General features: G+C 35.4%; 3 protein-coding genes and 2 pseudogenes across 3 annotated transcripts; 3 read left to right on the top strand and 2 right to left on the bottom strand.

The window, feature by feature from the left end:
* The first annotated feature begins 4,894 nt into the window (after positions 1 to 4,894).
* Positions 4,895 to 6,062, top strand: LOC129302428 (aquaporin TIP4-1-like). The gene is made up of 3 exons (XM_054941310.1): positions 4,895 to 5,092; positions 5,174 to 5,412; positions 5,495 to 6,062. Exons 1-3 carry the CDS (start codon positions 4,966 to 4,968, stop codon positions 5,870 to 5,872), a joined length of 744 nt encoding a protein of 247 aa, XP_054797285.1. The 5' UTR covers positions 4,895 to 4,965; the 3' UTR covers positions 5,873 to 6,062.
* Positions 6,063 to 6,629: 567 nt separating this feature from the next.
* On the bottom strand, positions 6,630 to 8,477 carry LOC129302423 (protein JINGUBANG-like; annotated as a pseudogene).
* An 8,396-nt stretch (positions 8,478 to 16,873) lies between these two features.
* Positions 16,874 to 25,714, bottom strand: LOC129302006 (carotenoid 9,10(9',10')-cleavage dioxygenase 1-like; annotated as a pseudogene).
* Positions 25,715 to 31,789: 6,075 nt separating this feature from the next.
* LOC129301867 (probable glycosyltransferase At5g03795) lies at positions 31,790 to 35,274 on the top strand. Its single transcript, XM_054940481.1, has 5 exons — positions 31,790 to 31,931; positions 32,558 to 33,450; positions 33,560 to 33,690; positions 33,914 to 34,262; positions 34,398 to 35,274. Exons 2-5 carry the CDS (start codon positions 32,608 to 32,610, stop codon positions 35,061 to 35,063), a joined length of 1,989 nt encoding a protein of 662 aa, XP_054796456.1. The 5' UTR covers positions 31,790 to 31,931; positions 32,558 to 32,607; the 3' UTR covers positions 35,064 to 35,274.
* Positions 35,275 to 39,143: 3,869 nt separating this feature from the next.
* Positions 39,144 to 40,150, top strand: LOC129301866 (ethylene-responsive transcription factor TINY-like). Its single transcript, XM_054940480.1, has one exon. It carries the CDS (start codon positions 39,366 to 39,368, stop codon positions 40,125 to 40,127), a length of 762 nt encoding a protein of 253 aa, XP_054796455.1. The 5' UTR covers positions 39,144 to 39,365; the 3' UTR covers positions 40,128 to 40,150.
* Positions 40,151 to 55,646: the final 15,496 nt, after the last annotated feature.

The raw sequence follows: 55,646 nt of genomic DNA, 5'->3' as shown, positions 1-55,646 counted from the left end.
TTCTTCTGCTATTGCATCTGCAGCGGCTTTTAGTAGCTTCTCACTGTATTGAAATTGCCGAAGATATGGAGCTGATCACGGTCAAATCTTAACGGCAGTTAACTCTGCAATTAATGCAAAGACCAATGGAGACATAATGACTTTAACAGCCGGAGCAGCTACGGGTATCTGAACTTCCATTAATTACTCAAATCTAAGACCAAGAGGAACAGCTTCCGCTTATTTGATGCAAGTAGAACATAAATCATGCATTTTACATCTTCAGGAAGATTGCCTGATCTGCATTATTGACTGAATTAATTAGGATCAACATAACACGGTAACTCATTAGGGAGAGGTGAAAAAAAAAAAGAGATTTCCTTAATCAAGTATTAACACGTAGTAAAAATGGGTGGCTAAGCTCACAATCATTGAATTCTTTTTCTTTTGCATGGACTTGAAATTACTAACATATAGAAGAGAATTTGTGATGAAATCAAACACTGTTTACAGCCTTACGAGGAGCTGCTACTCTAAAGCAAGGCTGCAAAAGGGGATGGGAAGCTCAACATTTCCATTAGCGGAGGAAGGTTTGAAGAAGGGAAAGAAGCAAACATGTTAACAGCACTAGACTGCGTCTTCAGAGGAGGAGAACTTCTCAAACGTACAAGAAAAAGGTATGCTCGCTTACTTGTTTACAATGAAAACCTCAATAACATTGAAATTAAAAAGTCCAGATATATATACAAAAGACTCAAATTCTTGTTTGAGCCTCTCTTTTTATTAAATGTGACAGGGGATCTTCACTGGAAGCAAGTGTCCTTCGTTGTAAATTCAAATCTGCTGCAGGTAATTGGTGACAAATACTCTACATGTTCAATTGTTCATTAACAAGTTATAGGGCGTAAATTCTTAAACTTTACGTCAGATAGAGGAACTAGCTGTCCATAAAATTTTGACAGTTCCTCTCCAGGCAATAAAGCAGCGTGATAAATTCGTTGTTACTGTGACTTCGTCTCTAATCAATATTTGAGTTTGGAAATTTCTATTGAATGAAAAAATGGCAACAGGTTGTAGCCAAATTGAAAAGCAAGCATATGGGAGGAACGTTCAAGAAAAAGAAGAAATGTAAGCAAATTTTGAACCTACTGCTTACTTGTTATCTTCCTACCACTCCCTGTCAACAATGGTTAAGGTACGGACCTAATGTGGCAGATATGTCACTGGAGTGTGCAGTGATATGCCAGCCTGGCCTGAAAGGGAAAGGAAGACGGGATTGAGAGGAGAGCTTATTTCGGATTAAAAACAGCCGACAGGATAATAGAATTTGAATGTGCAAGTAAACATGACAACAGATATGGATTGAGGGGATCAAGTATATGTTGAATTGCCGTGCCAAACTAACCTAGTCAATACAGTGTTTGGAATTGGGGTTACTGTAAATATGGTTTTTGAGCTTATTCTATTTTTCTCCTCCTCCAATGACTTCAAGTCATCAAGTGAATGTCCACAACTTCTTGAGCAATCAATTGGGCAGCAATAAAACCTATAATTAGAGGCGGAGTAAGGATTTTTAATTAGGGGGGTCATGATCAAAAAGCAATATTGTAATTGAAGTATATAGATATATATATATATATATAACACTAACATAACATAAATATTTCAGCATATATTCATATTTAATTTTACAAATATAGAATCAAAATAAATATGCATATTCATTTTTTAAGTTTTGCTTATTAATTCTTCATGATATATATCAATTATCATGTATGTGGTAAACTTTTCACTTTCTCAACATAAATTATTATTAAATTAGTAAATATTCATTTTCAATTTTGTTGCGGAGCCATGAATCAATATTTTTTTAAGATATTGATCTTCCACTTTTAAAAATATAGATTGTAAAATATATTAAAAGAAAAAAATAAAAAAACATAACACAAATTGCACAATATATTAAATGTTTATAAAGAAAACATATTTTTTAGATATTGATTTTTTAAACTTTTCATGTACTAACTTACATTTATTAAAAAGAAAGTAATTAAATCTTATATATTAATATTAATTATATATAAATATATCTTAAAGATTAAAAAAATATAACTCTTAATGTTTGCGAAAAAAAAAAAAAAATTAGAGGGCCAAAGTCTACCCCTGTTTATAATCATTGCCAGCCACCGCGTGTTTATTTTCAAGGTAAGAGCGATGCAAACCACATTTTTGTGAAGCAGCCCACACGGATCCCACCGTGAAAATCGATATATACTTAAAAATTGTGACACAACAACTGTTACTCTCTCCCTTTCTATTTGTTAAAAAAAAAACAATCATTTTTTACTTATTTTTTATATAAATAAAATTATCTATTTCAATAAACATTTATTACACATTTTTTAAATTATCTCTCATAATTTATAATAATAAAAAGTAATTAATACATACTTATGTTGATTAACATAGGGTATTTTAATTTATTTTTTTATTTTCAAACATAATTATTATGGTTAATTAATTTTTTTAAATTATGTGATATAATTTTTTTTTTATATAGAAATGGAGGGAACAAACTAAGATGTAGATTGTAAAATTGTAAAGTGATTGGACCTTTTACCTCAACCAATGTTGTGAGAATTGGACCGGACAAGATGGTTCGACCGTTGCTTGCTAAGTAAAATGATTTGGTTCAACTAATTGAACCAAATTTGCCTTTGGACTGGATTGAACCAGGCAGTTTTCATAGAATCGGATTTAACCCTGAAACTACGGTGGGTCAACTTGATTCAAAACAAAAAAAAATTTAGGCTAAGTCGCTCAGATTTATAATTTTTTTCTCTAATATCTAATTTTTTTCTGTCTTCTCTTCTCTAATCTCTAATCTCTCTTCCATGATTCATACTTAATCTCTTATTTTCCTCCAACCTCTTCCTCTAGCTCTAGTAGTCTAGTAGTCCAGGAATCTAACCTTCAATGTTAAAATTTCAAGCACCATTGACAAATTAATATTTATTTATATATTTGTGTATATAAATATTATTTTTTATATGATAAATATTATTTTATTTAATTTTTATTATTAATTTAATCATCAATCTAACTAGTTAGTCCATGAAAATCATGATCAGTTATTTTTTTTAGTTGGACATTCGGTTTGAGGTTCAAAACACTGACCTCAACGGCTCAGTCCTCAACCATCTCAGGAAACTAATGCAGCAATCGTTGTCATTTCACCAACAAAGTAAAGAATTTGCAGCTCTTTAAGGCCATTTTAATTTTAAAATATCACTGGAAACTAATAATGTGGAAATATTTAGATTTTGAGAAAAACAAGCCTTCCGCCGCCAAGTTGAAAGAGTTCGCCGTTCCTTCATTCTGTAATGCTGTGTTTCTCATTAGATATTAACAGTGTTACCCCTGAATTCACTGGTAACTGTCCAGAGACCTTGATCTAAGAGATAGAAACTGGCATGTGTGTTGTGTCACATGTTCATGATCTTATGTTGATCACTAACATGTGATTTTTATTTATCTTGTTTTTTATTCATGTTAATTATTTTTTTTTCTCCATCAGCTTACCTCTTCTATTCCTTCCAACGTTGGAAGGAAGTCAAGCAGTGTAAGAAACATGCGAGACACACTGGTATTCTTTTTCCCCACTTCTGTTCAACTCGTCTTAAAAATAGAGGAAAAACTCAAATCCTTTCCCCATTTATTTTTCTTTATGTTCCTGACACATGCTGGTTAATATGCGATCCGTATAAAACCTGCGTAAAGACGTATTGGAAGTATTAAAATAAAAAAAGGTGCTATGATAACTGGAAGGAGACGATCGAGCCGCTCATGTTCAAGGTTGTGGGCGTTGTAAAATGCATTGAGTTTTGGAATGGAGTTACTTGAAGTCTCAGTGACATATGATGTCTTGGGTTTTGGCATGCTTGCTTTTCACGAATTGTCCGTTTGTGGGACAGTAGGGTATATTATAATATGGTGGATTGACTGGTGAATATGGAAAAGGAGCGAGAAGTGGGCGGCAACATCGTCATCATGCAATGTGAGGTGAATGACAAAGCTGTGAACATCGCATGGGCCCATACAGACACAGTGAAATCCATGTTCGCTTTAATTGAGAGGCCCTCTGCACCCTAACCTTTTTTCTTAGTCCAAAACAACATCATAATTCTAACAAAAGACAACAAAAACCTACCCTCTTCCTTCCATTTTCAAAAGGTCAACTGGTCTTGGGATCCTCAATAACACAGTGATGTGATTTTCCTACAAGGGAAAACTCAAATCCCTTCCCTCGTTTACTTTTCTAATTTATTTGCTTCATTAATATTATAATATATGATTTCCCAGGAATAGTCCGAAGCCAAGACATGACGAGCTTCTGCCAAAGTCGAAGTTTGAAAACTTCCTAGGCAAATCAAATGCCCCTGAAAATATTATTAATCAGGTACAATTAGCTGTCGCTCACGTTGCTCAAGCGTCCAAGTGAGGTTCAATAATTCCTCATGTTTTATGACGATCGAATTATATGGAATAGAAAAGTTGGGTCAGGGCTCTCTGCTGGCCTCCTCCCTCATGTCGTCCCCTCACATAGTGCGCACCCCCACTATGTGAGGGCAGGAGGGGACCTGAGGGAGGAGACCAGGAAAGAATCTCCTCCCAAATAAGTGATGGCATGTGGGAATCTGATTATTGGACATTTAATTTGGAATAGAAAAAGTAAGACGCAATTATTTATACGGAGAATTACATTAAATTCTTATATAAAAAAGTTAATTACTGTAAGTTTGAGAATGAATTTTTAACTAGTCCTACAGTAATTAATTTTTTTTTTACATGACAAATGTTATAGTTCTCCCTTACTTATATTTGTACCTTTGTTTTGCATATATATAACTGGAAACCTCGCATGTAATATGCCAAACCCACCATAACCTATCTATCTATTGCTCCCTGATCGCTATCCATCCAGTCATGCCCAAGATCGCTCTCGGAACCTCTCGGGAGGCTACCCAGCCCGACTGCCTTCAGGCCCTCGTCATCGAGTTCATTACCACCTTCCTCTTTGTCTTCGCCGGTGTCGGTTCTGCCATGGCTGCCGGTACTTCATAGTTTCTTAACTAGTTGACGCGTACTATCTATGGATATGTAGTTTACTCGTTTCTTTTTGTTGGTCATCTAGAAAAGCTAGGAGCAGACGCTTTGGTAGGGCTGTTTGCCGTGGCCATGGCACATGCACTTGTGGTCGCCACCATGATATCGGCTGGCCACATTTCCGGCGGCCACCTCAATCCAGCCGTGACGATCGGCCTCCTCGTGGGCGGCCACATCACCCTCTTCCGTTCCATCCTTTATTGGATCGATCAATTACTCGCATCGGCCCTTGCCTGTTATCTTCTTCACTACCTCTCCGGCGGACTGGTAATGATTTGCCATTTAATCTATTGAATTATTGAATCGGAAGTTATGATCCTGATTGGGAAGCCAAATGATAAATGTGCAGCCAACCCCGGTGCACACGCTGGCGAGTGGAGTGGGGTACGCTCAGGGAGTGCTATGGGAGGTCATCCTAACATTTTCATTGCTGTTCTCCGTGTATGCAACGATGGTGGATCCGAAAAAGGGAGCCATTGATGGGCATGGGCCCACCCTGGTTGGGTTTGTTGTGGGCGCTAATATCCTGGCCGGAGGGGCCTTCTCCGCCGCTTCTATGAACCCAGCAAGGTCCTTTGGGCCTGCTCTGGTCAGCGGCAATTGGGCCGATCATTGGGTTTACTGGGTCGGCCCACTCATTGGGGGTGCCTTTGCTGGCTTCATCTACGAGACCTTTTTCATCAACAGATCCCATGCCCTTCTTCCTCGAGATGAAGAAAACCGCTAGCAAGCTAGCTGTATTTATTTCCTAGCTTGTCTAGCTCTCCATCTCTCATAGTGCATTATTAATTAGACCATGAGCTTGTCTTATGTATTCATGTAATTTTGTGTGTGTATGTGTGTGTGCCTGTGTGGTGTTGTTGGTGGTGAACACCAATGTAATGTAGTCCTCAAATTAAATGCATGTGTTAAGTTGAGATGATGGCTTTCAAATTTTGATTTTTAAAAATAATTGCACATCATATAACATCTTTTTTATGGGTAAATCTAGGCTGATAAGTATTTTAATTAATTCCAATAAATTCATGCATTTAACTATAGAAGAAAAGATTTAAGATTCCCTCGGAGGGTTTAAATTCCTGCAAGTATTTTTTTAGAAAATAAACTGTTATCATTATATGCTTTTATTCAATTTTGGTTTCTTGTCAAAATATCCTTTATTTTAAAACTCTTAGTTAAGAATATATTTAACAGAAAGAATATATTTTAATTTAAAACAGAATAAATTTTAAATAGAAATAATTTTTTATTTTGAGATCATAAATTTAAACAAAAATGCATGCAATTAATTTTATATTCTATGTTCTGTCCAAAAAAAGTTGTTATTTTATGTTTCCTTAACTCTCAAACTATTTAATTAAAAAAAACTCAAAAACTATAAATAAAGTGAAAAAGAAACTATATTCCAGATTTCCTATATAACAAAACGATCGTACTATTTTTCTTAAAAAAAAACGTTATACTATAATTAGTATTATTGATGATTTTGTTATCTAAAAAAATATTATTGATGATTTACTTGCCGAGTTACTGAAGCATTTGGCTAATTAAGAATTAAGAAATAGAGTACATAACTTGACCATGGAGTTCGCACTAGCGAATGGTACACAAACACCTGTGACTGTGAGGGACCCGGGGGAAGTGATTTCCGGAATCTCACTGGAAATAGGTATCTCGAAGTTTCTTCTCCACCCACGACGGCGACAAAACAGGACTCATATCGTACTCTGTAATCTTCTTCCCGGCGTCGCGCTGATCAGTGCACTCCAAGCACAAATTTTCATCAGGCAAAACCTTCACCCTCCACACCTTAAATGTTTGGTCCAGACTCGCACTGTACACCAAAACCCCGTCACCACCTTCTCCATCTCAAGGCAGGCTGCTAAACATCTTACTGGCCCTCTGTGTCCATCTAAAACTGATAAGCACTCATGGTAACAGCTCCCTTCCTCTCTCCTCCACACCCTTATCGTTGTGTCCTCCGATCCACTGAATATCAAGTTCCCCACCGTCGCTAGGCAAAGAACTGCGAAACGGTGACCCTGTAAAAACCCTCCATGGTTGAATCTATAACACAATCTCTCTTTCTTCCAGAAATTAATCATACCATCCGAAGACCCCGAGTAGAGAAAGCAATGGTTAAAGGATGTGCTCAATGCCATCGTGTTGACAGGGGAAGGTTGGAATTTAAGAGTCATTGTGAGGGTGTGCGAGTCTTCTGTGTAGACCCTCCTCCATAATTTCACCGATCCGTCAGAGGAGCAGCTGAAAAGACAACCATCGTCTTGGTTCACCATCAGTGAATTAACATTATCTTCGTGTGCCGCAAATGAATCTACGCATTTTCTATCTGAGACCCTCCAAGCTTTCACTGTTCTGTCATGAGATCCAGTGTATAAGAGCCCTTCTGAATGGTAATAAGCCATGCAAGAAACGGAGTCTTTATGTTGCTGGGCGCTGCTTGCTCTGGAGAACAGAAGAAACGAGTTTTTTCTGGGAAGTGTGGCGACCTTTTTGGATTTAAAGGTGTCAGAAACCATGAAGTTCCAAATTCGAATCTTGCGGTCTTTGTGGGTTGAGAAGAGCATGTCACTATGAGCCAAAATGGATCGGACTTCGCCAGAGCTAGCTTTGAGGTATCCTCTGTCCATGCAATCGGGCTGCTTCCACACCCGGATTCTGTTGCTGTCAGAGCCAGTAAAGACTAAGCCCCTTGAAGCTGCGATTGCGTAGATATTACCGTCGTGTCGATGGAGCGAAGCGATGCAATAGTAAAGAAGCGAAGGAGGAGGAGGAGAAACTGGGTGCGGGGAACGCGTCCATGGCGATTCAGGGCCAGGGGATGGCATCATTGGGAACATTGTGGCGTCAGAGTTAGAAGGCCTCGGCGAGCTTAATTGAACATCATGTTTGCTTGTCTCTTTATGGGTTCGGACGCTGAGGTGAAATTGAGGTTGAAGTTCCATATTTTCCTTGTCCATCAAACTATGGAGAGATCCTTTTCCATAGAAATCCATGGCATGAGATGGAATAATACAAAAGGGGTTTAGATGTGAGAAGGAAGGGCTACAATTAGAAATATGAGCGAATGAGTGGTCTATTTAAGAAGGTGTAAATGTTTATCAACCGCGTCAGAAAATTGCATGCAGACTTGGACGAGTGAATTTGTTTCCACACTTAGAGTAATGTTGGGGATTAGGTGTGCCGGGTTCTGAATGATTTAGGATTTAGGACCTCTCTATAAATCCGAAGGTTCAAGGACCATGCAATGTTTTAAAATTTAATGCCTTGGTGTAATCTTGGAACGATGGGCCTATGCTGGTGCTTGTTACCCTCTCGGGTTGGCCTGCCAGTGTTTAATGGAATCCCAGAAATGTCAATGGAGGTGGTTCCGATCATTACCACAGGGGCGGAGGCGGACCATCTACGAGGGAAACGCTCTATTAATACGGTTATTGAATTCTGCAATAACTTTGTGATTTCCCAACATATCTTTCTCTCTTTCCCTTTCGGTCCAAGCACAGGACCTTTGCCCGCAAATGTGACCATTAAATGAAAGGACCGAGTATGGATGGAGTGAAGTGCAATAAAAGGTGCTTGCGGGTTAGCTTAGCTACAGCTGAAGCTTAATTAAGCAACGAAACATTGAGTACGAAGTGCAGTGTAGAGTTAATCAGAGAGGAGGGGTCTGTTGCTCAGGCGTTATTTTTGCTCATCAGAGTGGGTGAGCGACGGATACTGCTAACAAAGAAATCTAGAGATGGTTATCATTGGTGCGGTAGAGCGCCAATGAATGGACTACATAATCGTTTGTGCTTATATTGTTGGAATATTATTTATGAATTAGCATTAATTAATAAGCTCAATAAATTGGTCCTTATGATCTTGTGTGGACCGTGATAGGTGGACCACACAAGTGAGCCCAATAGGCAGAGGCCCAACCCACAACCCAGTAGCTGTCAGTTATTTCCTATCTCTTAACTGACTGAGTCAGAGATAATAGATTTTATAATTATTTAATTATTTAATAAGGCGGTTACCGATCTGATCTATATAAGACGATTAGTCGGTAACCACAAACACACGACTCATTTTCTTCTACTTCCATTATCTCTGAACTCTCTGAAGGCTCTGGGGACTTGAGGGTTGTGTACCTGCCTGCACTCGAGGTAATCGAGATTTCTCTAGCACTCATGGATTCTTCAGGAACGCATGAATTACTTTATTCTATCATATTATTATATACATGTGAATTGAGATATACAGATCAACACGTGGCATCAGAGCCTTGGTAACGACTTTTAAATTTATATATCTCAATTCCCTTTACGTATATTTTTTTTTTGATATATTGAAAAGATTCTTGCTCATGTTGATAAATTTCTTATGATCCATATTCTTCAGATTTGAATATGAGAACTTTGTCTTCAATCTTTATATATATATTTAAACAAAAAAGGAGGAGATTCTGTCATCGCCGACGTTCTCTCTCCACCTCTTCAAGTTCACGACGTCACCGTGGAACTGCCACCGTCGTGGTAACTGGCAGCTTCGGGTTCGCCGGCGTCCGGTAACCGTTGGCACGCCGACAACCCCTTCCTCCTCATCTTCCAGCTCGCGCTGGAGAGGACCCAGAACGGGTCGTGGAACCGGATCCTAGGGATCCGGTTCTGTGGATTATGGGCCCACAATTTAGTTTGGGCCCAAATCCAAAAAAAAAAGGCGAAGCTGGCGGTGCAAAGGAAAGGGATCCGGTTTCCGTGTTTTGGGCCCAGATGACCTGGTTCAAAAAAAAAAACTTCTGTTAATCGCGTTTCGGCCCTAGTTTTAAATTACCTATTTGGGCCCATAATTTCTTGTATTTATGTATTAGCCCCAATTTATTTCTGGAAATCACAGTTCAGTCCCTTAACTTCTAGAATTTCAATTTTGACCCAAATCTCTTCCAGAATTACTCCTTTACCCCTGATAACCTTTCAAAATTTCACTCAAGTCCTAAATTTGTTCCTTAATTCCCAAAAGACCTTAAGGACTTTAAAATTATTTTGTTTTGTCCTAAAGTCATAAAGTTTGTGACTTTGTAAATTATTGATGATCTTCAGGATCTTGTAGCATTGATAATGGACATACCCCATAGGTATGACATTATTAATTTGATTTTGATGGTTGGCTTTGAGAATAGGCTAATAGCACTCCTTTAATGTATTAGATATTTATTGTACCCTATAGGTATGGAAATGTTTAATGCATTATTTTGTATGGACTTTTGTGTGAGCTAAATCTTTATGGTATATGAGCCCTCTTAGTGCATGGTTATAGTTGCATAATTGATAATCGCTTGTTGGGAATTCTGTTTTATAATTATGTTGTGCACGCATAATTAATATTTCCCATTTTCTGTTTTACGATTTCAGTTTCTGCTTTTACGCAACTATCCTTTGTGAAGGCTCTTAATGGGACTAATTATGATGACTGGAAAGAGTCTCTCAATATGTATCTGACCATTTCTGAGAAAGATTTAGCTCTGAGAGAGCCCAAGCCTGTGGATCTCTCTTCCAAGTCCAGTGCTTCTGAAATAGCCTTCCATAAACAATGGAGTGAGTCCAACCGGATCTGTCTAGCGATCATCAAGTACACAATTGAAAAGGGAATTAGGGACAGCATTCCTGAAAATGATACTGCAGTGGAGTACTTGAAAGCTATTGGTAACAAATACAAGAAGCTTGACAAGACTCAAAAGAACTACTATCTGTCACTTCTTGACAATACTCGATACGACGGAGTTTCTGGTGTCAGGGAGCACATTCTGAAGCTTGTTCATTACTATAACAAGCTTAAGTCATATGGGATTGATTTGGGTGAAAGCACCTTGGTTTACCGTGTTCTTTAATCACTGCCATCAGAGTACGCATTCTTGAGGACTTCATACAACTCACAAGAAGCTGAATGGTCTGTTGACCAGATGATATCGATAGTCACTCAAGAAGAGGAAGCTATAAAGAAGAATTCCTCTCACTCCATAAACTATGTTTCCCATGGCTCTAGCAGCAAATCTGGAGGGTCACATAAGAAAAAGGGGAAGAAGCATGATGCCCCAAAGCCTAATAATCCAACCTTTAAGAAGGATGGTGATAAGAGTGAGAAGTCGAGGAAGAAACCCTTTAAAGGGTTATGCAATTATTGCAAGAAACCGGGTCACATTAAACCTAATTGCTTCAAATTGAAGAACAAACAAGAAAGTGAAGGTACAACTCTTCAAACTGCCCCTCTAGCTCTAGTTTGTTTTGAATCTAACACCATTGAAACTTCCTTTGACTCATGGTGGCTAGATTCTGGTGCCACTGTACATGTTGTGAATTCTCCACAGGGGCTAAGAAACCAGAAGGTTCTAAGTGAGGCACAGAGGTCAGTCTTTGGCATAGCAGGGAGTAAGGCATTGGTTGAATGCATTGGAACTATTTCTTTGTATTTAAATTCTGGTCATGTTTTACATTTGAACAATGTTGTTTATGTACCTTCTGCGAAGAGGAATTTAATTTCAACTTCTGCATTGGATATTTGTGGCTATTCATTCTTCTAAGGAAATGGGAAAATTGACATTTGTTTTGATTCCATTAATGTTGGTGTCGCTTCCTTGATATATGGTTTATATCGATTGAATGATTGGTCACTTGAACTTCCTAATCTTCATGTCAATGCTGCTATTGGGCATAAACGTCAAAGGCCCAATGATAATTCCTCTATGTTATGGCATCGTCGTTTGGGTCATATCTCTAGAGAGAGATTGGAACGCATGATCAAGCAAGGCGTCTTACGAGACCTTGATTTCTCAGATTTTGAGACTTGTGTTGACTGTATAAAGGGAAAATTCCCTGCTAGAGCTAGGACCAAAAGGGCAAAGAGGTCTGAAAATACTTTAGACCTAATCCATACTGATATCTGTGGACCTATCACGCCTCCGGCTATGGGTGGTTTCAGATATTTCATCACCTTCACGGATGATTACTCTCGTCATGGATGGATTGAACTCTTGCGTGAAAAGGGCGAGTCCCTTAATGCATTCAAGACCTTTAAAGCAGCAGTCGAATTGAAATCTGGCAAGTTGATCAAGTGTGTGAGATCTGATAGAGGAGGAGAATTTTATGGGAGATATACTGAGACTGGTAGGAACCCTGGGCCATTTGCTTTGTACCTTCAAGAGCATGGTATTGAAGCTCAGTATACTATGCCTGGCACCCCGCAGCAAAATGGGGTTGCAGAAAGGCGAAATCGTACTCTCATGGATATGGTTAGGAGCATGATCAGTCACTCCTCACTGCCGGAATTCTTGTGGGGTGATGCACTCAAAATTACTGTTTATATTTTGAATCAAGTTCCTAGCAAGTCAGTTCCAGAGACTCCATATGAGTTGTATTTTGGAAAGACTCCTGCGCTGAAACATATGCGAGTTTGGAGTTGTAAAGCACAGGTAAAACCTTACAATCCACAACAGATGAAGCTTGATGCTAAAACTGTTGATGGTTTCTTTATTGGCTATTGCATCGGATCTCGTGGGTACAGATTCTATTGTCCAAATCACACTACTAGGGTAATTGAATCTGACCGAGCTTACTTCTTTGAAGATGCCTTAGACAGTGGGAGCTCTGTGCCTAGGCACATTACCTTGCATGATGAAAGTAGTATTTTGCCTATGCCTATCTTGACAACTCCTCATGTTGACAGAAATAATGCCGTGGATCAGAATGAAGCTCAAGATGAACCACCTTTAGAGGGTGATAGGGATATGGTTGTTGAACCGAGACGGTCCCAAAGGGTTCGCAGGTCTGCTATTCCAGATGATTACATGGTATATTTGCAGGAATTTGATTCAGATGCTATTGATAGCTTAGACCCAATGTGTTACCAGGAGGCTATTTCTAGCTCACATTCTTCTGAATGGTTGGAGGCTATGAGTGAAGAAATTGCCTCTATGTACCGCAATCACGTATGGGAGCTTGTAGAGCTACCAAAGGGGTTTAAACCAGTGGGTTGCAAGTGGGTCTTTAAAACAAAATGAGGAGCTAGGGGTGAAATTGATAGATATAAAGCCAGACTTGTAGCTAAAGGCTACAACCAGAAAGAAGGTATTGATTACACAGAAACCTTCTCTCCGGTATCCACCAAAGATGCTTTTAGAGTGGTAATGGCTTTAGTTGCACAGCTTGATCTTAATCTTCACCAGATGGATGTCAAGACTGCATTCTTGAATGGCGATTTGTATGAAGAAGTCTACATAACACAACCTGATGGTTTTGTTGAATCCGGTAAAGAACATCTAGTGTGCAGATTAAAGAGATCCATCTATGGGTTAAAACAAGCCTCTAGGCAGTGGTATCTGAAATTTGATGAAGTTATCACCTCTCTCGGTTTTGTTGAGAATGTCTCAGATCAGTGCATCTATCAGAAGTTTGATGGGAACAATTTTGCCATTCTTGTTCTCTATGTTGATGATATCTTATTAGCCAGCAATTCAATAAATTTTCTCAATGAGATAAAGCACCTATTGTCTTGCCATTTTGACATGAAGGATATGGGTGAAGCCTCCTTTGTTCTTGGGATACAAATTCATCGTGATAGATCTCGTGGTATTCTTGGTTATCACAGGCCACTTATATTGAGCGGGTACTTAAGAGATTCAAAATGGATTTATGTTCTCCTTCACCTGCTCCTGTACAGAAAGGTGAGCTGTTGTCAAAGTCACAGTGTCCCAAGGATGATAAGAAGAGGGCTGAAATGAGAAAGATACCATACGCTTCCGCTGTCGGCAGCCTTATGTATGTTCAAGTGTGTACTCGACCAGATATAGCCTTTGCCATTGGAGTGCTAGGTCGATACTTAAATGATCTAGGCCCGGATCATTGGAAGGCTGCTAAGAAAGTTATGAGGTATCTTCAAGGTACAAAGGATCATATGTTGACTTACAGAAGGTCAAATTCTCTTGAGGTTGTTGGGTATTCTGATTATGACTTTAAGGGATCAGAAGATCTTGAGATTGTTGGCTTTTCAGATTTAGATTTTGCCTCTTGTCTGGATGATCGTAGATCCACGACTGGCTATATTTTCATGTTGTCCGGAGGAGCTGTCTCTTGGAAGAGTGTGAAACAAACACTTACGGCAGTTTCATCTATGGAAGCTGAGTATATTGCTTGCTTTGAGACTACACGCCACGCTATATGGCTGAGGAAGTTGATATCTGGCATGCACCTAGTTGAGTCAATATCACGTCCTCTAACCATTTATTGTGATAACAAATCTGCAGTATACTATGCTAACAATCACAGAAATTCCAGTCGTACAAAGCATTTTGATATCAAACTTATGTTTGTGAAAGAGAAAATTGCTGAGTCTCAAACCCGTGTGGTACACATTCCTCGCACGCAGATGCTTGCAGATCCGCTGACTAAGGGCTTACCTGTAGAAGTTTTTCAAAATCATGTAACTTGTATGGGTATTATGAATTCCTTTGATGCCCTAGTTTAGTGGGAGTTTGAGAACCTTCTTTATTGCAATTTCTCTTTAGGCTTTGTTTTCTTCTGTGAGTTATGTTCAGTTCAGTTAGATGCGTCTATATCATTTGTATGCCTATAGGATTCAATGATTCTGTTGTGGCACGCTATGCATGTCACTTGTTTCCCTATAGGAATCAGTGATTTATGTTGTTATCTTACTGAGCTGTATTTGAAATAAAATTTCATATTTTACTCAGATTATGAGATATCATATCACTTGTTTCCCCATAGGATTCAGTGATTTTGTGGAGTTTCATTTTCTGAATTTGTTTGTGGCTTGTTTATACAACTTGCTTAATTAATGCAATTCAAGTGGGAGATTGTTGGAATATTATTTATGAATTAGCATTAATTAATAAGCCCAATAAATTGGTCCTTATGATCTTGTGTGGATCGTGATAGGTGGACCACACAAGTGAGCCCAATAGGCAGAGGCCCAACCCACAATCCAGTAGCTGTCAGTTATTTCCTATCTCTTAACTGACTGAGTCAGAGATAATAGATTTTATAATTATTTAATTATTTAATAAGGCGGTTACCGATCTGATCTATATAAGACGATTAGTCGGTAACCACAAACACACGACTCATTTTCTTCTACTTCCATTATCTCTGAACTCTCTGAAGGCTCTGGGGACTTGAGGGTTGTGTACCTGCCTGCACTCGAGGTAATCGAGATTTCTCTAGCACTCATGGATTCTTCAGGGACGCATGAATTACTTTATTCTATCATATTATTATATACATGTGAATTGAGATATACAGATCAACATATATTTGCCCAGGCGTTGCCCCTAAGGCAGCGAGAATCAGATTGAGCTAATGCTTATTTCATTAGTTGGGCAATGTCTCCAACAATCACTTGGCAATAATGTGTGTAGGACATGTCTTCAAAGAATATAAATGATATTCAATCAAAACGCCAAAAATCATGGCCCATCACGCCATCTTTAAGCTTCTTGCTTGCAGTTTGACCTCCCTTCCCCGTAAATTTAATTCACTGGCTACTGAAACGCTACGCCGCTAAAATCTCTCTCAAAACGCATCGTTTCGAATACATTCCCATCATTCTCACTGCCCCCATGCTTTTTCTCTGTGCTCATCACTTTGAACACACGAGTTTCCTAGGTTAAAAAAGAACAATACCCATGATTCATCAAGGTTAACATTAATTGTTTCCATTAACAGTGAACCTAATTGCACACCACTCCAGTCACTACAAGTTTGAAGCTAATTGTTTCCATTCCAACTCCGTCGAACTTCTTTCTTGTCAGGCAAACCCTCGCATTGTTCGCTCGCGATTGGCCACAATATCCTCCACTATCTCTCCTCGCTCCCAGTGTTGTCGCCAGATGCTGCTAATTTCTTCATTCTATTGATTTCCTTCAACCTTGGAACAATTGTAATCTCAGACATTGATATCATCCCAATTCAGTTTCTTATACGAGTTCTGTTCCTCGTTGGAAGTAGATGAAAGGTTTGAAATCCTTCGTGACCATTCATCATTGGCAGATTCTGAGGCAAGGAACCCTCTGCTCGACATAACACTCAGCATTTCCGAGTTGAAAAATACCAAATCCGTCGCAGTAATATCACTCCACCAGCTCTGCAAATCCTAAAATGACTATTTTGTGATTGCACTTGTGCAGAATTTCCCCATTTTCACCATTACCAATGAGTAGTTCTTCTTCCTTACCCTCCCCCCCAAAAAAAACTTTCCATGAGCCTTTCCCGGAGTTGATTCTCGATGACCCTGGACGGGATTGCACTCTCTGCACGAAGATTTTGAGATTTGGTTCCTCTGTTAAATTGGAAGGGACTCTCAGGAACCTTGAGCTGATTGAGGAATAAAGTTCTTGACATCCCGTGGGTCTATCCTGCACCCGCAGAGGGGCAGGTAGAGTGACCTTCAAGCCACGTGTCCATGCAATTCATGTGGAAAGCCTGCTTGCATTTTGGGAGCAACCTAAGGCCTTGTTTGCTACCTAGGTATGAATTTTGAGAGATTAAGATTGAGATTGAAATTTTAAAAATATGTTTAATATAAAATAATATTTGAGTGGAATACTTGCATTAGTTTTTTTAATAATCCATCAAAAATCAACAAAATGCCATAATGCCCCTTGGTATTAATAAAAAAATGCACAATTGAGGATGAAGATGAACAACCACCACACAATTTAGGAGAGGAAGAAGATGATATCAAACTCTTCCATTCCTCTTTTCTGTTCTTTCATACCCTCATTTCTCAATTGATCTCCAGCTTCTCTCACCCAATTGAATTCTTCATCAACAACATCAATACCCATATGCTCATATTCCTTGCAAATACTCAAAATCTCATAATGCAGCTTTACTACCTTAGCAAGATCAAGCCTCTGGGGCTTTGCACTTCGGATCGGAGCTGATTTTCAAGAAGACGAATAATTTGGTGGAACTACTTAGCGATGGATGTGGGGAAGCCAAAGGAGAGGGTGAAGGAGGAGAAGGTGGAAGAGAAGGAAGGAGAAAGTTGTTACAACTCTGCCTCTCATTGCCTTGTTTGATTGCCTAGATGCTCAAGTACAAATTGTAACATCATAAGTTTTTAACTTGAAATGTTGAGTGTTTAAGAAGGATAACTTGGTCAAAATGTGTGATTTATAAATTAATGGTATTTTTGAACACTAATAAAGTTATTAGACCTTTATACAGCCTTGAAAATGAACTCAGATCATGTACAGATCAATTGGGCTCAAATTGAGGACAAAATGGCATATGACACTTGCTGTCCCACGTATGGCGATGCATAACCAATTTCTAGCATTTAAACTAAACACGAAATATGTCTAATTTTAAAGGAGAAAAAGAAAGAAACGAAAGAGAGATGAAGGAGGAGGACTTTAGGGTTTGTTAAGGCTTTATCTTGAGAGCATTTCAAGAGCATTTTGAGCAAAAATCACCATTGGATAAGCCTCCTATTCCTCTCTCTTATCTTCTATGTGAATTCTTAGTAGTTTTGGGTATGATTAGGGCTTAATTTCGTCTCTCCTTAAACTTTGTCCAAACCCATTGGCTTAGTTAAGGTCTTAGAGAGTTGAATCAAGTTTTTAAACCTATATTTATGAGTTTTATAGTGACTTAAAATTTTTGATTAAGGTTAGACAAGCCCTAAGTAAAAATTGAAAGTTTTAAAATAATACGGGTGAATGATTAGTGATATTAGTGTGTTTGGGTGCTAAATGAGATTAATAGAGTGTGTTGAAAGAGTTAAAGTTAATAAAATGAGATCTCTGGGTATAATGGATACCTGAAATCTAGTGACTTAAGGGTTTAATTAAAGTAATAATTGACAATTATCGCTTAATCATGTAGGTTAAGTATTACTCGAGTGTTGTTACACGTGTAGACCGTGTAGAGAAAACGTTAGACTAGGGCAACCCTTTTTGTGAAAAAAGGTTAAGGTAATGGAATAATTTACTCTATTTGATTAAATGTTTGCATGCATTTGAAATAATTTAAAAATAATGAATTTGTGAAAGTTTCTTATATGAGTAATTTGTGATTTTGATACAAGTATGTGATAATTATGAGAAGCGAGAGTATGATCATGATAAGGGGTAGGAGTTTACCCGTAGGAAACTATAGTGAAAGCCCGTATGACACGTATCTTCTTATTACCTAGTAAGGTACGTTATTAAAGATTATCTCCCTAGTACCCATGTGAGGTATGGTGTTGGAGATTTATGTTCCTTGGCATCAATGTGATATGATATTAGAGTAATGACACCCTAAATCTTGTATGATATGGGGAAATTATAGTCAGTAAGTAGGATAGGACACCTTTGGTTGGGTGATTCTACTACTAAAAGTAAGCTCGAGCCATTATGTATATCCGCTTGATTCAATAGAACCTTTAGTTTTAGTCGGTATGATATAGAGACTCAGATGGTAAAATAATCATGCTACAGTAGAAATGACATATGATTATGGAAATGTTATGTTTGAACATGCTAAACGGATATTTTTACCTACATAAGCTTTACTTACTTATAATTATGCATGTTAATTGATAGTTGTGAATTATTCTATTACTAAGATATTTATTTTATTCCGTACTTATATTTTACAGGGGAGGGCTCCAATAAAGACAAAGAGAAGAAAAGGTTTAATGAGGAGTGAAAAGTTTCGTTTGTACAGCTCTTCCCTTTTATGTTTTGATATTGTAACGAATAGCTTACGAAAATCTATGCCAACTTAAGAACACTCCTTGTTTTGTATTCACTTGCATGAGAATTGAGATGTATGAGTATGTATTTAAATCTAGAATGATGTATTTATGTTGAAATATTTGTCTGAGGTTAAGATATTAGTTCAAGTGATAATCTTGTAATGTTTTGCATGTATGGTTGGCCAAAATAGGTATTTGAGATAATATTATTACCCCTTAATATTGATGTGAAATTGGGGTTTTAGTAGCTAAATTATGTATATATGGTTGTTGTTATGATATAATTGGTTTATCAAGTTGTGTATGATCTATTTAAGTTAATCTAAGTGGTTTTAAAGCTATTGGCACTAGGTTGTAAGTTTTGGACACCCTTATGTGTGAGATGGGTTGAAAATAGATCATTTTAAATTTGGGTGTTCAACTGTTAACTGGTTGAATATTTAGGTGTGAGACCAGTGCCAATAACTAGAGGGCCCTAAGAGCTATGTGTGAATACTTGAACCACTCAATCGGACTTTAAATGGTGAAATGGCAAGCTCTAAAAGCTAGATCTAGAGTATTGTCATGACAACAACATCATGACACATTGCACAACAAGAACCTTAGGTTCTTTGCGTTATCCACCATGGCGGACCATACTTGCGTTGTAACTAATGGGTCACTTTTTAAGCCATAAAAAATGCCTCTTTTAGTGCTTGTTTGATTAGTTATTCGACTTTTTTTACTTCTACTATCTCTTGTAATTTGTTTTAAACTATAGTTTAAGCTTAAAAGGCTTTTTAAAAAGGATTTTCTTGAGATTTCAATATTTTAAACTATATATTTCTAAACCTTTGCATTGTGATAATTTTATTTAGGAATTTTAATTAATCCCTGTTATCAAAATGATGTGTTTGAGTAATGTTTTGGTAATATTAAGGTAGACATTACAAAAATGGATTGCAGATTTAAGACACAAGACGATGATTGAAGATGGCAGTTGCAAATCTAGGACGCAAGGACCAAACTTGAGATGTGAGGGAGATGTAGGCATGGGTGGAAGATTGAACGTTACCGAGTAAGGGGTGCAATATCACCGTCGACAATAGAGGTGGAGACCACTTGACAGGGGAAGGGCATAGATTGAAGGGCAATTTGGTCTACAACTTTTCAATCTTGGGATTGCTTTTTCAATACCTAAGGGGAGGTAGTACTAGGTATTCCCACTTAGATGAGTTTGGACTTGGGAATAAATTTTCCATTTCTACATATCAAACATAAAAACTTGGCATTACCCAATCTCACTTCTTGAGTCCTGTATAGTGAATGTACTCTAGGAGTTTTTTGATCCACACAAATATGTTCTACAAGATCATACAAATAGTACATGATAAATTAAGATTGTGATCACAAATTATTCAGTTAATTGACAATTAAGTAATAAATTTTTTATTTTTATTTAAGTTGGTCAAAACAAAATTTGATTTTGATTTTGCAAAATAAGAAATTAAAGTTATATAAATGAACTAAAATTAAAGTTCTAACAACCACAAATATTCAAGACAACTTAAGGTGGCTACTTCCATTTTCAATTCATAGAGCATACAATTACCTAATTTAATGCGCTTAATATCAATTTGTTAATCTATAGTATTAATATAAAAAATTATTTTTTGATTAATTATAACTCTCTCTTGAATTAAATATGCTATTCCTAACACAAATACTTCAGAGGCAAAAAGCATACATCTACTCTAATATATCCATTGGCAAATTAAAATAAATTATAATCCTATATTACTCAATCTAATGGTTTAATTTAGATTTTTTTCAAAGCAAAACACAAACTCCCAAATTCACATTCAATGATCGCCAAAAATTAAATAGATAAATAAACACAAGATTAAATAAACAAAGCTAATATATATTAATTTTAATAAATAATTCAAACATGCTCTAATCTAAGAATTAATTCATAGCTAGCCACCCTAAATTAAGAGAAAATGAGTCACTCATGGCCCTAATGATAGCAAATATCAACAATAGATATATCAAAGTAAAAAGAAGAAGGAGAAGAAATGCTTAATCAAAGCAATCTTGAGGTAAACCCCTTATTTCCCAATAAATTGAAGTTTCTCCAACCTTTCTTTGGTTCTTTTTCCTCCATGTGGATGTTTTGCAATTGCGGGTAATGAAGATGGCTAAAAAATGAAGTTCCCAAAATCTTAAGATTCATTGAAGATCAAAGTTGTGTGTTGTGCTAAAATTTAAGCTTACATGCTTTTGCTATAGTGAATATGATTTATGCAGTTTTTTTTTTTTTTTATATTCATCTTCTAAGACTTGAGTTTCAAAATTTTTACCTTTAGGCTCATAAATTGGGTCCTCCTACATGCAAAAAACCTATAATTAATGTTAGAATTGATCCTATAACTTTAGTCACATTCTCAGACATAATCATATTTTTGTTAATAAATTTAAAGAAATAACTTTCAATCGTATCATAAACACGAATAAACCCAGCAAAATATCGAGAGTCATCACTTTCGCTGTTCTCGAATTTCGACAGGCAAACAACGTATGATCCTTCGAGCGAAGAAGGCTCAAACATAGGGAGGGCTCTGATCACTTGCTTTGCAGTCCCATGAAATCTGGACTGCTCTGATCGAACCAAGTTCTGGTGATGGATGTTTTGGTTCAGAAGCTCAAAGGAACTGGTTCGACATAACTTAATATAAGCAATCAGTGCACATATTATCGTAAATAACATGGGGAGAACAACTAATATCATCTCTGTGCTTAAACGGATGGGAGTGGGGTCTTGGGCTTCAAGCCTTCAACATTCGAGAAGAAAGAAGAAAACATAAACACCCCCTAACAGTTAATAAATGGATGGCCACACAATTTTTCACACATCTTCTGGAGATCTTGCCGTTACTTATCATCTCTAGAATTTTCCCCATATATTTATAGAGTTCTATTCGAACAGCGTGTGAGACCATTTCAAAGGGTTTCATTTGATTTTTTTTCTTCCTTATTTAATTACCAGGTTAGTCCCACAGAGGAAGCTCTATATGTTTGTTGGTTTATAGAGTCCTTGTGCTGGACAACAAGTAAGGAATATTTGACTAGCAGGATTGGAGTGAATTCATCGAGGCCCACCGATTTCCCTTAAATAATAGCTACTTGACAAACACGGTTCCTTTAAGTGACATGCGGTCCCTGTCGGCGATCACCATCAACACTTGTTGAAACAGCGTTGTTGGTTCAATTTCTTTATTATCCTCACTCACTTCAATAGTTATATTACCTGCTCTAACGGTTAAGTAGGTTGAGGTACGTGGCAACTTACAAAGTGTTTTTGTTCATATGCATTGGACGATTCCTTGACCCTTAGCTTGTTCTCATGTACTATAAAAGTGCAAGGGGAGAGAGACTACTAGAACGATGAAGGACATGAAAAGAAGAACTCAACTTGCAACAAGAAATATGCACATTTATGCATGTCGAACTCGCAATATACCAGCAATAGAAAGCCAGCCTACTTTGAATTTCTAAAATGAGATTGACATGAAAGCTCCGTGAAACCCATATGGAACTCAGCAAGGCATTGCTATTATGTCACTTGGCTCCTTAGAAAATTTGTGCGCATCAATTATACAAACCTGCAAAATTTAGGGGGAAGAGGAGGTTAATTATTAATTGTTATGCTTCTCAGTAATAATTTTAATTAACCTACGCACTTGAGACGTGTCGGTGTCTTCATGGTGAACAAAAGTGATGACCCAAACATCATCTTCCTCGACGCCACCATCTTTTGGGACGAAGGTGGCTCCAGTGCAGTATACATTCTTCTCAAACATGTGACGTTTCACTCTTATCACCTCTTCAAGTTTTTCGTTCCTCTGTATTGCAAAATTTAGGTATGATGATTATATTATTATCTGAAAATTAGTCTAGAATGCCAGCAGAGTCACGTCTTACTGCGGACACTTCAGCACAAGGTTCTTCAAAATATAACTTCGCTATACCTCCATACTTAAGTTTGCCTTAGTAAGCACGGGAAACTAAACCATATCATATTGTGATCATATATATACGTATAATGAAATCAAGGGTGGCTCGAACTCTTCAAGAGGAGAGCTGAAACTTGCCCGCAATAAACGTAGCAGTGCGATCAACCATCTGGGCGTATCCGAATCTGTTCTTGACACGTGTAAACTTTGTATTGATCATTGGAAAATCCATTGCATGTTGTTCTCCACTTGGACGTCTCTCCTTGACCTTCCCACTTCTCATGTTTAGTCGCCAATTCATAACAGTAAGGAAACTTAAATGTACTCCAACCCTTTTTAGGTTCTGGAAATACTGCATCATGAGCTCTGCAGCCCCACAACACGACCTGTGACAACATAATTATTCGAGACTTTTGGGTGGCCCTTCAATTCATATATCTGTAGGAAATTTCGAAAGCTCGAAATATTACTTTTGGAAGAAAATTACCTCATCAGCATCCTCAAATGAATTGAATATGTGGAATGTGAAATTATTCTCCACCACAAACCACTTGATTCAGTCTGCATCACCATAGCGAGGCATTACCCCAATCCTTGCATATTGCTTCTTATAATACTTGATTAATCTGTATGTCCATGAAGAACCCATGTCACGTGCAGGGTTGTTTTTTTCTTTTTAGGATAAGATTAATTGGCTGGTGAAACGCAAATTGTTTGCATAATGCTCTGCGCAGAGTTTTTTGTAATATAGTGAGAAGGATATGTACTCACGGGCCTATTCTAAGTAGCCTCTTGAGACCTATGATTAGAGGGAAATCCATGATCACATTGTACCTCCACAGACGAATTAACGTCCTGAAATTCATGGTCGTGGTAATTAAATTACATGTTGAGTAGGTGAATGGATAATTTTATAGGCTACCTCTGTGTGACCCCTATCTCATGGCAAAAACTGCACCTCTCTAAGTTGATATCCACTTTATGGATCATTCTGGTTCCATCAGCTTTAACAAAGTCAAAAGCTGCATGCGCCCGCAAACCCATGGAAGTGCACTCGTGCACGTACACACTGGGACACACATACATATTCACGACGGCCAACATTTCTATAGGAAGTAGTAAAACACTGTACCAGAAATTATCCCAATCTCATTTTAAGGTTTAGTCGGGTCAAACCCACACGTAACCAGCTCCCCTGTACCTGGAGCTTTCTGTAATAATGCCATCAGACATATTCATTAAACACTAGCAATTGCACACATAAGCATAGAAATGACGTGGTTTCATTAACAACCCTATCGAGCTACTATACATTTTTTGGTTCAAACTCTAGCAATTGTGAAGAAGGTTATAAACACGAGCGTGCATGGGGGCGTATAAAGGAGGAACATTTGGGTGGCTGGTGAAAGGTCGCTTCCAGGCTTCACCGACATTCCAGTTGCAGAGTGAAGATGTCAATCTCTCGAGGTAAGTCATTTTCGGCGATTGAGTAGAACTTCCCCGCATGCTCGAACACGCTCGTGTTACTAATGAGTTCTCAGCTGCGTAATTCGCATTCAAATCCATCTCTTACGGAGTAACTGACACAACTTTTTAAGACGAAACTTACAACCTGTGTGCGTGGGTTTTATATTTTTCAGTTTTAGCTGAGCCAAGACTGACGTTGAGACTCCAATGTAACAGATACTATTATTAGAGCCAACTTACTTTGACTCCTTGGGTGAGGGAAAACTAACTACAAATTTTATGATATCTTTGCTATTGTAATAGTTGTATAATACAATAAGCCCACAATTCTTTTGAATATTTATGACATTAATTGACATACTGACCGAATTTAGAAGAATGGCAGATAAAATAGCTAGTGAATCGCCATATACAGCAGGGAGAAAAGCTCGCTCGTTGCTGTTTCTTTCGAACAGGAAAGTATCAGTTTCAACGTGTTTGCTATTGTACAACACAGTCCTGCTGCCATCACTCCCTTTTCTAAAATATAGAGCATGAAGCATTCCTTCTCCCTCCGCCCAAGTGTCACTCGACCTTCCAAACACAGACTTAATTGACTTCAGTTCTCCAAAAAGTGGATTTGATCCTGGGGAAAGAAAAAACACATATGATACATATATAATGCACGTGCATGTTACATGTTATCCACAAGCATCGTTGTTTTTGCCTTGCTTAATTATTATTTATCATTGTGAAACAAAGAGAATATCCTATGCATATGAATCGTTTACAAATGTGGGAGTGAATGGAAGAGAGGTTGAAAAGAGTGAAGAGAGGCCGTTTCTAATGTAGACGCCATCTGGAGCTTGGCCTTCGATGCTGGTAATTGCTACTGCTTCCCCCAGTTCTTCCACCGGAGAGAAGTTAATCTGCACCCACACAACACATACTTCGATCAGGAAGAACAAGAATCGAGAGAAGTTCTAGGGCTTCAAAATGATGTTATATATACCTGCGATGGAAGCAATGGCTGGTCGATAAATTCAAAGGCGGAGTCCACAAAAGCGTCCATTAAATTAGTACCTTTCTCTTTTATGGTTTGCAATATTGGACCTTGAAATCCTCTCAAAATAGCCTGCTCAGTAACCACCAGCACCATATTAACATTGCATCGCTCTCATTCTGAAATTCATAATATACGGAACTGATCAAGAAAATGTAGAAGACTCGTTTAATATTTTACCTTGAACACACAGGATAGTGGGTTTTTGGGGTGATCGAAACTGTCGGGGACGGCTGGTTTTCTCTGATAAATGCAGCAGTTCACTGCTAAGGCCATATCTGAAGTTGTCATTTCTTTCTCCTTTAGTTTCATCCCTTTGCTCCCAGTTATTCGTTCACATATATCTTATGTCCGCAATAATGTGGGACCTAGGCCTTTAGAAAATAAAGGCTACTTTCTTGATAAAAGCAATAAAAAATACCCAACAAGGTTATAAATTCAATTCTAATTGTACGACAGAGATGGGTTTTTACTTTTTATTTATAATTGGACTGCATCCATGCTCTAGCATGGAGTCTGTTAATAGTTTACGAGAGGAGAGGAGCGTGATTTCTTGTATAATTTATATATATATATATATATATATATTCTTCCATTTCAATTTATAAAATATTTTTAGTAAAATTAACACATGTCAATGAAGCTGATTAAATACAATTTACAATCTTAATTTTTTATAAATTTTAAAAAATACTTTTCATTAATAAAAGATAAGGGAAGAAAATTTATTTAAAACGTAAAATAATGAAAGGTAATATAGAAATAATCATTATTAATGAAGCTTTATTTTTTAAAAAAATTTAAAAAATAGTACTAAGTGAGTATATTGATTTAATTTGATGACTTACACGTTGATATTAAATTTATCATTTAAATAGATCTTACAGATCATGTACTTAATTTATTTCTAAATAATGTCAATTAAAAATTAGAAAGATTGAAACTTAATCAATCACTTGCTCTAAAGAATATGTATAAACATCAAGTTGTACCAAAGAGTTAGGAGCATTGAGAATCACTTGAAAATGCCGCGAGAAATATTCTCGTATCTTTATTATAAAAATAAAATAGGCCATGTAATTAAATAATAAAATATAATAAATGTCACAATTCTGTAAACTTATTCCCTATATATTTACGTTACTTTTCCTTTGGCCAATCAAGAGTAGTTGAAGGGTTCCGAGGGCAAAGATACCTTTTATAGGAAATTCAACAACGACAAAGACAGACGAGACAAATAACAGTTCAAGCCAGCAATCTGATCCCATTCTCAGAAAACAAGCATACTAATTGATGCCCTTCTCATTCAAACATTAAGATAAAATAATGCCAATACTTATAGTTTTCATGCCAATACTATTCAATCCATGTTATTTATTTCGTCCTGCGTAGTAATTGATGAGAAAATAAATGAGAGGATATCCAGCTTTATTTTGAGGTGAAACTGTTGGCGAAATTCCATGAGAAATGATATATCAATGATTATTCCTTGCTTTCAAATTAAGGAAATGGAGCATTTCACTGGCAATGCCATACACATGCAAGTTTCCATTTCTTAATTATTCCTTTCAGTTATTTAATGCCAAAACTTGCAGATGTACTCCCTCTAATCCTATTTATAAGATAGAGAGAGAGAGAAATTTTTTTATTTTATTTATAAGTCTCCTCATTAAATTTTCATCACAATTTTTTTATTTGACCTCCATTAAATGTTAAAGAAATAAAAAATATTGTAAAATATATATATTTAACAAGTGCAAATTTAAGAAATTATTAAATTTTTAGATAAAATTAAAGAGTTTTAAGATTTTTTTTAGTTCAGTTAAAACATAGTGGAAGTGCCTTGTAAATAAAATCATCAAAGGAGTAAAGATGAGGGGTCTGAAATTCAACCAGTACTGCTAGTGACTTAGTATCAAAGATAAGGTTTACTGGGAAAACTAACCCGCGATGCCATATTCACACATGAATGCAGTGTCATGCGGTATGTGCATCTAATATATATATATATATATATATATATATATATATGTCAAAGTATTGTTTTAATTCCTTTTTTTTTTTTGGCACTTGGAGTGGTCCGAATATGATTTAGTACGATTTTCATTCTATCTGTGTGTACTCCCACTAGAGTCGAAGGGCTGAGCCTGAAATTTGGATGCCCTGTTTAAATAGAAATTTGGACTTTAAAAATTAATTTTTTTTAAAGTAACTAAGTTTGAAAGTTTGGTCTTGATAAGCCCTATAAAAAAAGCTTGGACCCGGACGACCTTTCAAGTCCTATTATATTATTATTAATTTTTTTAATAAAACATGTGTTTGAAACCAAAAAGGACCTGTTCGCCTAAAGCCCTAATCCTACCGGCGTTATATTATTATTAATTTTAATTTATTTTAAAATTAATTTAATATAATTTAATAAATATCAAAGTACAATACAAATTTTTTGATATTTTTTATTTTTTATAATTATTATATTTGTATATTTATAAAAAATTAATTATTTTTTTAATCAAGATTTGAATTTTCTTACTAAACTTCGAAATGTGTGTTGTTTAATTTTTAAAAGATTATAAAAATTTTATTTTTTTAATTTTAAAATATTTTAATTAATTTACAATTCTTAATTTTATTTTATTTTTTTGTTTTTCCAGAACAAGCTTACAGGCTTAGCTTAAACCCTTTAAATAAGAGTTGAGCATTAAAAAAAAGTGAAAAATAAAAAACTGAGCTTAAGGATTAAGCCTGCCCATTTTTTAACTCTAACCCTACCAATATTTTAAATTGAAGAAAAAACACAAGGCATGTTATACTTGAAATCATAAGTTGTAGACTTGTATCTATTGCCTATTGAGTTTTGACTTTTGACAGCCTTGTTTGCTTCCCCATCACGATAGGTTAATTGAGTTTTGACTTCATGCTTCACTCTCCTACAAGAAAAAAAAAAAAAAATATATATATATATATAGAGTTTCATGACTATGCCCGCATCACATTAGTTACCACCTGCATGAATTATTTCTTCGGTGAAATTTCCTTCTTTTAAGGGTTTAATTGTCGCAGCTAGTTCTGATAATTAAATCCCTAAATATCCTAAATAATGCCAATAAATAATATGACATATAAGGAATTACCTTAACAATTACTATAAATGTTAAGGCTTTGTCTGGTTGCTGAGAATGATGCAAGAATCAAATGGATAAAAAAAGAAACAAAGTCAAACACAAAATATCAAAAATGTAAACCAGTGATAGGTCAACCATATTCATAATAAGGAAAGAACAATATTAACAATGGAGCCAAGATCTAGGGTTAGGAACATAATATGATGAATTTAAAAAGTAATTACATTAATGTACACACATATATAATATGACATAAGTAAAATTACGTATATTTTTATTTGAGAAATTATATGGAGGTTTTTTTGGCTAAAATCATGTTAAGAAGATTGCTATAGAGTTTATATTTAAAAGGAAAGAAAACTATTATTATAAAATTATGCATACTTTGTTGGGGTTGAATTTTATTATAAAATAAACAACTATTTGAGGTATTTTTTAAATAATATGTCTAATGAATCTAAAATATTATATACTAGAAATTTTTTGAATCTAAATATCTTTATTGAGTCTATGAAGTTCAAAATTCTAAAAATAGAAGGAGCAAGGTTCTAAATTTTACATCCCAAATATGTAATTTTGCCCGTGTAAGGTTGCACTTCCCCCTCAAAACCACTACGTAATGTATTATCTTATTGTAAATTAATTCATGCAAGAAAAGAGATACCAGAGAGTAGTTGCTTGCGGGTGGTAACTAATGTGATACGGATATAGTCATGAAACTCTCTCTATTATTTAAGTACTTCCTACTTTTTATATATAATTAGTTTACAAAAATTTCAAAATTAGTTAAATTAATTATTCATCAAAAATGTGTGTTGATTTCTTTAAAATATTCTCGTTAATCATTCATCTTGAAAACTGCCTTATCCATAAAATTTCCCTTTAATATAAGCTATTAATAAGATATTTTAATTTTAAATGTAAAATCTCAATCCAAATAAGACATTTTGAGAGAGACATTATAAATTTATGAAATAAAGCGGATTGAGATTATATATTATTTTAATTTATTTTTATTTTTATTTCTTTAATTCATTTCATTATATTTTTTTTCAAACAGTGAGGGCCATGGTTGCTTAAACGGGCTGTCAATAGTTTTGAGCCTCCATAAAAAAAATTAAAATAATATAGTTATTAAGTAAAGATAATAAACTCTTAAATTTGTGTTGAAGATAAAGATAAAAATTAAAAATTAAAAGGAGAAAATTGTGTTAAAAATTTGATGAGGTAACTTATAAATAAGATAAAAAAAATTCTCTCTCTACTTTATAAATAAGATTCAATGGAGTAAAATTTTACTTGCAATTAAAAATCTTAAATTTAAAATTATCTAAATCAATATTTGTAATTAATTTTTCATAAAATTGTATGCTAGATTTAACTATCATAAATTTCTTATTTTGGGATTCCGATATCATTCTCCCTTATTTCTATAATTTCAATACCAGGTAGTTAACATTTTTACAAAACAACCTGGGTTCTGAAAATTCAAAATTGTATACATGGTATTTAATTTGTAAAGTGGAAAAGTCCAAATAATTACTCTTTCTGTTCAAAAATATAAGATATTTTTTGAGGACTTGAATGTGTAAAAATATAAGGCATTTTTAATCTTTCAAGTTATAATCATTGTCTTTTTTTTAAAAGTGTCTCTATTGCTTTATATTTTTTGTAGAGTGTTTAATAAGGGTAAATATAAAAAAATAGAGTTAGTTTGAAAGTAGGTATTTATTTTATTAAAGATAAGATTTAGTTAAAAATACTTTATATTTTTAAATGGAGGGAATATATATTTCATTAATTAGGCAAGCATTATTCAATGTTCACTCACTTCATAGCTTACAAATATAGGGACCTGTATAAATATCATATTTTAGCTTAATATTAATATAAATATTGATTGATTTTATTTTCTTCATTGCCCATATAGGTGTTTTTCTATTAAAAGTAAAATCAAATACTAAATATCAACGCCTTTCCCATTGAAAAATCTATAGACCTAACGGCCAAATTTTTCAATGTCTTGTATTATTATTATTGTATTTAAAATTAAATAAAAATAGTACAATAATAGGTCAATTGATGGTAGAGCTTACTAAAAGTGTTTTACTCTATTTGCCCAAGTGCTATTTAAAGGTTTTTTTTAATTTTAAATGTAAAATCTCAATCCACTTTATTTCATAAATTTATGATGTCCCTCTCAAAATATCTTTTTAATAGCACATATTATAAAGGGAAATTTTATGGATAAGGCAGTTTTCAAGATGAATGATTAACGAGAATATTTTAAAGAAATCAAAACACATTTTTTATGAATAATTAATTTAACTAATTTTGAAATTTTTGTAAATTAATTATATATAATAAGTAGGAAGTACTTAAATAATAGGGAGAATTTTAATTAAGGACCACTGTAATTGCTTAATTACATGTGGATTGAGAAAAATTTTAAAATTCTAGTTCAATTTAGAAGAGAAAAGTCAAAAAAAAATTGGATAGTAAAAAGATCAAAATACATTTCATTTGTTATGTAAAACCACTCATTGTTAATTTTTTTTACTTTACTTATTAATTGATTAATATCGCTTGTAAATTATATCCGTTTATCAAACAATTAGTAACACCACTTGTTGATTTCTAACTTTACTTATTAATTTACTAACATTAAATTATAATTTACAATTAATGTTAATAAATTAATAAGTAAAGTTAGTAATTTAATAACTGATGTTACTACTTATGATTGAATAACTGATATTAAGTTTTATATAATGATTGACATATCAATTCATGTAATTTAAAATTCATATTAGGAAATTAACAATTATAATTTTGAGTAATAAGGGAAGGGTATTTTAATCTTTTCATTGTCAAAATTTTTTTGACTTTTTTTTTGGATTAAACTAAAATTTTAAAATTTTTTTAAACTCACCTGTAATTAAGTTGCAAATGTGGCCCTCAATTGAAATTCTCCCTAAATAATAAATAAGAATTTACATGCTGGTACGTATTACAGTCTTACAATGAGGAGGGAATTATGAATTGGAAAGGTGCATGGAAGAGTTTTTGAAAAAAGGGAGGTGGGGGAGCGACAGTGAAGTGGCGGTTGGAGGTGGTGCAACGTGGCATTGAGCTCGGTGGGATTTCTGTCAGAACCCACAAGGGTCTCTGCTTCGCCTTCAGCTTCAGCACTTCAAAGACATGAATCAATGTTGTCACGTTATTTCACAATAATCGCCAAATTAACGAACCGAAGAGCGTGTTCTGTGCCGTCACCGTCACCTACGTTATTTTTCTTGTTTTTCCCTTCTTAAACTAAAGAAGCAAAGTGCAAGGATCCTGTTTGATCTCTCTGAATCTGCATGAATTACACCTCTCAGAACCTGCTTTTACCACCAGGTGACTCTTCGAGCTATCTGTTCTTGAATTATTTGTCATCTTGTTTTCGTAGCTCTCTTGGTTTTTCTTTTTCTCTTTCGATCATCTCTATGCTTCCCAGAATCTTGTTTCTTTTTAAAATGCCGATTGATGGTAGTGCAGTATTGCCCGCAATTTCCGATTAGCCAGTCTTTTGGGTTCGACTTTGCATGGAGCAAAAGTCATCACCAGAATCGAACTTTTTTCTTGTGTTGCATGTAATTTGGTCCGTGGTAAGCTGACGCTTGGTGGATTTTGATGGACCACGACTTCGTTCTGGACTTTTGATCCCTGTCTGTGTGGGACAGAAAGGTTGCTCTGCTGTGGTTCATTTGCATGTTGCTCTTTTCTTTTTCTTACCCTGTTTCCTTTCTACATCTCTTAGGCCTTTTCTTTCCTTGAATTACAATATTTGCAGCCTCTCTAAGGCCTTTTCTTCCTTTGGATTACAATATTTGCAGCCAATCAAAGTTTCTTTTTCATTTTTCCATGCAATGGACTGAGAGAATGTTCCACGGAAAAAGGGGAAATTTCTGTTCCTCTTCCCATTGTTTGGTTTGAAAATGCTGTCTTTCTAACTGGATCAGAGTTTTTCGTGTAATCTGCAGAGGTGGGTAAGATTAATTGAAGTGAACTGACAGGAGCATAACTTCTGCAAATGGGTCAAGATTGTTTGTCCTCGATTAAGCTGGAAACAAAGAAATTGTTATGGCTCATAAGCTTTACATTCGCATTGATTCTGGCATTTCAGTATTTTGAACTTCCATATGGTAACGTGCTACTCAATGTATTCCATAGCAGTAAGATTCCAGAGTCAGGAGCTAGTCCCGATCAGACTGCACAACCACCGTCTAATTCTGAAATATCTGACAAAATGACAAGTTTGATTAAGCCAAACTCTACTAATGGAGACGCCTTGGAGATGGCAAATAACACAAGCACCTTTGAGGAACAGAAAACAGCTACAAATTTTGGTTTTGTCTTGAAGCCCCAAGTGGAATCAAACAGATCTTCTATACTTAATGAGTCTTACAAAGTTCCTGGGGAGGACAATATTAAGAAATCGGACAATGGATCTGCAAAGAAGCAAGCAGGAAGGTTTGACCGCATCATTTATAATTTTACCATGGGTTCAAATAATTTGACACACAGTTCTAGAGAAGAAAACGCTCCATCTAGATCACCACAAAATACTAGAAGTTCATACACTAATACTCTGTCCCTTCCTCCCGCAATGCAACCCAAACATCCAATAGTAGTGGACCCAAATAATACAACTTCAGGATTATCAATTGATTCCAAGTCAAACATATCTTCAGTTCAGAAAGAAAACATAGCAAAACAGGATGGAGTCTTAAAGCCATTACAAAATGATGACAATGCACAAGGCAAGAGTTCCTCTATCAGCAATAAAGATTCTCATAAGCTAATTCCCGAAGTAACATCAATATCTGAAATGAAGAAGTTACTGCTTCAGAGTCATGCCTCATACCGTTCTATGGTACATTACTTACTGAACGTTCGTTTTTCTCAATTTAGTTGGCCGGAGGGCTCCTGCCGTTTCATGTTGCTATGTTGGCTTCTTATATGTATTGTTAATTTCTTTCTAGAGGCCGCTGTGGTCCTCTGCAGTCGATCAAGAGCTGTTGCAGGCCAGATCAGAGATTGAAAATGCACCTATTGTGAAGGATGATCCAAGTCTATATGCTCCCCTATACCACAATTTTTCATTGTTCAAGAGGCATGGTTTTATTAGATATTTAAAACATTTAGAAGTACCCTCGAGAGGAAAAATTTTATTCTTGAAATTACACAGTTCTGTATGAACATTAAGTTGACATATATTTGTGTTTCTGCGTAAGATCTAAGCAAAGAGGTAGCTGCACTGATGCAAGAAACAGGATATATGATGGTGCTTTTAAGCCATTCATTTAATTTTCTGATTGTCATGTATCTAATTTCAGGAGCTATGAATTAATGGAGGAGACTCTCAAAGTGCATGTATATGGAGAAGGAGCAAGACCCGTTTTGCATTCACCATTTCTGACAGGAATATATGCTTCTGAGGGATGGTTCATGAAAGTGATGGAAGCTAATAAAAGATTTGTTACTGAAGACCCAAAGAAAGCCCACCTATTTTACCTACCATTTAGTTCTCGAATGCTAGAGGAAGCTTTGTATGTAAAGAATTCACATAGTCACAAGAACTTAATCGAGTATCTGAATAATTATGTTGACACGATTGGGGGAAAGTATCCCTTCTGGAACAGAACACGAGGAGCTGATCATTTTCTAGTTGCTTGCCATGACTGGGTATATTTTCTGTCCTTTTAATTAATCCCAGTTCACAGTCAATATGCCGGGTCCACCAACCGTTTTTCATTTAGATTCAATAAGAGAGTAGACATATATTCTATCTCATTCATCTTCCCTGCACGACACATGCAGGCCCCTGCAGAAACAAGGGAGGGCATGTCTAATTGCATTAAAGCTCTGTGCAATGCAGATGTCAAAGAAGGGTTTGTGTTTGGAAAGGACGTGTCTCTTCCTGAAACATTTGTGATCAATTCTCGGAACCCAACGAAAGACCTCGGGGGATTTCGAGTTTCCAGAAGGCCAAATCTGGCCTTCTTTGCAGGGAGTATGCACGGGTATGTTAGGCCAATTCTGTTGAAGTACTGGGAAAATAAAGATGCTGACATGAAAATATTTGGGAAGTTGCCCAAGTCCAGGGGGAATAGGGACTACATCCACTACATGAAGAGCAGTAAATACTGCATATGTGCTAAAGGCTATGAAGTAAACAGTCCAAGAGTTGTGGAGGCCATCTTTTACGAGTGTGTTCCAGTCATTATATCAGATAATTTTGTGCCACCTTTTTTTGAAGTATTGAATTGGGAATCCTTTGCTGTTTTTGTGCTGGAGAAAGACATTCCAAATTTGAAGAGTATACTGCTTTCCATCCCTATAAAGACCTATCTTCGAATGCAGATGAGGGTCAAAAAGGTGCAGCAGCATTTCCTTTGGCATGCGAATCCTGTCAAGTACGATATATTTCACATGACACTTCATTCTGTTTGGTATAACAGAGTCTTCTCCATAACTGCGGCATAAGTGTTACAGATAAAGCTCAAGTTGATTCATCCAGTATAATTGCTTTGAAGGTCTGGCATAAATATGAATTTCTCAACGTCTTTCTTCCGTACTGATTGCTAAGTTGGTGGAGATTTACTGTGTTATCAATACAAGGGTTCCAGAATTATTGTGAAATAAGTTTATTAAATTTCACGGAGATAACCCGTATATAACTGTGTTGTCCGTGACAATGAAAAAGGCATGTCATTTAAATTATATTCTTGTTCAGAAATTAGAACCGTTCTCAATGGGCTTTCAATGATGTTATCAAGTGTCCGCCCGACGTTATTGTGAAGTTCAGCGAAAGTTGTGCACAAAACCTGGTCTCGTAAAGTTGTCTCTTGCGCCAATATAGTATACAAAACAAATCTAAATCGACAACATAAATCAAATCAAATCAAATTGACATGAATCAATGAAAATTAATTATGAATAAACTTTGATTTGATTTTTTTTGGCAAAATTAATTAGTTTGATTCAATTTAAGTTTTTACTTCTAGAAACTTAAACCAAATCAAACTAAACCTTATTATATTTATTATATATTTTAACAAATTTGCCTTAGTTTTTTTCCCTTTTTTAAGTTTAATTATTTGTAAATTATTAGTCAAAATATATTACAATTACCTAAATATTATCTACAATTGTTTATGATAGTTTTTTAATTTTATAATCAAGTTTTTTAAAAATAATATATTAATTTTTAATAGTTAAATATATTAATTAATTGTTAAAAATATTTTTTATATTCAAGAGATTTTTTCATTACAAATAATAATTAATAGTTAAAAATTATCAGTTAATATGAATATATATTGATGATTATAAAAATAATTTTAAAAAAATTTGAATTTGATCTAAACCTAAACTAAACCAATTAGATTAAAAAAATTGAATTGATGGTTTGATTTGATATGATTTTTTTTTTTCAAAATCAAAACAAACCAAACTTCTGAATACCCTTAATTTCAAGCATCCGTTACTAAGAAGGTGCGAAATGCGCTTTCTTCAAGACAATCAATCCCAAGAATCGGTTCCGGTCGGTGCGCGAGTATTTGTTAGACTGTTAATTAAAGAGGAAATTCAATCGCGTGCGACTGGTTATATCATATCAATACCACAAGTTTAATTGTCCGACAAAGTGAAAGTTAATCAAACAAGTGGCAAACTGTTAATTCCCCGATCATCTCATCTGCATTTGCATTCGGCTTCTGAATGTTCCTTTCGATGGATCGTTACAAAACTGGAGGCGGGTTCCTGAGCAAGAGGAAGGGTCAATCGGAATTAAACAACTGCATTACGCATTACAACTCCAGCAAATGCAAAATCAAATACTTCAGAAACTCGTACGCAGTGTGCCGTACAGAATGAGGTGGATTAACAGAAGAAAAGCATAAATTAATTCCATTGAAACAAAGCACAGCAGAAGTTAATCAATCATTTTGTTCGGATTAGAATCTTCAAATAGTGGTACTTGGCTATTTGCTCGCATTACCTTTTGATGGACGTGAATTAGTACACATTGGAATGGAAAACCCATGTAGCAGGGTAAAAATACATTTATTAACATTCTTCTTTGGGGTCCCACTCAGTATGCATGAACACAGAGGCAAAAGCTGCATACAAAAGTCCAAGTATGATGCTGCAACGAGCATCTGAATAGCATTAGCAGGTGAATGGGACATGAGATAACATCAGACTCATTGACTGGCCATACTATGCATGAGGTATTTTGCCATCTTTAAGTGGGCGATGGGGTCCCACTGACCGGTCGTGAAATTAATTTGGTCGAACACCCTGCTACATCTTGCAGTCGCATGTATGGGCAATACATGCGGAACTAATGGCAAGGCGGTGCCGCCACGTTTTTGAGTGACGATTCTCCTTTCCTCATTTGAGTACTCATCTCAACATTTCAATCTAGGAAAGCGCGCCGCCTGATTATATTAAGTCACCAACAGTGCTTACACTTCCTTTTTTAAATTTGCATGCATGCAATACCCGAGGTTGAAGTGAATTGAACCAAGCTTCTATTGCGCGGATGATTAAAGTGATACACTCAAATAACAATCTAATATAACAATCTAATTATGGATCCTAATAATAATTTAGTTTCATAGGAGCTAGTCACAAACCCAATGTGGCCGGAGGAATCGTGGAACAGAATCTCATCTGTACGACGAACTCAATGGATCTTTTATGACACTTGCCTTGTCGGGCCTTTTACTCTTCCGCACATACGCCCAGATGTCTCGATGCCCAGTTTGATTGATCGTTTTGTTGATCAAAATATTAGTGGTAGACTTGTGGCGTTTTGTAGCTGCAGCGCATAGCATAGCATACCCTTATACGGCCAATTTTTCGTAGGTAGATTCCACAATATTCCTGTAGAGTGACAAATCATCGGTGGGTCCCAATGAGTATCCATCAACAGCTCTTTTGGCAGGCACGTCTTACAGAGTTATCTTCATTCTCACGTTAATTAATCAGTCGCGTGAAGCTAATGTGATGGCCAAAAAAAAAAAAATCAATCAATCAATTCACGGAAACCTGAGAAGGGAAAGATAGAGATGAATGTTAGCATGCAGGTTATCGGGTTCGTGGCTTCAGAGTGCTGAGATGTCGACGCTGAGCAAAATTTGATGACGAAAGTCACGGAAAGGCTGCTGCTGCACCCATTGAAAAAAGAGAACAGAGCTGCTCTGCTTTGTAGCGGAGCGCAGCCATAGCACGAACCTCGGAGACTGCTTCTCGCTGAAAAGTTTAAAGAGTAAAGCAAGACACCAATCTCGCAAAAAAAAAAAAATAATGATAATAATTGAAGCAGAAACAGTAATGTTGAGGTATGGACTGGCTTCCACTCGTAGCCTGATTTATCATTGCATGGTGGAGAAACGCGAAAATTATAATAATTGGTACTGAATATCACAAAACTTAGTGTGTCGAGTCCTAACAGGAAAAGGGTCCCTTGATTAATATGATACAGAGTAAGGTCGATTTGATATGTGGGGTTAGTCCATTTATTAGGATCTGATTAACTGCTGTTCATATGGTACACGTGGCAAGCATCCACCCACGAGGGACTTGTATGTGGTGCCTGAGACGTACTGTGAAATAGCCATACAACTACTACCAGCTTGTATGCTGTACAATCACCCCATAGCAACATTTTTAAACGTGAATTAGAACCCAGAAATTTAAGAGAGATCTTGTTGTTTTCTGATCGCCAAACTCTCTACATCATTCAAGACACTAGCAAGGGAGAGGGTGAGATGATTAGACCTTACAAGAGTGGCAAAAATTTATGGTGATAATAGGCGTCCAATAATCTAATCCATTCTCTTCCCGTCCTTCTTTTAAGGCAAACACATGCTTGGGTTGGATGAATAATGTGTAGAATACCCAGAATTCACCTTTTTCAATCAGTTCAATAAATCAACTTAAAACTGCGGTACACATTGATGAGGTCATAACACGATATATGGTTGAATCACCCTTGGGTTACAAGTTGGGAGTTGGAGGTTGGGGCTAAAGAATTGACAACCTCAGATTCTTAATGGTGATATTTAATGCCCACCGATAAAATCAAAACAAGGTGATGCCAAAGGAAGAGATACCGGACAACATGCCCGTCTTTCATTCCAAAAATAAGTAACTAAGTTTCAAGTCCGAGCATGACACTACCAGCGATAGGTTGAGCTCGTTGCGTCGCTATTAATCTTCATTAATACTACCATTCCACCTACCAAATTTGCTTCCCTGCAGAGAGAGATGCATCATAATATATAACTTGCTCAATGGAGATGGTAGCAAGAGGAAACAGGAAAATTGGAGAAAACGAAAGGAGCTGATAATGGAGCAGGAAAGGCAGCTGGTAGGGGATAAATAAACAGTGTGATGGGGGTGAAACCAGTTGTTGTGGGGGGTTGATTTGAGAACAGGGCATGCAGAAAAATTCAAAGTTGCGTGGCGCGAGGAAGGTACTGTGGAGGGGGGACCCATCGTAACACTGGGACTGGCAAAGCAACCCATTTCTCTCGCGGGTCCCCCGTTAACCTTTATAAGTGTTGTATGACTCATTGGGGAAGTGACGGGAATAACGCACAAGCTCATCACTTTCACTTGCATGCCCTTTGCTAAGAATCTCTTTCTCCCTTCTATTCTCTGTTTCTATCTAGTGTTTTCACCCATCCCTCATTCTCTGTAGGCCGTACACTAGACCAGAAACTTCAAAAATAGAAAAACATAACTCCCTTCCCATCCCAATAATCATTGCCGACGATGAGTGTTGAACCCCAGAATTCTGAAGCAGAGAGCAGCTCAAACTCTTTCTCCTCTCCGCCAAATTCACCATCATCGCCCCCTTCAAGCAGGGCTCTTAAAAACCCTGTCTCACAGACTAAATCTCAGGACCCAGAGTCAACAAAGATAAAGCGCAATCGAGACTCCAATAAACATCCTGTGTATCGTGGGGTCCGGATGCGTAGTTGGGGCAAATGGGTTTCTGAAATTCGCGAGCCACGCAAGAAATCTCGCATATGGCTGGGTACATTCTCCACCCCTGAAATGGCCGCACGGGCACACGACGTCGCGGCCCTGAGCATCAAAGGGAATTCCGCCATTCTCAATTTCCCTCAACTAGCAAGCTCCCTGCCCCGCCCAGCATCTGTCTCTCCTCGCGATATTCAGGCTGCCGCAGCAAAAGCCGCTCAAATGGATCAGTTTGACTTGCCATCGTCATCATCGCCCTCGACATTGTCGTCATCATCTTCCACGACGTCGTTGGTTTCGGCAATGGAAATGTGCAGTGGTTCGGAGGAATTGAGCGAGATCATAGAGCTGCCAAGCTTGGAAAAAAGTGAGGAGACGTGCGAGTTAAGGCAGGAGTTTGTGCTCGTGGATTCCTTATCTGATGCGTGGACGTACCAGCCACCGTGGTTACAGGGCATGGAAGAATGTAATGGGTACGTTGCTGATCAGCTAGCAGTGCCTGCAGAGAGTGGAATCATAAATAACCTTAATAGTTTGCTCTGGAATTACTGAGTGCCCTGTTTTTCCCCCCTTTCTGAATGGTTGTGCTATATCTCTCTGGTTTTCTTTGTTTCTGAGCTATGCCCTTATGGTTTTTCTTTGAGGGGGGCCGCAACACAACACCGTCGCGTCTATGTTTATTTTGCATTTTCTATGGGGTTGTCTGCTTATGTCTCCCTTATTTGAATCGAAATTGTAAATGGTTAGGCATAAAATAAAGAGGGAATGTCATGAATTTTCCACACCGTGCCGAGAAATTTCACTGCGCCCGGCCACAACCTTGGAAAGTTGAAACCCTCGTCCGTGAAATGAAAGTTGCATACTTGGAAGAAAGAAAGAAAGTATCCACTGAAAGAGACGGTCGGAAAAACAAGCAGGGGAATCATGATCATATTGTTGTTGACAAAAAGCTTATTTTCCAAAAGCCGCCACTCTTTTGGCACTCTGTTTACGTTAAACAATATATATTCTTTCTCAGAGAATATTATTGTGGTCGATGCAGAGAAAACAGAGCCCCGAGAGTATATTGAATCTTCCAAGGCCATATGAAGGAAAAAGAGATGTCCTTCCTTTCTCACCGTGATAAGGAACGAGGCGCAAGGCTTGGTTATGGCAGATGCAAGAGATGGTGGTGAGTGGGGCCCAGAATGAGTGTTTACGTACCCCGTTATCGATTCACCTGTCCCTGTACGGGCTGGTAAAAAAAAAATAAACATCTCGGTACGGTACTTGTCCGATGCTTCTTTCATTAAACAATAATGACCGCACGGTTCTTCATAGAACAGATCAGTGGTTTTGTTGTCGAAACATTGTACTTTTCAAGCTAATTAATTAATTAACCAGTTAAGTAATGTAAATTGTTGGATGGAACTAATTAAATCTAAGTATTGGCTTCCTGAGTAGCCTCTTACAGATGAGATTTTACACAGAAAAAGAAATTGTGAATAGAGGCACGCAGTCCTCAAAGTCATGTATTCCTTATATCGACAGATAATACAACCTTAATACACTAGCTGAAGCCACGTATGCAAAATGTAAAGAATACATAATATACAAAATGTACAGATAAAAAAACGGCTCAGCTTTGTTTAATTTCCTTTGGTTTGGGCTTTCTAGTTTTAGGCTTCTATATTGCTTTAACATTCCCCCTCAAACTCGGGGTTGGGCTTCTAATCAGACCGAGTTTGGTTCTTAACTCCAGGAAACGAGAATGAGACAAAGCCTTGGTAAATATATCAGCAATCTGGTCTGATGAAGGAACATAGCAGACGGAGAGTTGACAAGACAGAACACGTTCTCGAACAAAGTGCACATCCAGCTCAATGTGCTTTGTTCGAGCATGGTACACTGGGTTAGAAGCCAGAGCAGAGGCACTTTGATTGTCACACCACGCTACAGGAACCTGTTTGAGCTTGAATTCGATCTCAAGGAACAATGACTGAAGCCATGTGATTTCAGTTGCAAGATCTGCCAATGCCCTGTATTCAGACTCTATTAAAGAGCGAGAGATCACCTTTTGTTTCTTCCCAGACCAGGCTATAAGAGAATCACCAAGATAAACACAATATCCTCCCATTGAACGGCAATCATCGACACACGCTGCCCAATCCGTATCAGAGAAGCCATGTAAGGTAAGAAATCTACTTGGTTTCAAGTAGAGAGACAAATCTGTGGTACCCTTTAGATATCTTAGAACTCTCTTGATTGCTTGCCAATGTTGGTCTGTAGGTGTATGTAGGAATTGACTCAGTTTATTCACTGCAAACATTATATCTGGCCTTGTATTCACTAAATATTGTAATGCTCCAACAGCTTTTCTGTATATTGAGGGATTACTAAGAAGAGTTCCATCATTAATGGACAAGTTCTTGTTGATCACCATAGGAGTAGGCATAGGAGAACAATTGGCCATGCCAAAGGTTTTAGTAAATCCAGAATGTACTTCTCTTGTTTTAGATAAAGACCCAATAAATCTCTGTGAGCTTCAATGCTAAGAAAATGGTGTAGATTCCCTAGATCTTTTAAGGGAAAAAGGGAGTTAAGTTGCTTAATAAACCCACTCAGCATAGATGGATTACTTCCAGTGACAATAATGTCATCAACATAGACAAGCACAAATACTAACTCTTGTTTCCATTTGAGAAAAAAAAGGAGTTAGCATATTGGGAGTGATGGAAGTGCCAACTAAGCAGGGCAGACTTCAGTCTATCAAACCAGGCTCTTGGGGCCTGTTTTAGTCCGTATATAGCCTTGTTTAGAAGGCAAATATGATTAGGAAATCTTCTATCGATAAAACCTTTTGGCTGTTTCATAAATACCTTTTCTTGTAAATGGCCATTCAGAAAAGCATTATTTATATCTAGCTGTCTAATTTGCCACTTAAAAATCACAACTAGTGTAAGAACAAATCTCAGTGTTGCAGGTTTTAGGACAGGAGAGAATGTCTTATAATAATCAATTCCAGGATTTTGTTGAAAACCTTTAGCTACTAATCTGGCCTTTGGCTTTAAAAATGACCCATCAGGATTAAATTTTGCTTTGAACACCCATTTGCAATCTACAGGTTTGACTCTACCATTATGAGGAACTAACACCCATGTTTTATTAGTCACTAGAGCATTGAATTCATCTATCATTATATCTTAGATTTAAATGCTTCAGTAACACAAGTGGGTTCCATTACTGAAGTTTCAGAAGACTCAGTTAATCCAATGAAAGGAGTCTTTGGTTTATAAATTCCAGCCTTGCTCCTAGTAATCATAGGATGATTATTCTGAGCTTCATCAAGGTGTCTTTGCTCAGTAGGTACACTAACAGTAGGAATAGATTGAATGGAAGTAGATAAATCAGGAACTAAACCTGTATTTATTTGTATGTTGCTGTGACTTGCATCTTCTTCCATTTCTTCAATTCTGACAGCATGATTAGAGTTGAATTCAGATTCATTAACAGTTGTATCTTTGCTCGTAGGTGATGAAGGAATCAAATTCGAGTCATCTGTAGTAAAGGAACATTGTTCAGGCAGAGCAGAAAGCAAAGGTATGAAGAAAACACTTGGATGCACTTCTTCAACAGGTACTTGTCGTTTGTTGATAAAACTTGAAGTAAATGAAAAATCATTTTCATTAAATTCAACATGTCTGGATATGTATAACCTGCCTGTAGGACTCAAACATTTAAATCCCTTGTGTGAATTACTGTAGCCAAGAAATACATACTTGGTAGTACGAAATTGGAGCTTGTGCTGATTGTAAGCTCTTAGGCAAAGATAACAAGCTGATCCAAACACCTTTAAGTTAGAATAATCAAGATATTTTGTAAACAACCTCATGTATGGTGAAATTCCACCTAGAGCACTGCTAGGCAACCGATTAATTAATACAGTAGCTGTCTGGAAAGCCTCCCACTAATAATGAAGAGGTATCTTAGCTTGAGCCAATAGGGTGAGACCCATTTCTACAATATGTTTGTGCTTTCTTTCAGCTCTACCATTTTGCTGTGAGGTATATGGACAAGAGAGTCTAAATTGTATACCAGCCTCTTGTAATGTCTTAGAGAAGCTCCTATACTCTTCTCCCCAATCACTTTGCATAATTTTAATCTTGTTGTCAAATTATCTTTCAGCAAATTGTTTGAATTGAATAAACATTTGTAATGCTTCATCTTTAGTTTTAAGTGGAAAGATCCAAGAATATCTGCTGTAGTCATCTAAAAATAGCACATAGTATCAAAATCTATTCAAGGAAGGCAAAGGAGAAGGTCCCCATAGGTCTGTGTGAATTAACTATAAAGGTTGAGAAGTCTTAGAAGTGGAAGCTTTGAAGGGTAGAGAGTGAGATTTATCATACTTACAAGATTCACAAAACATAGGTTTAGTTTTCTTATTAACCTTCAAATTACAATCTCTAATAATTTGATTCAAAATCCTATCATTAGGATGCCCTAATCTATAATGCCAAAGCTTCCTAGAGTCACAAGTATTATTTCTGTCAACTAAGACTTCTTCTCCTTCAGCATGAAAAATCATCTCTGACTTTGCATGTCCTCTGTAACAAAAACCAGTACCTTCTTTCACCTTTTTTACATCAACTTTGTAAAGACCCAGGTTATTTCTCAGCCCTTGTAGTAGCACTTGTCCTGTTCCCTGATTCTTGACAGCTGCAGCACGTGAGTTCATTAGAATTAGTGCATCATTATCATCTGATAATTTAAGAATGTTGATTAAGTTCTTCTTTGCCTTAGGAGCATAAAGAACATTGTTAAGTTTTATAGAAGTGTCAGAGATATTTTGTAGAGTAGATGAACCTATTTGTTCAACATTTAAACTCTGCCTATTAGCTACCAATAAGTGAACCTTACCATCATTGTTTACTAGGTGGTCAAGCCAAGAAGCATCATTAGTAACGTGAGTAGTGGCACCACTGTCCAAGTACCACGACTCATCATTCACAATCTCAAGAGTAGCTAGAAAAACCTCATTAAAATTGGATGAGCCAGAACTAGCCTTAAAAATGCGACGAGAACCACTAGGTGGGTTGAAGTTCTTGTCAAAGCGATGAAAGCAGTCTTTTACAGTGTGACTAGGTTTATCACAAAGCTGACACGGTGGTTTACCACCACGACCTGATCTACCTCGGCCACCATGTGACCCTCTAGCTCCACGAAAACCTTTCCAGCCACCTCGTGAAGATTGAGAAGTAGCAAGATGAGCAAACTGAGTAGAGATGTTGAGTTGAGTAACCTGATTAAGCTGTTCCAGATAAGACTCAAATGTGAGCAGAATGGTTTGAAATTCAATCCAGCTGATCTCTTCCTTAGTACATGACAGCTGAACCACTATAGGGTTATAGTCACCATCAAGTCCCGCAAGCATCTGAAGGAAGAAATCTGCCTGGGGAATAAGACTTCCAACTAACGCGAGACTTTCAGAGATGTTTTTCATCTTAGTTAGATATTCATCCATCCGCATGGTACCCTTCCTAGTACGTTGCAAATCTGTTTGCAGCATAAGGATACGAGCTTTGTTTTGAGCTCCTGCAACCTCACGTGTAGCATTCCAGAGACCGGCAGTAGACGATACTTGAGTCATCTGAGCAGAAACTTCAAGAGACATTGTATTGAGCAGCCAGCCAAAAACTAACTGATCTGTCAAACCCAGTCTTCAAACTCTATATAATTTTGGTTTCATTTTTGTCAACAATGAACTGAGAAGGGCAAGTCTTAGTGCCATTGATGAAACCTTCGAGTTTGTAACCTTTAAGAATGGGCAGGACATGAGTCTGCCATAGAAGATAGTTATTCCTGTCCAGCTTAACAGAAATATTCTAGGTAAGGGTATGTGCTGTGGGATTCTTAGCAAGAAGGGAGGCAGAAATAAACGAACTGTTAGTGTGATTAGTAGAGTGTGGGGTAGATGGTGACTTAGAGGATTCTTCTGCCATGGCAGTTAGCCGACAAGCTCTGATACCAAGATGAGATTTTACACAGAAAAAGAAATTGTGAATAGAGGCGCACAGTCCTTAAGGTCATGTATTCCTTATATAGATAGATAATATAACCCTAATACACTAGCTGAAGCCACGTATGCAAAATGTAAAGAATACATAATATACAAAATGTACAGATAAAGAAACAGACTCAGCTTTGTTTAATTTCCTTTGGTTTGGGCTTTCTAGTTTTGGGCTTCTATATTGCTTTAACAGTCCACTTTGTCTGGTTTGTCCTCGTACAATTATGTAGCTCTGGGTGGGTTGGGCTTGATTAAAAGATGAGACAAATGATCTGCATACAAAGCCGGTAATTTGAACCTAACTCGACAAACCAGTCTAAATTCATCCGAAAAACTTAGGATTAACTTAGCCCAAATAAGCTCGATAAAAGTCAGGCTAAACCCAAACTAAATACCTGCATCATTATTTTTTTAATTAAAAAAGAATTAAAACGCACATAGGAGGTCCCTTCTAGGCTGTGATTCAGCACAAGACAAAACAAGTAAACGACATCCCCATTCCTAGCTAGAGTAGAGACCCCCACACCCCACACTAGACAAGATGAATGAGACAAGAGAGTGCTAACCCTAACCCTAACCCTTACCCTCTCATCACCCAGCTCTGAGTTTGATGTTGTCGCCCTTTCTTCACTTCAATGGTGACCAACAGTGAGAGAGAGATAAAAATCAAAATACTTCCATGCCTTATCCACCTTCTTTTTTTGTTCATAACCTGCAACCATGAGAATGCTAGAATCTTAAATCCTCTTACTCCTCCTCTATTCAAGCAACTATGGGTGTTTGTGTAGTTGTCATCTTCTTCGATCTGCTCTATTTTACTCTTCCCTCCTCTGCACCATCAAGCATCAACTGTTTTCATCTCTGAGGCACTTACTTTTCTCTACCAAGTTTGATTTTGTCTCTTTAAATTCTAAGTTAATTATCTAATTGCCTTGATGCTTTATGATGATCTTATGCTTTTCATTTTCTGCTGCCAACCGTGTTACATTGTTTGATTTTTTTTATTTATGATGTTCCATTGCTGTGTTGTCTTTTTTAAATTTAATGTCTAGTGGCCAATTGATTTTATTTAATTGCCTTGCGTGTCTTAATTACATGTAGTAAAAAATGTCTTCTAGTTAAAAGAAACATTAAAATTAGGCGTTCTACTGGTAATGAAAATGTGGATGCTAATAGTAGTAAAGTGGGTGATAATTTGCATGCTAATAAGGTGAATAATGATGCGTCTACATTTGCATCTCAAAAAAATAAGGAAAAATCTATTTATCCTAGTAAAATAACAACTTCTAAACAAAAAGGGAAGCTTTCTATAGGTAAAAGAACCAAAACTTGCATGTATGATATGTGAAAGTCTTTTTCTAAAGCTATGATTGATGGAAAAATAAAGGCTAGATGTAATGATTGTAATAAAGATTTAATAGGATTTAGAGTTGTTAGCACGTCTCATCTAACACGGCATGTTAAGAATAGTCCACAACTAGCTAAATATTACAATGTTGGTTTAATGTTAATGGATAAAGATGAAAAATTAAGGTTTAGGAAACTTGATGAAAAGAAGGCGCGAAATTCTTTATCTATGATGATAATTGAACATAATTTGCCTTATTCTATTGTTGAATATAAATGGTTTAGGTACTATCTACAATCTTTAATCCTAATGTGAAGTGCATTACTAGAAAAACAATAATAAGTAATGTAATGAATGTTTATCATGAGCATAAAGAAGCCTTGAAATAGAAATTGTTAAATAGTAATGGAAGAATTTCTTTGACATCTAATTATTAGACTGTTATCACCTCTTAAGGTTATTTATGTTTGACTACTCCTTTTGTTGATGAAAATTGAATGTTAAATAGTAAAATACTTTCTTTTTAACATATGGAACCCCCATATTCTGGGGTAGAATTGGCTAGAAAAGTAGATGATTGTTTGGTAGAATGAGGGATTAATAAGAAAATATTCTTCTATCACTTTAGACAATACCTCTGTGAATGATAATATGCAAGAGAAATTGAAAGAGAGGCTAGCTTTAAAAGATAGTGCAAGCTTGATTTGCAAAGGAGAATTTTTTTTATATAAAGTGTTGCGCTCATATCTTAATCTTAATAGTTTAAGAGGGTTTGAAAGTGACAAGTCTTGCTTTAAAAAGATTAGAGAAAGCATTAAGTATGTGAGAGGATCGGAGGTAAGGATGATTTCTTTCAAGAAATGTGTTGAAAAGATTGGTGGCATTGATAGTTCAATAGATTTGCGAATGAACGTGGCTACTAGATAGAATTCAACTTTTGCAATACTTGAAAGTGCATAAAAATATCGTTATTCTTTTACCAGCTTATCTTGCCATTATATAGGTTTTACATATTGCCTAACACATGAAGAGTGGAGGAGATGTGAAATATCTTGAGGCCATTTGATGTCATGACAAGGTTAATGTCTAGGTCATCTTATCCTACTTTAAATTTGTATTCTCTCAAGTGTTAAAAATCCAGCTTTTGTTATATGAGAATAAGTTCAATGGTGATCCTGTAATCAATGAAATGGCCTAAAGAATGCAAGAAAAGTTTGATAAGTATTGGAATAATTATAGTACTATCCTTGCAATTGTACCTGTGCTTGATCCATGAATGAAGATCTAAATGATACAATATATGTATGCGAAGATTGATCTTATAAGTTGTCATGCGAAGATTGGGAATATCCAAAGCAATTTGAAATGTATTTTTAATTAGTATAAATAGATGACTTCTGCTTCTAATCTTGGGGCTGGATCAAGTTCAATAATGGCAGCATATGGAAATCAAGCTCAATCCTTTATTGTGTCTAGTGTTTCAAAAAAAAACAAGCAATATTCAAGGGGTTTTAGATGTAAGTTTTTTTTTTCATATTTTTAATCTTATTTAATTTTTTAAGAAATATATTACTTTAAATTTTTACATAATGCAGGATTGGATTAATTATACAAGTATGGATTTTATGTCTGTTAGCAAGTCTGATTTAGAATTTTATTTGATGAAGAAATACTTCAGCCTCGTGTATATCAACAATTAGATGTACTTAATTGGTGAAATATTAATAACGGTAGATTTCCAATTATTTCAAAAATGACAGTTGATATCCTTAGTATTCCAATTACTATAGTGGCAAGTGAATCTACATTCAGCATTGGTTCACGTGTTCTTACAAAAGTACTCTTCTTCCTGATAATTTTAAGGCTCTTTTATTTACACTCATAACTGGTTGCGTGGTTTTCAAGATAATGGTAATATATGATTATTCCTATATATATATTTTTCTTTCTTAATTCGAAACCAATTTCATTAAATTAGATTATAAAATTTGTTCATTCATTACAGATAATGAAATGGTGATTGAAAATGAGAAGAAATCATCTGATCAAATTTCAAATGTTGATGTGCCTGCCACTGAGAGTTCAAGTGTAGTTTTAGATGATAATGATAATGTCAATCAAGAGGAATAAGGAACTAAATAAAATTGACGACATGATATTTCAAACTTTATTGTTAAATTGTCACCTTTCTTTATGAATGAATTATTCAAGCATGTACTATTAAACTTTTACTTTTGAGTTGTTTGAACTTTTGCAAGCTTTATAATATTGGCAGCATGATTTTTTTTGTTAAATTAAGTAATTAATTTTTTAAATTTTGTTAGTAATATTGATGTAATTTTTATGATTTATCACATGTATTTTACTATTTTAAAATGCATTACTGTGTTTATATTGTTTGAAAAAAATAAAATTTTTAAATTAAAAATTGAAATCATTTAAAAAAAGGCAAAAAAATTAAAAGTTTCAGGTATTCAGGCAGCTTGAATAAGCCTGAAGCCCTAAGACATTATGATTGGGCTTGGCTATATGGACTTTTTCTAAAGGATATGATACTTTAAACCTGGCCCGAATAAGCTTGATTCGTCTGAATTACCGACTCTATATATAACCGTGGAAAAGCCAACTAGCTAACTTCATCATGTTGTTTCCCTTTCTCTCTGATAGTTCTGACAGAATTCGAGGGTCGTTCAAACATAATTGCGTAAAAAAGGTTAAAATATACATTTAGTCTTTTAATTTTATACAATATTTTATTTTAATTCCTTAATTTTATAAAGTCTTTTTGATCTTTTAATCCTAACAATATTAGTTTTATCCAAATAAATTCTTTCAATGAACTTTCAAATATTGACAAAACATTCTTAAATGTTAATATATTAACTTAATTTTTTTAAAAAATAATAATAATAAATACAAAAAATAACCATTTAAAATTAAAAATGTTAAGATTAAAAGACTAAAAAAATAATTTTTTAAATTAAAAGACTGAAGTAAAACTGTATATAAAATTAAAATATTAAAAGTATATTTAATTAAAACAAATTTTATTAATAAAAAAAATCAAATTCAATGAATTGATAGAAAGCCAGGGGGGAAAAAAAAGACATTATGCCAGAGGAATGAAAAGTCAATCGATCGCAGGTTCGTCGCTCATAATCTGGAGATTGATTTGACAAGATTCAGACTTGATTTAAGTTTTTAGCAACTGCATGCTCATTATATCACGTATGTTACTTAGCTAGCTGTAATGTTCAAAGAATCAGGGGCTGCTTGATTGTGTTATATTTTTTTGTTTTTAAGAATTGTTTTACAATACAGTTTCTGAAATTATTTTTTAAACAAAACAAGAAAAAGTTTGTTTAATTGTATTAATTTAAAAAGAATTGAAAATCAGCGGATGGTAACAATCACAGACAGTTAACAATGATGACTTATATATAATAGTAATTAATCAATATGACCATACTTTTCCATAATCAAATGTAAAGAACATTGAAAACAAAACAATAAAATGGAAAACATTTTAAGAAGTTTCTATTCTTTTATTTTCAAAAAAAAAAATAGAACATTTTTATAACAATTAAATTCATGACATTTATTCAAACAAGTTTTTTATTTTTTTATTTTTAAAAATAAAAAAAATTGTTTTTGAAAACAAGAAAACCAAACATGAACTTAATATTTATTTCAAGTACGTGATCAAATTTGCGTGTCATTTCCTTTTTGAAAGAACTTACAGGAGTGTCAATGTTCTATCATGCTGGTGTTGATCAAGGATATGGATCCTCCCACACGTTAGGTGTCGGAACCAACATCGAGAGAGGAGGAGAGAAGGAAAGCAAAGGAGCTGGATCGTATGTACTGTGTCTCTGGAACCAGGGTCCTCAAATTTTAATTTTTTACGGTTCCCCGTGATTTCACTTGGGGTAACTTTCATGAAGACTGCATACAGTACGTGACTGTTGGCGATTGCGATATCCATGAATGCTTGAATCAATACATTTGACATCTGAGGACTTGCTAGCTCACACACGTACTTTAATTCTGTTGTCCTCAAGGATAGATAATCCAAGTGTGTTTTTTTTTTTTTTGGGATAGACAAGGCAAGCTGTAGCTTGGAGAAGTTAGTATACAATCTTTTAGACGCTAGAGCATAGATGATTCAAGTCTAGTTCCCATTGTTTTGATCAAAATTATACGATTGGAATTAGTGTTTTAAGGAAAACTTTTAAGCTAATCGTTGGAACATACATGCAAGGACGGAACCAGACATTTTTATTAAAAAAAATTGAGATGACAAAATATGTATAATAATTAAAGAAAAGTTATATATATATATATATATCACTGACATAATATAAATATTTTAACATATATATTTATATTTAATTTTACACATGTATGGCAATATATATATATATATATATATATTTTTTGCTCATCCATTTTTCATGATATAAAAATCACCAGTTATCATATCTACGATAATTTTTTTAGTAATTTTAGCAATTTCCTTCTCAATATAAATTATCATTAATTGATAAAAATTTTATCATCTCTATGAGTATTAAATGATTTAAATACATCATTAGAATTTAAAGTTATGTTCCTAGTAATAGGATATATTACTTGCTTATTGAATTTACTATTTAATTTTTTAAATTAATAATTGTAGTAAATAAATATATTAACATATTAATAATGTTCAACTGTTATCAAATTTTTATATCAGTGGGATCAAATTATATCAAGGTAAAAATCATTCACATCATAAATTTCAATAGCTTAGTTATTTTAAAAAAAGTTATTTTTTTAGAAGAACATCTTCATCACACCTTTTAACTTTTTTATGGATAAGTAATTTTATAATAGATATCAAACACATAACATTCAATATATCTTGAGATTTTTGTTATAATGCTGAACAAAGTTAATTTGTTAATAATAATTCTCACCATTTCTTTCATTAAATATAAAATGAAAGCAAAATAAAATGGCATCAATGCTTTGAAAGCATGTATAGTATTATCTTATTAAAAATGAGTAGATCATATGACAATTATATATTCAAACTATTGAAATAGTTGCTTTATATATATCTAAAAGACTACATATAGAATTAAAATAAAAATTTTATTTAGTGTTTTATAACTTCTATAATATGCCAGCTTAAAGGAGTTAAAAATATATAACCCTTACATTTTATTAAAAAAATTAAAAAGTTGAGGAGAGCCGTGGATTTTGCCAGTGCCCCCACCCTTGCATATATGTTGATTGAGGTTTACTTGTCAAGGAAGCCACCCCTAGATTTTCTCCAAATTCTAGACTTTTTTCCAATGATAATTAATGGACTGTGAATAATACACAATGACCTCCAAAAATATGGGATGATATTTTAAAATAAAATAAAATAAAATCTGCATTAGTCGGACTCGGATGCCACAAGTTAAGGGGCATTGTATTATAATTGAACAGCACTTGAAGAAGAATATTACCATGTGGTTGGAAGGGTTGGAGGATTTTTATATTTCTCATATGCTAACAGGGGATGTACTATATAATTGGTGGATAATTATAAGAATATTGTAACGTTCGTTAATTCCACAAAAGTCTAAAGGGAAACGTCATTTTTTTAAAAAGACATGATATACTTGGATGCTTTGCCTTTAACAAGGCTAAAAGTCAATCCCCACTTGCCCTTTTTTGTTTTCTTTCTTGCAATTATCTTTCTCCAAACATGATATATAATTGGAGAGAAATAAAGCAAATTAAATGAAAACCACAAAATTCTGTTCGCTAAAAAGTAGACGAGAGGGAACCACGGAATCTAGCACTAGTAATGGGCATGATGCTTCTTTTTAAAAGGCTCAGGCAACACTACCCTGTTTGAAGCCACTGTTTAAGTAGAAAGAAAGCACCAAGTCAATCAAAAAGGCACTGTTTGTGACGTAGGCAGCATCATGTTATTAAACAAAAACGGAGATCTACCTTGCATTCGCGTACATGTACATTTATGTATACATGCATGGCGCAGAATTAGTATAGGTTGAGAATGTGACAGGAGGAAATGGGAGCCAAATATCGCTCTTGCTTTTTTCAAAGAGTGAAGACGTAAGTTAGTGTGCATGAACAGGATATTATATAGACACAAGGGAAGAAAGATGTTATTTCCATTTGACGATGGTGTGTGAAAGTCTTGTCATACACTAGTCCCGCAGATTCTCCATTTAGATCATCAAGAAGGGGCAATGATTAAGCAACTAAACCTAATTAACTTAATAAAGTCTTAACCATGCTTGACGAAGCAATTACATGTAATGCATTTAATGGAATTTGGCGCACGTTAATCCATGACCTCTATCTCTCCTGGCTTCACAGTTACGGATTACGTATACTACTTACCCACGTGTACCTAATTAATTTGCATGTTTGCGTTTTCCTTCACTAATCCTTAACTAATTAACTATGTGTGTGTGCGTGTGCACACTCTCTCTATTTAAAAATATAAGGTATTTTTAACTGAATCTTACTTTCGATAAAGTTATTACCTACTTTCAAACTAACCCTATCTTTTTATATTTATCCTTATTAACTATCTTATAATAAATATAAAGTTACAATCGGTAGAGATATTTTTTAAAAAAAGACAATGATTATATATTAAAAAATTAAAAATATCTTATATTTTAAGTATCTAACTCTTCAAACAATATTTTATATTTTTAAATGGAAAGAGTATATATTTGTGTGCTTTGTGTGGATGTATCAAACTATCAATGCTCAATATTCACTCCGAAAATCAGTCCGCTCGGGAGTCAAGCCCCATTGTCTGCCCACTTTGATCACAATAAAAATTCTTCCCAAAAGAAAAAAAAAATATAGGAACCTCTTGCGTAGGCCATTAATAATTACAAGGCTATTGTATGTTAGGGATTAGAAACTAAGACAAATAATTGCTCACTAGACAATTGATTAGCTCTATTACTAGTCTATGACTAAACAAATCGAATGGGGGATGGAGAAGCAGAACGTATTTGACTCCAACACTCGTTGCCTTTTTGGCATATACATACATATATATATATATATATCGGTTTCACAATAACACAGTTAGTTGAAGATATTCAAAAGCATTGACGATGTAGAATCTGGTGTATGTATCCATGTACGTGGAGGAAGGGGCATCGATCTTCCCTTTTGCTATTATTATATAAACAAATACTCACATTATTGTTTAGCGTGTACAACGGCATCGTAACTGTCATTGCGGTTTTTGTTTTGTTGATTGATTATTCTTTCTGCATCGATCATTCAGATATTCTTTTTAAGTATGTACCCCACGAAACCTTAGCTGTATGATTTTATACCAACTTGCACTTATTGAGCAAAATATATATTTGGTCTCTAGCTACATCACTTCTCTCAAACTCATTCATTTTTCTTTATTAATTAATTCGTCTATTAACTTGTACCACTTTTATTATGTTCGACAAGTGAAAAATCTTTAACCAGAAGCATATAATTGATGTGGTATTGTCTATTAATTATCAAATGTGCGCTGTGGGTTGCTAATTTTGGGTTGTAGTGCTCTCAATTTTTGGCCTAAATTAAAATATATATATATATATATATATCATCAGCAACTTCCTCTGTGTATGCAAAGGATTTATAGCTGGCAATGATTGAAGTCTTATGTACTCATATTTTCATACTTTTTTCTATGGAAATATAAAAGAAATTATGGTTACATCAAGGATACAGATCACAAACAGAGCTAAAAAAAAGAACAGAGAAAAAAGTAATCATTTCATCTTGTAATTTTGGGTTACTTGTAACTCATCATATCAATTTTAAATTTTAATATGTTATAACTTGATCCTAATAATTTTCACTAATTTGTTCCTGAATTTTGATTTGATGCAATTTAATCTCTATAATTTTGACCCAGTTCCTATATTTTAAAAAAATAAAATTATAAAGACCAAAATTATGTTGAAATTTTCCCAAAAAAACAAATAATTATTTTCACATGTCCCTCTATTGATGAATCTGTAACTCATGATTATTGTGCTCATTTGACATTAGATTACGCTAATAATATTTGCCTTTCATGCATCAAAAAGATATATAAGACTATAGTGAATCTCGTTAATCATTGGTCGGGGGATAATAGTGTTAAAGTCAATGTTACAGGCAACAATATATAATTCTCATTAGCAAGAGTGTTGCCGCACATATAGTCTGATAATTAAATAGCTAATCCCCTGCATTTGCCGAGCAATCATATCATATAATTATAAAGTCACTTAATTTACATTCATTGTCAAATAATTATTGGGGGTAGCAACACCCCTCATATCGTATAACTGAGGAGGAAATTAAATATCAAATGAAAGAATTTATATTGCGAAGCTTCTTTTGCAAGATTCGATCCCGACACGTGTACGTTGGTAAATTTGAATATCCCAACCATATCGGACCACACTGGCACAGCACGCAGTCACACCACTATTATTTGCATTTTGAAGAGCCCTCCATTTTACTGAACTCCATTATTTCTCCACTTCTTTTTTTTTTTTTGAAAACTTTTGCTATTAAGAATTGTTAACAGTAACAGTAGTATTTCATCGTCTCCAATCCATCCACACAATTAATTTTTCCACTTTTTGAG

This window comes from Prosopis cineraria, unplaced genomic scaffold, assembly GCF_029017545.1.
Source record: "Prosopis cineraria cultivar Desert tree isolate PC_DT_omini unplaced genomic scaffold, ASM2901754v1 PC2, whole genome shotgun sequence".
Lineage (NCBI taxonomy): Eukaryota > Viridiplantae > Streptophyta > Magnoliopsida > Fabales > Fabaceae > Prosopis > Prosopis cineraria.
This window is presented reverse-complemented; position numbering and strand designations above follow the sequence as displayed.

Excerpts from the sequence above, each read along its gene's own strand:
- LOC129302428 (XM_054941310.1), top strand. The coding sequence starts at position 4,966 with ATGCCCAAGATCGCTCTCGGAACCTCTCGGGAGGCTACCCAGCCCGAC. Across the intron at positions 5,093-5,173 it reads CGGTTCTGCCATGGCTGCCG|AAAAGCTAGGAGCAGACGCT; the intron begins GTACTTCATAGT and ends TTGGTCATCTAG. Across the intron at positions 5,413-5,494 it reads ACTACCTCTCCGGCGGACTG|CCAACCCCGGTGCACACGCT; the intron begins GTAATGATTTGC and ends ATAAATGTGCAG.
- LOC129301867 (XM_054940481.1), top strand. The coding sequence starts at position 32,608 with ATGGGTCAAGATTGTTTGTCCTCGATTAAGCTGGAAACAAAGAAATTG. Across the intron at positions 33,451-33,559 it reads ATGCCTCATACCGTTCTATG|AGGCCGCTGTGGTCCTCTGC; the intron begins GTACATTACTTA and ends ATTTCTTTCTAG. Across the intron at positions 33,691-33,913 it reads AATTTTTCATTGTTCAAGAG|GAGCTATGAATTAATGGAGG; the intron begins GCATGGTTTTAT and ends ATCTAATTTCAG.
- LOC129301866 (XM_054940480.1), top strand. The coding sequence starts at position 39,366 with ATGAGTGTTGAACCCCAGAATTCTGAAGCAGAGAGCAGCTCAAACTCT.